Here is a 72089-nt window from a genome sequence, read left to right as displayed (position 1 = left end):
GGCGTCTGATGGGAGCACTCGCATCAAACGGGTAAGCCTCGCTGGCCAAAGGATGGAAAAGGTCAGGTTGTCTAGCCGGGAGGCTCTGTCCGACGTCCGATAGGAGCTTAGCTCCAGGAATTGAACGGGTAAACCTCTCTGGCTGAAGGACGGAAAAGGTTGTCTAGCCGGGAGGCTCTTACCTTCGTCTGACAGTAGCTTAGCTCCCGGCATCGAACGGTTAAGCCTCGCTGGCCAAAAGATGGAAAAGGTAAGGTTGTCTAGCCGGGAGGCTCTCACCTACATCCAATGGGAGCCCTGACTCCATGCATTGGATAGGTAAACCTCTCCGTACGTAAGACAGAATGGCAAGAAAGGTAGCCGAAAGGTAGGGCTTTCACCTATGTCCGAAAGGAGTGTGAGCTCCTGGCAACGAACAGGTAAACTTTGCTAGCCGCAGAATGGAAAAGGTGAGGTTGTCTGGATGGGAGGCTCTCGTCAGCATCCGATGGGAGCTCGAGCTCCTAGCATCAACGAAAGAAGCCTCGAAAAGGTAAGGTTATCTGGCCGGGAGGCTATGGCCGGCATCCGGTTTTTATTTATTTATTTTTATTTATTTCTTTTTTTTTAATTTAAGATTGCTTAAGCAGGAAAGCTCTTGCAGCATCTGACAGGAGTTTAATACACGCAATGTCATACGAGTAAGCTTTGCTGATAGTTGAACGGAGAAGGCAAAGGTTGGCTCAACCGGGAGCACTCTTGCAGCGCCTGACAAGGAGTTCAATACTAAGGATGATTTGGTTGTCTACGAGGGTAGAGGCTGTGAGGCTCACTTGAATATTTTTTTAGCAAATCCAATGAGCTGCTTCCGATTATAAGCCAGAAAAATCTTGTTTTTTTTATTAATTGCATTTTAGATTAATTTTGAGTGATCAAGCCAGTGAATGGTGAAATAGGTCCCTTAATAAATGTGACAGGTCACGGAAACCAGTGACACAAGTCGGCAGCACAACTTTCGAGCTAAATGAGAAAGAAGCGGGGTTTTTTTTCAAAATTGGTGATTTTCGTTTTTTTTCTGAATCTGTTAGTTGAGATCACGAAGAAGCCTCTCCGTGTTTGAGATAGCAGTATTGATTGGTATATTTAAAAGCGTACATTTTGAGGTTGAAATCGGCTTGTTTTTTGGAGATTCTAGCACGCAGTAGGGGCGTGTCATTGTCTGTGTGTTGATGGGGATAAATTATGGGGATAAAGACAGAGAAATCCGAAAATCCGTAACTTTGACTGTAAATGCTACATGAGGAGAAAAGAGAACTCTCTGCATGGGAGACAGTCCTGTAGCCAGAAGCTTTCTCCAGACATTATGTACAACATACGGCTGGACTCTTTAGCTGCAGAAAAAGAGTGGCAGGACATGCAAATTATTGGACATTTAGAGGCAAACAGACGCACAGTGCAAACTTCGGAGATGGTTACATGCACAAAGAAGACCCCCACAAAGAGAAAGTGTGCCCGAACGACTTATTTCATTGGAGGCATCGAGATCTGCAAGAATACTTTTTTGTTTCTTAAGGGGTGAGTTTCCATAAACATCAACGTTTGTCGTTTTGTGTTCATTCTAAGAACACGTACACGTTATCTCATGTTTAGTCCATGTTTAGACCTTCCCATATCTACCTATTGTTATTAGCTAGCTCATAGCTCATCGGTTATCACAGAATCCTGTTCAAAAAGTCCTAATGCTACACAATGAAATCAATTCACCAAGTTTTATGTAGAAAACCAGCAAATAACAAATAAAATTAGCATCAATATGTACTTTTTGTTTACATAAACATTAAAATAATAACATTACAAATGATGGCCAGATTTTAAAGGAGTGTCTTGCAACATTATCTACACTGCACAAGTTCAAATAGAGTTTTGACAAAAAAAAAAGGTTTTATAAAAAGATAAAACTCACATATTTCAGCCTCTAAATCATTCTCCTTTATTATTAATAGTATGCGGTCCGATTTTTCCCATTGTGTCTGTCGTTGCTATGCAACCATGCAGCTTTACAAGGGGGTATGGCTTATCTAAATGAGATGTAAATGAGCCCTATTGTCACTCCCAGCAGGTGAGAACAGGTGAGAACTGCACAATGTTTAGAGGCAATTTTTCACCCTTTTGAGCTTTTTTTGAGTGCCTACCCTCAAATGGCCACAACTTCTCCAAATATTATCATTTCCATGTGTTACACATCGTTGGAAAGCTTGGAGACTACACTTTCAGAATCTGTGAATAACTCCAAATGCCCCAGAACCGACTTGTGTCCCTAATTTCCATTATTGGTCACAAATTGGTCCTGCCAGAATACTTGCATGGATATTAAAATTAAAATTAAAATGTATGCATTTAGCAGACGCTTTTATCCAAAGCGACTTACAGGCTATGATTTTCAGGCTATGTGCAATTTGGCACAGGTGCATCTCGTTTAGCTAATCATCTTAACTAGCACATAAGCATATATCCAGTCTTCCTACCTCCTGTCCCACGACAGTTTTTCGGCATCCCTCCTCCACCGCAACTCCTCACTTCTAATCTATTTATCCCAAATTAGGGATAGGGGGAGTTATTTGGGTTCGGGCTATGCTCCGGGCCCGGACCACTCCCCCAGGACAGCACGCCAAAATATGCCTACTATTCGCCTTCAGATTAGATGTAAGGGTAAACTCGTGAAATGGACGTTTCTAAGCATTTATCTCTTCTTTCGGTTTGTTGTTGCAAACGTAGCTGCGTGTCTGTCGCTGTGTTTGGCAGGTGCTTGTGTGAGTTGCGTCCCATGGAAACTGCGTTGGAAAGCTTGTGCTGGATGTAGGGAAGTATGTGTGTTTTGGTCGCTGTTGGTTGATGTCTGTCTGTCTGTCTGTCTGTCTGTCTATCTATCTATCTATCTATCTATCTATATATATATATATATATATATATATATATATATATATATATATATATATATATATATATATATATATATATATATATATATATCTATAATCTGCGCTATAGTGTATAGTGTATTTGAATACACTCGTCTACTACTCGTCTGTCTAGTCACTCTCAATGCTCTCAAGGCGGGCTTTGGTAAATTCTCTCCCCAACGTGACGTGATGCAATGCATTGTGGGGGATGGGAGACCGCTGTAAGATAGTACCTACTTTTTCGTATTATATTCCGCTTTGTGATACCCAACAACATAAAATACAATGGAAAACCGTTTAAATGTTTATTACTGCCAAGCAAATTGCACAAAATCGTTAAAAAAATTAACCCTGCAAAACGGCCTTTAAGAGGGTATTAAAAAAAACGAATACAAAATGCTCCATCTGCATCGGACGCCATCTTGGCAACCCCAGCAAAAGTGTCTAAACTGAAGGATTTTTCCAAATGACATCGTCAGGTGAAAGGTCATTGTGGATAATTTTATCATATGGTGAAATTATTATTTAAACTTATACTAATAGTTAGATTGGGCAGGACTTCATAAAAGGGTGCTTCATAAAAAATGTATAAAGAAATTGCCTTGACAAAAGTGCACTTTGGGCATCAAGGGAAAAAGGGACAAGTGCTCAAGCAGGTGCTTTTCTCATCAGCAAGTGATTCATTTTAGCCCATGGACAGCCAATAGAGAGACAGCTTAATATAATCTGTTGTTCTCCCTGTTGCCTACAGCAGTTTTTGGTCTGGATGCTCTAGTTCATATACTTGGCTGAGGACATGCTAGTTTTACTTTTCCACAAGTCAATCTGATTCCATCAGTCCTGGCTAGTGTATGGGAAGACTACATTTGTCATCTGTTAGTGGCACCATGATGACCATCCTGAGTTTGGTTCTCAGATCTTGTGTACCTGTGATGGAAGAGTCCATTTTTAATGTGACGATTACCTTTGAAGTGTAGAATATTTGCAGTCTGGTACAGGTAACAGTATTTGGACCTAGTTTACTGCCAGTAAACTACCAGTCTGTTGAGTGATGAGGTTTTTATGAGTGTATTTTTTTTCCTCTGGAGGCACAGCCCTCTGCACTCTTAAAGTGTTTGTGACATCATTTTATGTTAAGCACAAGTTTGATAGGGTTCCCATCACATCACCTACCATTTCAGCATCAAGTAAAACTATATCCCTGAATAGGGAATGAGATTCTTCATTATGAGGCACAGTTACTGACACAGCATCTCATTTCCTATTCAGGAAAACATGATTACATTATAAGAGACATTTTGTTGGGTCTTACAATTTACAATGAGAAATACCTTAACTAACTTAAGAAAAATCAAGTGCTATTCAGATGACCTCTTCAGATGAACTTAATTATAATAACTTATTAATGCTTTCAGTTACATACAGAAATACTGAAGAAAATACCAATTCTGAAGAAACTAAGAACACTAGAGCAGGAAGCTGGGAAAGATGTTGCTTTAAAGACAACACCGGATGAAGAGGATCAAACGAAGAAATCCAAAGAGCTTAAATGGAAGCCTAATTGTCATCCAAATGCTGAGCTGTAATGTGAATATTTAGCTTCTAACGATAACAGGTGTGCTGGATTTGAGTGCAAATTTCCCAAAACTTCTGTCACCACTATGTCCCTGAGTAACATTCCAACTGGGTTACGTGTGAGTTGAGCTGAGTGAGTGTGCTTGCTCAGAGAACAGGAAGCTGTTCCTCTGAGAATCAGCTGGAAGGGGACAAAGCCCAGATCGTTCCTGCTATTCTGTGATGACACTGTTGCAGAGCATGATCTCACCACTTCTCAAAAGCTCTCCATTAATGGTCACACCCTACACAATGAATGTGTCAACAGTATACCAAAGAGAGAATACCAAACAGGCTGGTAAAAGGCTCCATGCTCCTATAGAGGAGAATGTATTTAATCCAGCATTCTCATCTGTACACCATTCTAAACAAGAATTAACATTTCTAAATATCTTTTATGCTTGCAATTGGTTAACTCTCATGTAAGAAATATAAAAATCCTTTTAAAAAAACACGTCATGAAAATTTTTGTTCTGCTCATGGCTGAGAATAATGTTTATTATTATTATTATTATATTTTTCTTTTTCAGATATGCTGTTTATAAATGGGCATATTTTATGATACCAGCTCTAATGTCTATGAATGTTGTAATATTGTATAATTTTTTTTTTTTTTTTTTTGTAAAAACTACCAGCAACAGCCTGTCCTACAAATAAACAACAACTATATAAATGACAATATATTAAAATATAAATCTCATGATAAATTTACATCAGATTGCATTACCCAGACAATTTTTTTTTTTTGTAAATGCCAATGCTGCTGCCTTTTTGTGTGTGTGCTGTAATATTTTGTAGAAACTTATTTGAATAATTGTAAGAATCCATTAAGCAAAGCTGCGGTTTCCAATAACGGAGCTATTAGTCTTAATATTTATATTTTTATTAAATAATATAATAATCAACCTAATTTTCTAAGTAAATATAACCAGCATTACGGGGGATCATGCAGAGGTGTGTTATAAAATGTTAAAATAGTTTTACATTATATATAGGCTACATTATACTCTAAGGCTCAGTTTCCAGTTAAGGGCTAAAAATAAACCAGGACTAGGTTAATTCTATTAAATTAATCCACAGTAAACAACAGACTTTCTGAGATGTTGCTTAAATTTGGATTAACTAGTTCTAGACTATAGAGTCTCAGATTAAGGTAATCAAGGACCAGTGAGATCTCTTTTGGAAACCCGATTAGATTAATGGCATGCACATGTGGCTAAGGAGAGGTTGCTATAAAAACCTGGTATGGAATATTTGTAATTCATTAGTCTTAAGGAGTGTGTGGAACAGGAGTCACTATAGTTAACCAAAAAATGGATAAAGGCCGAAGAAAACACAAAAAAAAAAAAACTTCAGTGAATTTGAGAAGACCCTTTTTAAACAAATTGTATCAAACTATCCTGTAATTGAATACAAAAAGCATGATTCAGGTACAGAAAACAAGAAGGCCAAACGGACACTCCAACAAGTTCAGGTAAGATTTATTGTTGCCCCATTCTTAAAAATCAGTCAACTATAAATGTTTTCATTAATTAAATGTAAAAAGAAAACAATATTATATAGAACTCCTACTTCAGAGTATATATTATCTTGTAAAGGTCCTGTGGGGGACTTCCAGTTCCACCAGACACAGAGGAGTTGGGGGACATGTTGGCTGGGATTATTGAAAGTCCTCAATCCTTGGAAGGTATTCCAGATGGTGACCATTTGGACAGTTCAGGTGAGGAATCTTTCAAAGACTCATTTGATAGGACATGTCTCATTTACAGTAACATGCTATCCTATCCAACATAATTAATAGCAAGTCATTTCTTGTAACAAAAATTATGTAATGACCTTTATTGTTGAAGTCGAATGTAATGCTACATTTTTTTTCCATACAAAGATGACCTGATCTTGACACAGGACTTGGGGGGCGCAGGGAACAGTCAAGATGCTCAAATGAATCCAGCAGCAGCCAGCACCAACATGCGGCAGCATCCAGTCTCCTTCGGTAGCATTAGTCAGCATCCAGCAGTCTCTAATCCAGGCAGCAGGTCAAGAGGGAAAAGGATGACCATTCATGAGAAACTTTCCATAGAGTTCCATGAACGTAAATTACAATATTTAAAAGAAGAACATTAAGTCAAAATGAAAATTCTTCATCTTGAGTTGTCAATGAAAGAGAGAGACATGAAGCAGCAGCAGTGTCAGTGGTCTTTGGAACAAAATCTCAGTTAAATAAATATGAATTTTTTTTTACCTGTCTATGCCAATCATTTATGTATCAATCAAGGCTCATTTATGAGAAGTGCTGCAAAGCAAAAGCATCTCTGTAAGCAAGTCCATTTCTGTCATTGGCTAGCTCAGCGATAGGGACATGTTGGTCATCATCTTCAATATCAGGGTCTGGGCAGCCACACAGTTTATTTAAAATTATGAAGCACTGCTGTTGCAATAATAACAATGCAGCACCTCCTAGGTTCAACAATTCTTCCATACACCAAACATGCGCTCTATTAGGTGAGCATGTGAACTTGGTTATAGCGCTGTTGCTCTGGTCTGACTGGATGGAGATAAGGGGTGAACAAGAAGTTTGTCTGTGCATACCACTGTCACCAATTAGAACTCCAGAGTGTTGTCTTGTTTCAAACGGCCCGTACAAAGAGGAGTTGTGGAAAATCCTTGAGTCATGAGTTGAACCTTTCCAACGTGCAACAATATTGGAGAACTGCATAGTGGGAGTGCACACTCCTTGTGCATTTATAGAAAACCAGTTTTTACGATTTCTGAAATCCTCAGCATCTGCTGTAGAGGGACACTTGATGGGAATGTGGCAGCCATCAATACAACCAATGACTCCAGGGAAGTTCCCATATACATAGAAATCGACCTTGTTAGGTGGCCTGTTCAGCACCATTTGGGAATTTGATGAAATCCTTTTTCAGTTCACATATAGCACTGCAAACTTTGTGTACTATTTTGCACACTGTTGATTCACCTACACCACACAAATCCCCAGTTTCACGATGGAAGGTTCCACATGCCAAAAACCTTAAGGTAATTAATATTTGTAAGGAAGGAGAAATAGGGGTGCCCCTGACTAAGTCACCTGAAAGCTTGGGCTGCAGCAAACTAATTATTTATGTTGCATTTTCCTTTGACATGCGGAAACGGTCAAGAAAATGTACATCATCAAAATCATTTAGTGGGTTGCTCCTGTTTTTCAGCAACCTTCTTTCAGGTCTTGGTGGTGGTCTCTGATTGTCGTTGAAATAGTCAAGGTAATTCATTTTCTGCTACTGTGGACATGAGCCTTGAGGCAAGAAGTTTTTAATCTGATGTTAAACCTGCTTCTGACCAGGTTTAATTTAAGACTTCATTTAGATCTGAATTAGGCCTAATCCTACTTCTAGAAATCCAATTTTTAAGTTTAGACTAGTACAAGTCTGAGACTATTGTAATCCGTGTGTGAGAAAGCTACTTCAATAAATCCAGGTTTAAAATGACATTTAGTCTAGGGACTAGGCTTAATCTCCGTATGGGAAACTGGCCCTAAGATTTGAAACACCAGTAGCCTTTTAATAAATACTTTTATTTAATACTCATTAATAATACTCAAAGATTTCAAACCCCAACAATGGCATGAAACATCACTAGAAAAAATAAATCTAATAAAAATGAACCTGTTTTTTTTTTTTTCTTCTAAAAAAAATAAAAATAAAAATTATGTTAGGTTAGTTAGGTTACTTTATTCATACCCGCAGGTAAATTTGTCTTGCAGTAAAATGATAGTAACAACCACCCATAATACAAATTCAAAAACACATTTAAAAATGACACAACGAATAACAAAAATATGATACAAGATACATTATATAAATTCTCCAAGACTCCCCCATCCTACAGCTTATTTAACACAGTTAAAACAGCAAGAACAAGCTGTTTTTATATCACTTTGTTTTACAACGTGGGATTAAAAACATCTGTCTAGAGGGAAGCTGAAACTCACTACTACGGTGCCGGAAGGTCATATCTTCTGTTCACGTAGTTTTGTTGTGGCCACGACTAGTGGGAACGTGATGTCGTAACCACGAGATATTAATTTTGTAACGTCATATTTAAATCGTGACAACGTGATATGCTCAGCCACAAGATCCTTTTGTCGAAGTTACAACACCCTTAAGTCGTGGCCTCCAGATGGTATGTTGAGGGAACAACCATTTCTCCTGGCCATGACTTCTTAGGGAATGACATAACTCGTGGCCACGAGTTTAATGCGTAAAAAAAAGAAAAGAAAAAAACCTGCGAGACCATAGAAACCCTGGATTATCAGAGATGGATTGATTAATATTTTATTTTGAATTAAGAAATTATATTATTTATTATAGAAATTATTTCATTATTACATTATTATAACAATAGGTCTTCCTACCAGGCTAGCTGCGATCGTCAGCATTCAAAGCAAGTGGATTATATGTTACATAACGTGCATTATGTAAATAGGCCAATAAGAGATACTTTTTTAATCCATTCTACAGTCTTGTATGTATATTATTATTTTTAATTTCTGCAGAATTCAGTCATTGTTTCAGTGATGACTCACCTGAACGCCTCTGCTTGGCTGTTGCATTCATAAAATCAGCAGAATCGTGTGTGATTAGATATATACACACGCAGTGCTGTAAAACAAGTAGCCTACAGTTTTTCTCGATTGCTAACAAAATTCAATAAACAATTCACCATTTTCTCGCAACTATGAACACAATCGCAAAACTACACACTAAATTGTGCAATATTCAAACTTACAGGTCAAACTGAATCATTTTAGTTAAAAACATTCTCTTTTGTCTAAATATAATCTTTGGTCTCCGATCACACACAAAGCTGCCAAATAAACTTACTATTTTTCTGCTTAGAGAACACTAGATCCTTTCAAAAACTAGACAAAAACCTACTTTTGAGATACAGGAAACATCTGGCAAGCCAATGTCTGTTACATCATGCAGAATAAAGCAGTGCAGATACACTAAAAATCAGCAGTAAACTAAGAAAAGTTTACTTTTGATTACACCACTGTAAAGAGATCTTACAATAGATGTAACGCACTAGAAGAGAAAAGTACAAAAACCAAACAACAGAACATACAGTAAACACACATTGGAATACCCTGTCAGTTACTGTACAGCAATAAATAATTCTGCATCCTCTGCCAAGTTACATTACTGTTTTGTTAATATCCTTATTTGTTATAGCAGTTTCTTAGTCTTTCTTATACTGCTACTATGTACTATAATTGTAATGTGTCAGTAGTGTAAAACCCTTAGATGATCCTGCAGGCCAGCTCTCCTTATGATCCTTCCAAGCACAAGAACATGGTCAAACATGCTTTATTTCATCAGCAACAAATGACCTTTGACCTCATTCCCTTCAATTTTCTTTTCTCCTCCAATTCCTCTTTGTCTGCCACTTCCAGGATTCATTTTCTTGAACACATAATCGCTTGTTCTCCTGTTCATATCATGAGATTCTGACTGCTGTGTCATCAGTTTTGCTATTGAATATTCAAACATGGATAAATGTGAAAATTACAAATACTGACAAAAATAAAATTTGGGCTGAAATCAATAAAAAAATTAATTATGCTGGCTATGGATACGAACAAAGCCCAGAAGAAGTCAGGAATAAGTGGAGGGACTTCACAAGTGTGACACAATGGAGCAGTGATCGGGCATCAGTTCAGTTCCTCGTGTCCCTACAGAGGAAGAGAAAGTTTGTGTGTGAATGTACATGTGTGTGTGTGTGTGTGTGTGTGTGTATATATATATATATATATATATATATATATAGAGAGAGAGAGAGAGAGAGAGAGAGAGAGAGAGAGAGAGAGAGAGAGAGAGAGAGAGAGAGAGAGAGAGAGAGAGAGAGAGAGAGCGAGGGGGGGCGGTAGAGAAACACACACACAGTATATACACACTGATTCCTGAGAGTCGGGACAAAACCCGTTTAAAAAACTTTTTGAAAAAATACACACTATATCAATTAGAGTTATATGTTTCTGCAGAGAAAGGTCTTAGCTATTTAACCATGTAAAGGAACAAGTTCTAAATAAAAACACATTTTTAACAAATAAACATGTTTCCCTTCAGAACTGGATTTGTGTCAACTCCGTCAGACACACTAAAAAGTATACAATTTTAATTATTCAAATCCAACAAGAATCTAAAGTTCTAAAGTATATTGTAATAGCGTTTAGTTACTCTGATATGTAAAAAAAAAATACAATATATAAACTTAAGTTGTGATTTCACAATATTCTGAAAACTCCGATTTCAAAATATTCTGAAAACTCCGATTTCAAAATGTTTGCATTTTCAAACTTTGATTAATGTTTGCATTTTCAAACTTTGATTTTAATTTCAATATTGTAAAAACAAATTCCTTAAATAGATAAAACATAAAAGGGATGTAGATCAGATGGTCCTTTATTACAAAAACTACATAAACTGAAGGAAGAATATTTTTTCCCCCAAAAAAATTAACAAAAACATTCATACATCCAACGCTGTTCACGAAGATCTGACGGTGTTGAAAAAAAACTGACAGTGTTGACGGAAAAACTGACGCTGCTGACTGAAAAACTGACCGTGTTGACAATTTTTTTTAATGTTTTACCTTAGATTTGTGAAATGTTCACCTCTTTTTGTCATGATATGTTGACAATGACAATTAAGAGTAGTTTAAAGTAGTTAAAACCAGTAGTAGTTTAAAACCACAATTAACGCTCTGTTTTCTACAACTTTCACTTAGGAGCAAAATTCTGCCTTTAAACCTTGAAATAAAGATTTGACATTCGTGATAATTATCGATATCGACTGATATAAAAAATGTATCATGATAATTTTTTTTGGCCATATCGCTCAGCCCTACACTGGCTTCTCATATCTCTATCTCTGTCTCTACATATACAAATATATATATTAAAGTGCTGGAAAGTTACACGTTACACAATAATAAGCAGACCACTGCCTGCCCATTATCTACAAGTCAGATGCGTATGGTTAAATAATGTAATACACGCTATATACAGTATTGTTCAAAATAATAGCAGTACAATGTGACTAACCAGAATAATCAAGGTTTTTAGTATATTTTTTATTGCTACGTGGCAAACAAGTTACCAGTAGGTTCAGTAGATTGTCAGAAAACAAACAAGACCCAGCATTCATGATATGCACGCTCTTAAGGGCTTAATTGGGCAATTAGTTGAAAGGGGTGTGTTAAAAAAAATAGCAGTGTCTACCTTTGACTGTACAAACTCAAAACTATTTTGTACAAACATTTTTTTTTTCTGGGATTTAGCAATCCTGTGAATCACTAAACTAATATTTAGTTGTATGACCACAGTTTTTTAAAACTGCTTGACATCTGTGTGGCATGGAGTCAACCAACTTGTGGCACCTCTCAGCTGTTATTCCACTCCATGATTCTTTAACAACATTCCACAATTCATTCACATTTCTTGGTTTTGCTTCAGAAACAGCATTTTTGATATCACCCCACAAGTTCTCAATTGGATTAAGGTCTGGAGATTGGGCTGGCCACTCCATAACATTAATTTTGTTGGTTTGGAACCAAGACTTTGCCCGTTTACTAGTGTGTTTTGGGTCATTGTCTTGTTGAAACAACCATTTCAAGGGCATGTCCTCTTCAGCATAGGGCAACATGACCTCTTCAAGTATTTTAACATATGCAAACTGATCCATGATCCCTGGTATGCGATAAATAGGCCCAACACCATAGTAGGAGAAACATGCCCATATCATGATGCTTGCACCTCCATGCTTCACTGTCTTCACTGTGTACTGTGGCTTGAATTCAGAGTTTGGGGGTCGTCTCACAAACTGCCTGTGGCCCTTGGACCCAAAAAGAACAATTTTACTCTCATCAGTCCACAAAATGTTCCTCCATTTCTCTTTAGGCCAGTTGATGTGTTCTTTGGCAAATTGTAACCTCTTCTGCACATGCCTTTTTTTAACAGAGGGACTTTCCGGGGGATTCTTGAAAATAGATTAGCTTCACAGAGACGTCTTCTAACTGTCACAGTACTTACAGGTAACTCCAGACTGTCTTTGATCATCCTGGAGGTGATCATTGGCTGAGCCTTTGCCATTCTGGTTATTCTTCTATCCATTTTGATGGTTGTCTTCCGTTTTCTTCCACGTCTCTCTGGTTTTGCTCTCCATTTTAAGGCATTGGAGATCATTTTAGCTGAACAGCCTATCATTTTTTGCACCTCTTTATAGGTTTTCCCCTCTCTAATCAACTTTTTAATCAAAGTACGCTGTTCTTCTGAACAATGTATTGAATGACCCATTTTCCTCAGCTTTCAAATGCATGTTCAACAAGTGTTGGCTTCATCCTTAAATAGGGGCCACCTGATTCACACCTGTTTCTTCACAAAATTGATGACCTCAGTGATTGAATGCCACACTGCTATTTTTTTTAACACACCCCTTTCAACTAATTCAACTAATTGCCCAATTGCACAGCCTTAAGAGCATGCATATCATGAATGCTGGGTCTCATTTGTTTTCTGAGAATCTACTGAACCTACTGGTAACTTGTTTGCCACGTAGCAATAAAAAAATATACGAAAAACCTTGATTATTCTGGTTAGTTACATTGTACTGCTATTATTTTGAACAATACTGTATGAGCATTTATGTGTAAATAAAACCCTGAAATAACAGTTTAACCCTTCATTATATTCACGAATAATATTATATTCGCACATTAAGAGGTTATTGGTGGATTTGTCAACTCTGTCAGCTTACAGGTCAACTCCGTCAGACATAGAACCTGACGGAGTTGACGTCTGACGGAGTTGATGTCTGACGGAGTTGAAGTAAGGGCATGTATTTTCCTGCCAAAACACGTATTGTACACTGCAGCTAGGTAGTTTTTCCTCAGTTGCTAGTTGTGCCAATAACCTCACTAAAATGCTTAAATTCAGTCCACTATGGTTTAAAAAAAAAAGTATCTTAACAGAAAGCTGGTATTGACATGGTGCAGCTGTGACCATAGGAATATTGACATTGTCTAAAATATAAAAAAATGTCAAATGTACCAGAGCATGTGTGGTAGTTCTGCATTCACCACAGGCAGGTAGATGAAAAGGGGTCCTCAGGGATATAGCTGACCATGCTATTTCCTGATTTAAAGAGCTTTATGAAAAAATCTGACGGAGTTGCCAGAAACTGAGGACAGAACTTTAATAGGCAGATTTTTATGGAAAATATTGTTTGATGTTCACTTAATGCATTGTTTTTTATATTTATACCCCTTATTTTTTATTTGATTTATGTTTTCACGATTGTAGAGCTTTTTTAAAGTTTTTTGGGATGGTTAATATTGTGACCTCTTGCTGAGGACAAGTGCAATAACATGGACCTTCTAACCACACACCATACATTTAAACACATTTTCCCCAAAAGGATAAAAAAAAGTGTATTCTAAAAATCAGATAGGTATATACAATTCCTTTAGATTTAACCTTGTATGTATGTCAATCATCATGAATTTCTTAACTTTTTGCTATAAATTAGACTTTTCTCTGTGGGACATGTTTTGTCCCGACTCTCAAGAATCAGTGATACACTGTTTGCAAAAGTATTTATTTTTTTATGTTTTTAAGTGTTCATTTAATGCATATCAGCAAATAAACCAAATGTTTAACAGATAAACAAATGGTTTAAACTGCAATGGGTGGCTGCGCAGATGCTGCGCAGGTGTCAGGAGGTATGGACAAAGGCAAAGAATATATCCCCTGTCTCCCAGGAGCCAGCTATCACCAAAGCCATGCACCCTCTTCAGCCACCTGACAAACTGAAGGATGTGGTGGGTGATGGCCCGATGGTTGGGTGATGGAACTGATATCCTCTTCGCCCATACCTCCTGAAACCTATGCAGCATCCAGCCACCATTGCAGTTAAACCATTTGTTTAATCTGACATAACAGCTGTTAAATATTTGGTTTATTTGCTGATTTGCATTAAATAAACACTTAAACACACACACACATACACACACACGCACACACACACACACACACACACACACACACACACACACACACACACACACACACACACATATATATATATATATATATATATATATATATATATATATATATATTTATACATATACACATACTTTTACAAAAAGTGTGTACTGTCTCTCTCTCTCTCTCTATACTTTCAATCACACACAAACAAATTTGTAGAGAGTATTCTATTTTATAATTCTATAAAAACAACAAAATACTCATTTATACATTTTTATGTGGGTAAATTCATTTACTATAAAAATACTTTGATTTGAGTGTTAACATTTAATCTAAGTGAAAACCTCTAACACACAGTTTTACCAATATTGTTATATGAGAAATATGTCGTTTGGAATATTTTTACAAAGATAATCACTTGACAAACTCGCCGTTTCTTCACACAAACGATACGATGTCCAATCGGCATGATTGATGCTTTCAGAGGGCACTTTGGAGGGAGAATAATTGTGAGGACCATGCTGCCTGCCATATAGTTTCAAACTGTAAGAATAATAAAGAAGGCGAATAATGTAAAAAAACTTAAACCACAACTTTAAGTCTTTTAATTCACTCAAAGTGGATGGTGAAATCTTCTTAAACGCGCAGTATGGAATTTTTGGCCACCAGGGGTCACTCAATCAAAATAATAACATAAGACGTACTTTGATGACGTCGGGAAAGAGCGTAAGGCTCATGGGAGTTGTTGTTCATTGGAACACGCGCTCTGTCTCTCCCCATCATTCCTCACTCATTCTAACTTAGTATTTTGACAATCATGTCTTTTCGAAAGGAGAGATATAGACGGTTTCAACGGCAACAACATAAACAAACGTTACTGCGCATGAGCGCTTTTGTGGACCTAACTTAACTTCCGGTAGACTTCCAAATAGAATCAATAACAACAGCCAAGTCCCTCTAGAGTAGATATTTTTTGATAACAAACAAAATGTTTGCTGCGTGGATCAGGCGGACTTAATGAAAATGCAATTCATTATTTGCCAACAGTAGATGTTTTAAAGCATAGACATAAAGCGCGAGAAATAGAGGTTTCCCCAGTAACAGCTGTAAACAAAGCAGAGCTGGTACGCACACGCTGCTTTATCAGGCATATAACATGCAAGTCTTCCTTCAGAAATACAGCGATATAAAAACACCTGTGCCTCACTTTGATATTTAAACATATAAATGTAAGGAATTATTATTATTAAACGTGCAGTACTTAACGTTACTCAATGAAGCCTTTTTTAAAAAAAATCTGTTTTAAAATTGTGGTGAGTCTCCAAAAATAAATAAATGTGTGGGAAACACATCCCACAGCACAACCACCTGAGCCCAACTTCAGTCTACTCATCACCTTGCCTTTAACTGCGTTTGTAGAAGGCATCGCAGCCAGACCGATATACACAACACAGACTGGAGGTTAACTTAGGTCCAGGCGCGTGCGCCCAATGAAACCGTCTATATGAATTATGAGACCCCATCAAATCAATATTCCATCTAGCTAGTAGTAATATATGTTAAAAAACACGGCCGCCTTTCGTTAATAATTATAATTACGTTATACTATGATATCGCACAAGTTAGAGAACTGCATTTAAAGCTACTTTATTCAGCTAGATATAGAACAAATGTAGATTTACATGAGAGCTAGTCCGTCTGCGTTTTACACAAGACATCATATCGTTTCACAAAATATACGGATAGATACAGTTAGCTGAATGGATGCATACCTGTTTATCAGAATGCAAGCGAGTTCGGCATCTCTCTGTAGTTTCAGCTTGTCACGAAGCTCTCTCTATCTTAGAAATGCAACTCCAATATTTACCCGTGTCTTGTAGCTTCTCTTGTCACAGAACGTGCAGGCAAAGCATAATCATGATCCATAACTAAGTTATTGATTGAGGTTTAAATACGAATATAAATATAAAATATAATAGTCTCAATCAAGGCTACTACTTTTTCTTCTTCGTCTCGTCTTTGTTTCTGTTAACCTTTGTATTTGGCGGTTCCGCAGGAAGTTAGATAAACTAGAGGGGTCAAAGTTTATATGACGCCATAGACGGGCGACAAAACGGAAATAAAGAAACGTGCCGTGTCTTCTAATTAAACTATAATTTTCTCCGGATTTGAAAGTTCGTGGAAACTGTCGGGATGATGTAAGTACACAACTAAAAAATATATATAACATAGATATAGTGATTTCTGCTATTTTTAAAGCAGAAAAATTACATATTGCGCCTTTAAGTAATAGGACATAGGGTCGATAACTCTTAATAGAACACAGCCCAGGTAAGGCACAATCAATGACGTTGACACAGCAAACTAACAGCGAACATACTCGGTTACGAACGTAACCTTGGTTCCCTGAGATACGGAACGAGTACTGCGTATGGGGAAAAGATCCTTTTTTCCTCGATACTGAAGCCTTTTTTCAATAACGCAGTGCAACTGCACTGCCATTGGTTTAATCTTTAAACTTTTTTAAACCAATGACAGCGATGCGGCGATGCAGCACGCCAAAGTCCGCCAGAATGGGGGGGGCGAATGGCTATTTAAGCAGGCAATCGCCAGAGGAAATCAGGTCATACGACTGAAGCGACGACACTGAACCCGCAGCCTCGTGACATGGCATATAACGCAGTACTCGTTCCGTATCTCACGGAACCGAGGTTACGTTCGTAACCGAGTACGTTCCCTTTCGATACTTCACTCATACTGCGTATGGGGAATGAATTCAACCGCGCCGTGCCACGGTAGGGAACGACAAGACTTATCTTGAACACCCTGGGGTCCAGAGGATAAGTGAGAGGGCCGGAGCCATCGAACCCTTGACACTACACTGCTAAGAGGGAGCTAGCTCCCTGGAGGTGGTATGATTACGGAGTCTGCTAGAGGCCGTCATATCAAACTGAAAGAACCCAAGCATGCAAGGTCGGGATATCCAAGTTATAGAATCTGACAAAAGTGGACGGCGAGGACCAGCCGGCCGCCTCACAGATGTCCTTGATAGAGACACCACTAGACCAGGCCCATGAAGAGGCCATTCCTCTAGTAGAGTGGGCTCTTACTCCTATGGGGCACTCAAGGCCATAGAGGGGTAACATAGAGCGATAGCTTCAACTATCCAACGCGAGAGGCGTTGCTTTGAGACCGAAGAACCCTTGGTGCGGCCATCAAAGCAGACAAAAAGCTGGTCAGATTGCCTGAACGGCTTTGACTGCTCAATGTATATCCTCAAAGCCCTCACTGGGCAGAGTAAATCCAGCTCCTGCTCACCTGACAACGGAGGCAGAGCTGAGAGGGAAATTACCTGTGCTATGAATGGCGTCGAGAGCACTTTAGGTACGTAGCCATGCTTGGGTTTTAAAATGACCTTAGAGTCATTGGGCCCAAACTCAAGGCATGCAGGGCTAACCGAGAGGGCCTGCAAATCGCCAACACGCTTGACCGATGGCTGCTACGTAAACCTTGAGCGTGGAAGGGGTGAGACCCTTTTCTAGACGCTCTTGGAGAAATGACAGTATCGGAGATACGTCACACTCAACAGGGTCTTTGTTTTGTGCTAAGCACCAGTAAACAAAGAATGACCATTTCTGGGCGTAGAGGCATCTTGTAGACGGGGCTCTTGCCTAAGCAATGGTGTGTAGCACGTCCCCGGGGAGGCTCAGAGGCTCCCATCGAGGGACCACACATGCAGAGCCCAGAGTTCTGGCTGTGGATGCCAGATTTTCCTGTTCGCCTGAGAGAGGCCATGGGGCTTTCATGGAAAGCCTGAAAAGCTCCGAGGACCAAACTTGGCTCCTCCAGAGTGGGGCCACTAGCAGGACTCTGTGACCGTCTTCCCTGACTCGTCTGATGACCTGAGGGATCAGAGTAATCAGGAGGCTGGGCCAGTTGCGGGCCAGCGCATCTGTTTTCTTTGAAAAATAAGTTGGGCAATGAGAGTTGCTTTCTGAGGCGAAGAGGTCGACCTCTGCCTTCCTGAAAATCTCCCAGATTTTGAGAACCGTCTGGGGATGGAGCATCCACTCGTCCGAGGGGACATTGCTCCGTGAAAGCATGTCTGCTCCCAGATTCGTCTTGCCAGGTATGTGTGTCGCCTTGAGTGATCGCAACCTGGGTAATGCCCATTCCAAGAGGCGCTTTGCCAGTGCGCAGAGGCGGCTGGACGAAAGGCCGCCTTGGTGATTTATGTAGGACACCACTGTCATGATGTGGCTGCTAGACAGGCCTGGTTGACCCTGATGCGAAAGCGGCCGTGCCAGTATTAGGACCAGTATTGCAGGGGCCGCATTCGTAGGAGGCCGAGCTGTAAAACTGGGGAGGCGGAAGCCATCAGACCTACCATCCTCTGAAAGAACTTCAGAGGGAAACAGGCATTGTTCCTGACAGAGGCCGTGAGCTGCTGAAGTACCAGAGCGCGCTCTGGTGATATGACCGCCCTCATATTGACTGAGCCGAAAACTGCTCCCAGGAATGTAATACGTTGGCTGGGGAGCAGTGAGCTCTTGGAGAAATTGAAGTCCTAGGTAGCTCAGGAGCACGGATCTGTTGTGGTCTAGCTCGGTTCGTGACTGGGCTAGAATAAGCCAGTCGTCGAGATAGTTCAGAATGCGGATTCCCATCTGTCTCATAGGGGAAAGCGCCTCGTTCATGCACTTCGTGAAAGTACGGGGAGCTAGAGACAGCCCAAAGGGAAGGACTGTATATTGGTAAGCCACACCCTCGAACGCGAATCTCAAGAATCGTCTGTGATGGGGGGCTATCTGGATGTGAAAGTAAGCATCTTTCAGGTCCAGCGAGAAGAACCAGTCCTCGGGGCAAATCTGCGTGAGGATCTGCATCAATGTCAACATCCTGAACTTCCTTTTCATGAGGGAGAGGTTCAGGTGCCTGAGGTCTAAGATGGGTCTGAGACCGCCATCTTTCTTGGGGACAAGGAAATAATGGCTGTAGAACCCCGATCCGCTTCCTGAGGGAGGAACTACCTCTATGGCTCCCTTCCTTAACAGCGTCATCACTTCGGTGCGGAGGACCTGAGCCTCGTCCGGCTTTACCAAGGTGGGAATCACCCCGCGAAAAGCAGGTTCACTAGTGCTAGACTCTTTAGAAGCTTTGCCTGGAATACTTGCAATATGGCCATGGTTTGTAGTGCTGAAGCGGCTTGCCCGCAGAAGTGTAGGCTCTGCCAGCCATGGCAGAGGTCGTCCTGCAGGGCTTGGAAGGAAGGGCTCTCTTGTTTTTCCACCCCACAGCCACGGGGGGACAGAGGTGAGCAGCCACGGCCTTGTCCAGGGGCGGCAATTGCTCATAGCCCTTCTCCTGAGAGCCATCTACTGAGCTGAGAGCTGCAGAGGAAGTGCGTAGGCGGGCCGAGTAGGGGCGCGCCACGACTTTGTCAGCTCATCATGAACCTCAGGGAAGAACGGGGCAGAGCACTGGCGGGGGGCCTGGCGGTGTCCTGGCAGGTACCACTCGTCCAGCCTGCTGCGTGTCAGCTCTTCAGGGGGGGCCCACTCCAGATGGAGTTCCTCAACGGCCTTGGAGAGGATGCAGAGAAACTCGGCATCCATCCCAGCTCTGGCGTCGATGGGCTCCAGTGACGGAAAGTGGGCGGGGTCAGAATCACCGGCCCAGTCCTCCATTTCAGAACGCTGCTCTGGGCGTGCTCTGGGCGTGAGAAGAGGACAGGGGATGGCTCTCTCATTGGAGAGGGTGAGGCACGCGGGCACTGAGCCGGCGTGAGCTCACCCAAATCCGGGCGCTGAGCCCCTCTTCCCCGCCGTCTTTTCCTGGCCGGCTCGCGGGAGGAAAAAGACGGGGGGGGCACGAGGGGTGGGATTGCTTTCATTAAAGAAAGTCTCAGTGTGTGCAGCCTCAGCGTGGGGTTTTCCCCAAGCAGAAAACACACTCACCATGGCCGACGTCATCATGCAGAGAGGCTCTGCATGTGCCACAGCTGTGGCGCGGCATGGCCGCCGCCGTTAAAACAGCGTTAGAAACGCTCTTTTAGAGCGGTGAAAACCACTGGAAAAAGCTCTTTTGTGATCCCCGGATGGCGGCAGGAGATCGCTGAGAAGCGGCTGGAAGCGGGAAGCGGGAACTGGAGGTAAGCAGGCGTTTTTTCCCCTCTTTTATTTTTATCTTTCTTTGCCATAATTCCACAAGTTATCCCTCCATCACTTCAGTCCACACTACACGCCGTGTCAGGTGTCACCATGGTTTCATTTATGGTTTAACGCATGCGCAGTAAGGGAAACGCGGAAAATCGGTTCGTAGCCCTGCTTCAATAGTGCGATACCTCACGAGAGGCGACCAAAATTTCTGACATGTCAGAAATCCATCTGACCAACCGATTACCGGTCGGGAGAGGCTTATCGCCTCTCGTTTCCCCTTGTACACTGCACGAACACTGCACAACAAACGGCGCACGAAAATGCTGAAATTCGGCCCGACCCGGAAAAAAAGTGGCACCAGTCAGAATTCGGCTCAAAATCGGATGAAAATCGCACAGTGTATGCCTTGCCTAAGGCAGACGAACTTGGTTACAATCACCGGGGTTTAAATCGCACTCAAATTAATTTGATTTTTATGCAATATTAACACACACTGGCCCAGGTTACCAATCACATCCACACATTTCAGAATGCGGGCCTTCATTTGATACAGGAACTATATGAGCAGTTCATGCCATACTGGGTAGAGGTGTTATTATAATAGAAAATATGTGAAAAAATAATTTTCCAACAACCTAGTATCAAAGCCTGTTCTAGTACAGCCCGAAAAAACAATATCAAGACTTTGTAAAATAACATAAGGACTCCTTTAAGGGAAAATCTTTGTTTGTTGCACCCCTGCATAAATCCGACTCCCCTGGGAAAAGCATACAAGCTAATAATTTTGAGAAACCAAGAGGAACAAAATCAAGACTTGAAACTCGTGGCATATAAACCTTAAAATCATGTGTATAGTTTCTTCTTTAAGTTGAATAGCCTGTTGTGAGTCGGATGTCGACAGTTATTACCTAGCTCAGTTATGGCCGTTTATTTATTTATTATTTACATTGCATGTGTAGAATGTTGTTATCCGGTGATTATGTGATTTGCTCTGATTGTATTCACCTGTTGCCACATCAAAGGACTCGTTAAAAGGAGATGCATGAGATGTAGCAGCCTGTGAGGTGGGTGACTTGTGGGGTTATGTTTGGCTGTCTCTTGGGGACAATAGGTCCTCCGGAGATGAAGATAGACAGTTAGATAGACAGCAGACTCCGGTGTGTGTGAGTGAGTTGAGTTAGGAGGGAGGGGTTAACTATTAGAGTCACCATTACCTCACGGGATTTTTGGTTTGGCGTTTTTGCCCGACTGTCAAGCTAACTTAAGGAGATGAATGATGCTATAATTGGACTTGAGTGTTTCCCTCGCTTCTGAATGTATATGGACTAGAAATAACTTCATCCCCGTCTCCTATTGGAATGATTTCCCTGTTATTGGCTTGAAATTCTCCAGATCCAAGCCTATGTAAATGAACACATTTTTTCTCTTCATTTTCACATTCTTCGTTCAGTGAATGTTTATTACATTTAGTTTGTTCGTTGTTCCTTGCCATGGTGGTTACTGCTATCACTGAAACCACGTAGCTTGCATGACGTAGTTCCGCCCGAAAGTATTTTATTCACAAGACACTTTTTTTAAAATGATAAATTCAACAGTTGTCCACAAAAAACAACAACAAACAGATAACTCAACAATACGATATGTTAATATAACTTTTGCACATTTCTCCTTCGATTCAGAGAAATACATTTTTGGTAGCAGAAGGTTACGGAAGTGCATTGTATTTTGAGCGGGGTTTGCGGGTTCTACATTTCGGCTAAAATATCTTAAACAAATATATTTAGATTTTCTTAACGTAAATCATTTAGATGCAGTGTAATTAATAGATTGGTTGTAGTAGATATTTGATATATTCAGTAGATATATCTTTTTACAACCCTAATTTCCAACCCTAATTTGCAAACCAGATAAACTACAACCGCAGTGCTTGATTTGTATCAAGTTGCATTGTGTAGCTATAGGGAATTGTAGTTTTTTAAAACATTCGTGTTTTTCTTAGAATTGGATATTGCAAATAGTGAGCTGAGAGTAAAATGTGGAGTTTAGGCGGGGTATTGTAAACATATCTAGGTAATCAGATTTTAAAGGTCTAAATGGGTTCAAATTACTTTTAACCAGATTTGACAATATCCCAAGCTGTTGACTATATTCACATCATAAATGAGGACAAGAGCTCTCTATAACAGTTGGTCCCATGTGTGTAGCCCTTTTTATTGCTTAATTATAAGCCTTCAAATATACACCAAGGTGATGTTTCAAAGGTCAGTATTTCAAAACAGGAGCCATGTAGAATCTTCATATTTACATATGTTACTCTCCAGGTCAAGACCTTTCTAACAATGTATGTGGTTTAGCTCTACGACAAAGTTTTAATTTTCTCATTTCACATCCACAAGCCATCTCGGGTGTAGTTTCAGAGAGCTATTTGAAGGCTAAATAGCCATAGCCTATATAAAAAGAAGCTATTTGCTTGTTTGTTTGTTTCTGACTTTGTAAACAGATTCATGAACCCACATGACAAATACCTTGTCCGCACACACACGCGCACACACACACACACACACACACACACAAAGACTCATTTTGCATTTCTGTTTGGTACACACATGGCTTATATATTTAGGCTTATTATATATCTATTTATGGGATGGTTCACCCAAAAATGTAAATTCTGTCATCATTTACTCACCCTCATGTCATTCCAAACCTGTATGAGTTGCTTTCTTATGTTGAACATAAGATAATTTGAAGATTGCTGGTAAAAGATTTTTACAAGGTTTCTAAGCAGAAGATGGTTAAATGTTTTCTCAGTCCATGTTACCAAAACTCATGTGTCATTTAAAAAGCATGTTTGAAAGCATGTCAATTAATTTCTTTGCATTCATCTAGATGCAATGAAATTAATAGTTTGGCTATACTAGATATTTTATATGTTCAGTAAATATATAATTTTACAACCCTAATTTGCAAACCAGATAAAATACAACTGTAGTGCTGATTTGTATCAAGCTGCATTGCTTACCTATAGGGAATTGTAGTTTTTAACATTAGTGTTTTTCTTAGAATTGGAGGTTGTAAATAGTGAGTTGACAGAGTACAGTGAGGAGTTTAGGGGTATTGTAAACACATCTATCTAATCAGATTTTAAATGTATAATTAATTATATATAATAAATATAATTGTGACCGGCAGCACTTTGAATTGAAATGTAGTCTACCCACGGCAGACAACTGCAAACAAAAGTGGAACACACCAGTCCTCCCTCACATAAACTGACAATAAACTTTATTTATCTGAATCCAAGGTGAAACAATTGATATCCTTAACACAGATAAAATGATACCCTTCACATTTTCTCTTAAATGTCTATCATTAAAATAAAAGCGTAACAGTTATTGTGAAGAAAATACTTCAGAGTGGAAGTAAGCAATGCCATAGAAAAAATAAATAAATTGTTGTGTTCAGCTGTATACCAAAGTTTCTACAAGTACCACTAACCATCTTTTCAATATAATTTTTGCCAAGCATCTCCTAGTGACAGCAAAACTGTGAAAAATGTAAATTTATGTGAAGCATCTAATCATAACATGAAATCATACTCTGACCCACTGTTATGAATATTATGGTGAGGTCCTTGCTAAAACCCAGTCCTACTAAACCAATGATGAAACAGGTGTGTGTGTGTGTGTTTGTGTGTGTGTGTGTGTGTGTGTATATATATATATATATATATATATATATATATATAAACATGTAGACTCAATTCAGTACAATATAACTTTATTGGTTCCCACATAAGTCCTGTATAAAGACCACATTGATGGTGCCAACAAACAACAATAATAAAAAAAAATTGGGGTGAATGAAAATAACAAAAAGATCACAATTTTCTTCTTACGTGTGAAGTGTAGTCATTACAATAAATTTGCAGCATATGTATGTATTGTGTGTGTGTGTGTGTGTTTGTATGGATGGGTTGTGGGTCGTCAACACAGTAAAAACAACCCAAACAAGTAACAAGATACATATTCAGGGTGTTTGCATGGTGTCTTGATACTGGCAGGAAAGGCATATGTTCTTTTTAAAGCCACATGCTGTGTGTGACCATGATTGGCACACTGCACTGATTCTTCTTCTTATCATCAAAATGGACGCGGCAGACACAGCACAAATTGCCTCCATCTACCAAAGGAAAAACACAAATATTTTGAAAGTCAAGCCAGTTAGTTCAAATCAAACTCATCACTATATTTAAAGCAACATCTCAAAGGCAGCTTGTTCATTTTTAACTGTTGCCAAAGGAATATGTGGGTATTGCACATCAATTCATCTCAGATCTTGATGATAATCAATCATAAGATAAAAGCAGGTTTTCCTGGGTTCCATTTCAGAAAGCGGCTTTAGCAAAACTCGATTTTCGTTTCAGAAATGGATGTAAATCAAACCTGAGACAGAGGGGTAACTAAATTTTAATTTAAGAAATCTCATGACCACTTTGTTCTTCAGCTGCTTCCAGTTTGAGATGGTGGTATGAGTCTTTGACAATTTCTTCAATGTGAGAATATTTGATGTTGATAGCCTTGTAAACAAAAATCAGCTTGACTATTTTTTTGTAACAAACTCATTTGAAATTATGATAAAAACTAGAGATAAACAATCCAGTTGTCTAACACAATGTTCTTCTCACACCACAATTGCTGTTGATCATCCTTCCATCTAATACTTTAAGAATACCACTAATGCTTAGCAAATGAATCCTGTTTCTAAACCTCTAACTTCAGCTTCTTTAAGTGCATTTTAATTTGGGCATCCCTCATCTCAGGGTTTAGGTCCTGTGTCTACCCATGTGCCCTCAGTGCTGCTGCCTCTTGAATGTATTTTTGCTTTGCATCTTCCCCCAATGTGGCGCACCTGCCCTTAATATCATTCATTCTGCCTGAGGAAAAAATAGATGCACAGAAAACTTAACGCATTAGAGTCAGCATCTCCTTTTTAAAGTAAATTCATACAGCGACAATCAGTACTTGGGTTGTGAAAACCATTTATCTGTAACAACTCTGTAAAAACAAGATAACGTGTAAAGTAGATGACCTGATGATTCTTTTCAATACACTCAGCATTCTTAAACTGATGAATGCAATTTGTGTGAGTGAAGTACTTCCCAAATACTATCATGAAAATCTGTTTCATGACGTTTCATGACACTCATAAACCTTATGTCAACAAGGCCACCATGTATGAAAAGAAACAATTTAGTATAAAAAAATAAAAACAGTATTTAAATTTTGTTTCTCACCTTTGTTTTTGAATATGTCCCTACAAAAAAGATTGTAAGGCGACAGCTCTCTAATGTGAACTTTGGCCTTTGTTGGCCGGGGCTCAGACGAAGCATTAGTCATTTGTGATCTTTTTTAATTACCAATCCAGTTCTGAAAAACAAAAAAAATAGCGAAAGGGTATTACACCAATTAAACCGAATGTTAACAAAACACATCATTTATACAAGCAGTGCAGCAGAATGATTTATTTATTTGACATGTTGTTTGTTAGTGTGGCACAAAAGTAAACCTTATTTCTACGACACTGGTGTCCAAACCAGTAGCTGATGCAGCTCTTGTTATTAATTCTGAACCAACTCGTGTCATTCCATCCTTAAAAAATTATTTCATGGTTTCCTTTTCCCATTAATGGGAATTCTCTCCTTTTGAATAACAACAAAGAAATAGATAGTCAGTAATAAATCAGTAATAAAAAAAGACATTGTTGCAGATCATACCATCGTTCTCAGACACTCTTGCCTAATGCTTCTAGATTAGCAACTGTAATTTTTGAAACTTTGTCCATGTTTAGCATGGGAATCCAACTCTTTAACAGTGTAAAAAAACTCAGTATTCATGAAATAGCATTTCACTCCCCAACCCCCCCCCCCCCCTCCCCTTTAAGGATAATGCAGTCCCAACGGAAAAGGGTCACGATCGTGTGTTGGAACCGCAGGCAGTGAGTAAAACTGCTTCAAATATCTCTGTGTTGATAACTTAGCTATCGGCGCGTGAGCACATCAAGTAAACAACATGCGATGTTGGCATAAAACTGCACTTTACGAATGTACACCTTAAAATAAAAATAAAAAAAGACAACATAAAGTGGAACTTAGTCATTTTCCAAAACCGCTAAGCAAATATATACAGTTTCAATACATACCACATAGAGACGTCCTGCTGTAGTCGTTGATGCAGCTGTTCTTGTTCAATTTCAGCCTCGGGATCTGATTCTGGATCATAAATATACGCTGAATCTGACTGTTAGCCATGGTTTGTTTTGGATGATGGTTTTTTTCCTCACGGTAATGTCACAGTTTCTAGCGCTCTCAACAGAAAAGCCTACTCGCGCTCGTGATTCTTTAGCTCCGCCCACACGTCACGCCTCCAGCCACTTGTGTTTTTTCGGGAAATACTGTACAGACTATCTTTCTCTTATAAATATAATAAAACTAAATACTTTTTGGAGTTAAGAAGGATGCAGTACTACTCTTTAGGTACTCAAGATTAACAGGATATTGAGTGAAAACGAGCATTTCACCCCCCTTTAAGAAATAAATGATATGCAAATCCGGAGTCAAACTGGGTCTTGTTTGTAAAACAAGCATCTTCGAAATGCAGGGAACAAACAAAAACACTTGCACAACTCCATTGATGCTCTGTAAAAATAAACTCCATCCACTGGTCGCTTAATGCTGTTTTTTTTTGGGGGGGGGGGGGGTAATCTGGGCAGGGTTGTCTTGCCCTGGCAACCAAAAACACACTTCTTCTGTGACATTTCGCTCTCGCTCTGATCAGTGAATATCTCTGCTCTCAGTGCTCTGCTCTACGGGAGCGCACGCTCTTCCGGCAGAAGTGCCCTTACCCCTCATTTACACTGAACACGTGTGCGGCGCATTACGGCTGCGACACGGCTACCGGAGCTGATCACGCCCATTCTAGTCAATGCTTGTGTTTACACCGGCTGCGCCGCTTCGCTAAATATAGGCGCCTAGTCTATTTTTGACGGACGCGTGTCCAAGTCGCACCAGGGATACAAAATAAGTCAAAAATCCCTGTCAATTTCAAAATAAACACCCTGTGCAGACTCCCAAACGTATTGCATGAATATCAGCAATATATCCTTGGTAGGAGACAAGAAATGGACGACGAGAGATTCATTCTGGAATCAGAAAAACACGTCAGACAGGCAAATCACGTGGTCTCACGCATCCAGTCGCTCCGCTTCTGATATGCTCCCGGTGTGAGTTGGCACCGCGTGGAGGACGGAATAAAACCTTGTCTCAGCCGTAATGCGTCGCACACGTGTTCAGGGGGGGAAGTCGTGGCCTAATGGTTAGAGAGTCGGACTCCCAATCGAAAGGTTGTGACGGACGAAATTGTGGGTGGGGGGAGTGCATGTACAGTTCTCTCTCCACCTTCAATACCACGACTTAGGTGCCCTTGAGCAAGGCATCGAACCCCCAACTGCTCCCCGGGCGCCGCAGCATAAATGGCTGCCCACTGCTCCGGGTTTGTGCTCACAGTGTATGTGTGTGTGTCCACTGCTCATAGCACAAATTCTGAGTATGGGTCACCATACTTAGCTGAATGTCACTTTACTTCACTTCACTTCACTTCAGTGTAAATGAGGGGTTAGGACCCATATAAGGAAATTCCGCTCCATCTAACCTCACACAGACCCCAAAAAAACTTTCCGAAACTTGTGACAAACTGGAAGGAGTATTTTTGGAACAAAAATATTTCTTCAAACGTACAACTTAATTTTTGAAACTTTGTCCATGTTTAGCATGGGAATCCAACTCTTTAACAATGTAAAAAACTCAGTATGCATGAAATAGCATTTCACCCCCCCTTTAATAACGTTCAAATCTTTTCAAGAACTTAAGTTTCCCAAAACATCGTAATTTAACGTGATTCGTATGGTTGCAGTGGAAAAAAGACAGTCTGAAATGGGTTCTCTCTTAAAGTTAGGACTGATTAACAATTTCACATTAGGTTTATTCGGTTTAATGATATGGCGAAACGCAGCTCAAGCTGTTTAATGGCAGGTTCCATCCAGCGTGACAGCATGGGACGTGTGTTATACAGATATTTAGGCCCTGTCCACACGGAGATGGAGCTTACCCCAATCCGATCTTTTTTTTCCTCGTCTCAAGAAATATCCGCGTCCACACGAAACCGCAAAATGATGTAGTATACATGCCAGACCAGTATGTGGCACTGTAATTCTGCCACAGAGATACACTAAAAACAGAGAAGAAGACTTGGACTATGCTCATAAACCTTGCGCGTGGTACACAAACGAACATGGAACAATACATTTATTAATCAGTGTTAATATTAGTGAATAAAAAGACAATCGTTCAGTGTTTGTTCATGTTTTTGTTGCTGTTACATGACGTAGAGGTGTCTGGCTAGGGGGGAGACTTGGGCTGATGACATCATCGTTTCAGACAATATACGGATTAGCCGTCCAGACGAAAACGCAAAGACGCCGTTTTCAAATTTATCCACTGTGGGACCCGGTTTAAAAAAATAGCGGTTTCACCTAGCGAAAACGCCGGATCCGTGTGGACGAAACGCCTATCCGATAAAAAACGTAGTTAAGAAAACTAGTCCCATCCAAATAGGGGTTATGATACACTTGACCTGAGATACGTTCACCGATTAAAAAGCGTCACAGCTCTGCTCATATGTGACCCCCCTGAGATCATGTAAACATCCACGGGAATCTTTGAGTTCAGCTTACCCCTCATTTACACTGAACACGTGTGCGGCGCATTACGGCTGCGACACGGCTACCGGAGCTGATTGCGCCCATTCTAGTCAATGCTTGTGTTTACACCGGCCGCGACGCGGCGCATTTCAGAAGCTTCCCAGAAGCGGCTCTCCGCACCGCTTTGCTAAATATAGGCGCCTAGCCTATTTTTGACGGACACGCGTCCAAGTCGCACTGGAAATACAAAATAAAAGTCCCTGTCAATTTCAAAATGAACACCTCGTGCATACTCCCAAACGTATTGCTTGTATATTGGCAATATATCCTTGGTAGGAGACAAGAAATGGACGACGAGAGATTAATTCTGGAATCAGAAAAACACGTCGGACAGGCAAATCACGTGTGCTGAGTCCCAATTCGCATACTATCCGTCCTAAATAGTATGCGAAACTAGAATTAGTACGTCCCAAATCGTAGTATGTTGAAAAGAGTATTCCAAAGATACCCGGATGGTCTACTTTTTCCGGTTAGAATTCGAAGTGCAGATCAATGCACACTCTAAGTGCTAATATTGCCCACAACCCATTGCGTGCGGGAGGGAGGAGCTTTGCGATGGCTTTGCGGTGATGTAAACATGGCAGCCGGATGCAGCAGCGGAAAAAAAAAGATGAAAAAAAAAAGATGGGAATAGTAAATAAAATTTTATTGGACATAAAGAATGAATGAAACTTTAACAGTTGTGGTGTGCGTAACTAGGCAACCACGTTGTAGTTCACGTTGCATGACGCCATCGAAGCATGTCCCAGAACGTGCATACTCTTTTGCTACACTCAAAAGTATGTACTTTTTCCTCACAAAAAAGTACATACTTTTAGGTCGTATTATAAGTAGGCGAATTGGGACTCAGCGGTGGTCTCACGCATCCAGTCGCTCAGCTTCTAATATGCTCCCGGTGTGAGTTGGCACCGCGTGGAGGACGGAATAAAACCTTGTCTCAGCCGTAATGCGTCGCACACGTGTTCAGGGGGGGAAGTCGTGGCCTAATGGTTAGAGAGTCGGACTCCCAATCGAAAGGTTGTGACGGACGGAATTGTGGGTGGGGGGAGTGCATGTACAGTTCTCTCTCCACCTTCAATACCACGACTTAGGTGCCCTTGAGCAAGGCATCGAACCCCCAACTGCTCCCCGGGCGCCGCAGCATAAATGGCTGCCCACTGCTCCGGGTTTGTGCTCACAGTGTATGTGTGTGTGTCCACTGCTCAGAGCACAAATTCTGAGTATGGGTCACCATACTTAGCTGAATGTCACTTTACTTCACTTCACTTCACTTCAGTGTAAATGAGGGGTTAGGACCCATATAAGGAAATTCCGCTCCATCTAACCTCACACAGACCCCAAAAAAACTTTCCGAAACTTGTGACAAACTGGAAGGAGTATTTTTGGAACAAAAATATTTCTTCAAACGTACAACTTAATTTTTGAAACTTTGTCCATGTTTAGCATGGGAATCCAACTCTTTAACAATGTAAAAAACTCAGTATGCATGAAATAGCATTTCACCCCCCCTTTAATAACGTTCAAATCTTTTCAAGAACTTAAGTTTCCCAAAACATCGTAATTTAACGTGATTCGTATGGTTGCAGTGGAAAAAAGACAGTCTGAAATGGGTTCTCTCTTAAAGTTAGGACTGATTAACAATTTCACATTAGGTTTATTCGATTTAATGATATGGCGAAACGCAGCTCAAGCTGTTTAATGGCAGGTTCCATCCAGCGTGACAGCATGGGACGTGCGTTATACAGATATTTAGGCCCCGTCCACACGGAGATGGAGCTTACCCCAATCCGATCTTTTTTTTCCTCGTCTCAAGAAATATCCGCGTCCACACGAAACCGCAAAATGATGTAGTATACATGCCAGACCAGTATGTGGCGCTGTAATTCTGCCACAGAGATACACTAAAAACAGAGAAGAAGACTTGGACTATGCTCATAAACCTTGCGCGTGGTACACAAACGAACATGGAACAATACATTTATTAATCAGTGTTAATATTAGTGAATAAAAAGACAATCGTTCAGTGTTTGTTCATGTTTTTGTTGCTGTTACGTGACGTAGAGGTGTCTGGCTAGGGGGGAGACTTGGGCTGATGACGTCATCGTTTCAGAAAATATACGGATTAGCCGTCCAGACGAAAACGCAAAGACGCCGTTTTCAAATTTATCCACTCTGGGACCCGGTTTCAAAAAATAGCGGTTTCACCTTGCGAAAACGCCGGATCCGTGTGGACGAAACGCCTATCCGATAAAAAACGTAGTTAAGAAAACTAGTCCCATCCAAATAGGGGTTATGATACACTTGACCTGAGATACGTTCACCGATTAAAAAGCGTCACAGCTCTGCTCATATGTGGCCCCCCTGAGATCATGTAAACATCCACGGGAATCTTTGAGTTCAGCTTACCCCTCATTTACACTGAACACGTGTGCGGCGCATTGCGGCTGCGACACGGCTACCGGAGCTGATTGCGCCCATTCTAGTCAATGCTTGTGTTTACACCGGCCGCGACGCGGCGCATTTCAGAAGCTTCCCAGAAGCGGCTCTCCGCACCGCTTTGCTAAATATAGGCGCCTAGCCTATTTTTGACGGACACGCGTCCAAGTCGCACTGGAAATACAAAATAAAAGTCCCTGTCAATTTCAAAATGAACACCTCGTGCATACTCCCAAACGTATTGCTTGTATATTGGCAATATATCCTTGGTAGGAGACAAGAAATGGACGACGAGAGATTAATTCTGGAATCAGAAAAACACGTCGGACAGGCAAATCACGTGTGCTGAGTCCCAATTCGCATACTATCCGTCCTAAATAGTATGCGAAACTAGAATTAGTACGTCCCAAATCGTAGTATGTTGAAAAGAGTATTCCAAAGATACCCGGATGGTCTACTTTTTCCGGTTAGAATTCGAAGTGCAGATCAATGCACACTCTAAGTGCTAATATTGCCCACAACCCATTGCGTGCGGGAGGGAGGAGCTTTGCGATGGCTTTGCGGTGATGTAAACATGGCAGCCGGATGCAGCAGCGGAAAAAAATAGATGAAAAAAAAAGATGGGAATAGTAAATAAAATTTTATTGGACATAAAGAATGAATGAAACTTTAACAGTTGTGGTGTGCGTAACTAGGCAACCACGTTGTAGTTCACGTTGCATGACGCCATCGAAGCATGTCCCAGAACGTGCATACTCTTTTGCTACACTCAAAAGTATGTACTTTTTCCTCACAAAAAAGTACATACTTTTAGGTCGTATTATAAGTAGGCGAATTGGGACTCAGCGGTGGTCTCACGCATCCAGTCGCTCAGCTTCTAATATGCTCCCGGTGTGAGTTGGCACCGCGTGGAGGACGGAATAAAACCTTGTCTCAGCCGTAATGCGTCGCACACGTGTTCAGGGGGGGAAGTCGTGGCCTAATGGTTAGAGAGTCGGACTCCCAATCGAAAGGTTGTGACGGACGGAATTGTGGGTGGGGGGAGTGCATGTACAGTTCTCTCTCCACCTTCAATACCACGACTTAGGTGCCCTTGAGCAAGGCATCGAACCCCCAACTGCTCCCCGGGCGCCGCAGCATAAATGGCTGCCCACTGCTCCGGGTTTGTGCTCACAGTGTATGTGTGTGTGTCCACTGCTCAGAGCACAAATTCTGAGTATGGGTCACCATACTTAGCTGAATGTCACTTTACTTCACTTCACTTCACTTCAGTGTAAATGAGGGGTTAGGACCCATATAAGGAAATTCCGCTCCATCTAACCTCACACAGACCCCAAAAAAACTTTCCGAAACTTGTGACAAACTGGAAGGAGTATTTTTGGAACAAAAATATTTCTTCAAACGTACAACTTAATTTTTGAAACTTTGTCCATGTTTAGCATGGGAATCCAACTCTTTAACAATGTAAAAAACTCAGTATGCATGAAATAGCATTTCACCCCCCTTTAATAACGTTCAAATCTTTTCAAGAACTTAAGTTTCCCAAAACATCGTAATTTAACGTGATTCGTATGGTTGCAGTGGAAAAAAGACAGTCTGAAATGGGTTCTCTCTTAAAGTTAGGACTGATTAACAATTTCACATTAGGTTTATTCGATTTAATGATATGGCGAAACGCAGCTCAAGCTGTTTAATGGCAGGTTCCATCCAGCGTGACAGCATGGGACGTGCGTTATACAGATATTTAGGCCCCGTCCACACGGAGATGGAGCTTACCCCAATCCGATCTTTTTTTTCCTCGTCTCAAGAAATATCCGCGTCCACACGAAACCGCAAAATGATGTAGTATACATGCCAGACCAGTATGTGGCGCTGTAATTCTGCCACAGAGATACACTAAAGACAGAGAAGAAGACTTGGACTATGCTCATAAACCTTGCGCGTGGTACACAAACGAACATGGAACAATACATTTATTAATCAGTGTTAATATTAGTGAATAAAAAGACAATCGTTCAGTGTTTGTTCATGTTTTTGTTGCTGTTACGTGACGTAGAGGTGTCTGGCTAGGGGGGAGACTTGGGCTGATGACGTCATCGTTTCAGAAAATATACGGATTAGCCATCCAGACGAAAACGCAAAGACGCCGTTTTCAAATTTATCCACTCTGGGACCCGGTTTCAAAAAATAGCGGTTTCACCTTGCGAAAACGCCGGATCCGTGTGGACGAAACGCCTATCCGATAAAAAACGTAGTTAAGAAAACTAGTCCCATCCAAATAGGGGTTATGATACACTTGACCTGAGATACGTTCACCGATTAAAAAGCGTCACAGCTCTGCTCATATGTGGCCCCCCTGAGATCATGTAAACATCCACGGGAATCTTTGAGTTCAGCTTACCCCTCATTTACACTGAACACGTGTGCGGCGCATTACGGCTGCGACACGGCTACCGGAGCTGATTGCGCCCATTCTAGTCAATGCTTGTGTTTACACCGGCCGCGACGCGGCGCATTTCAGAAGCTTCCCAGAAGCGGCTCTCCGCACCGCTTTGCTAAATATAGGCGCCTAGTCTATTTTTGACGGACACGCGTCCAAGTCGCACTGGAAATACAAAATAAAAGTCCCTGTCAATTTCAAAATGAACACCTCGTGCATACTCCCAAACGTATTGCTTGTATATTGGCAATATATCCTTGGTAGGAGACAAGAAATGGACGACGAGAGATTAATTCTGGAATCAGAAAAACACGTCGGACAGGCAAATCACGTGTGCTGAGTCCCAATTCGCATACTATCCGTCCTAAATAGTATGCGAAACTAGAATTAGTACGTCCCAAATCGTAGTATGTTGAAAAGAGTATTCCAAAGATACCCGGATGGTCTACTTTTTCCGGTTAGAATTCGAAGTGCAGATCAATGCACACTCTAAGTGCTAATATTGCCCACAACCCATTGCGTGCGGGAGGGAGGAGCTTTGCGATGGCTTTGCAGTGATGTAAACATGGCAGCCGGATGCAGCAGCGGAAAAAAAAGATGAAAAAAAAAAGATGGGAATAGTAAATAAAATTTTATTGGACATAAAGAATGAATGAAACTTTAACAGTTGTGGTGTGCGTAACTAGGCAACCACGTTGTAGTTCACGTTGCATGACGCCATCGAAGCATGTCCCAGAACGTGCATACTCTTTTGCTACACACTCAAAAGTATGTACTTTTTCCTCACAAAAAAGTACATACTTTTAGGTCGTAGTATAAGTAGGCGAATTGGGACTCAGCAGTGGTCTCACGCATCCAGTCGCTCAGCTTCTAATATGCTCCCGGTGTGAGTTGGCACCGCGTGGAGGACGGAATAAAACCTTGTCGCAGCCGTAATGCACCGCACACGTGTTCAGTGTAAATGAGGGGTAATAGTAGATGCCTGTGTGCGCTCGTGCAGGGGTCAACACTTTGTCCGGTTGAACGCTCCCTTGTAAGATTTCCAGAGGCTTTGCCAATACTGATTTGTTTTGACCGTTTCCTCAAAACCGGATATAACACATAAAACTAAAATAAAAAATTATATATATATATATATATATATATATATATATATGTATGTATTTATACTTATATATATATATATATATATATATATATATATATATATATATATATATATATATATATATATATATATATAAAATCCTAATTTTAGATGAAAATCTCAGATGGCATTTAGAGGCTTTTGCATCTGAACTCTTCATATATATATATATATATATATTGCATCTGAACTCTTCATATATATATATATATATATATATATATATATATATATATATATATATATATATATATATATGAAGAGTTCAGATGCAAAAGCCTTTTAAATGCCATCTGAGATTTTCATCTAAAATTAGGATTTTTTTTTTCAGGCTCCTATATTTATGTTCCGTTATTTCACTTTAATAGCCTGGAAAAGGACCTGCACATTGCCATTAAAGTAAAATGACTCAATCTAATCATAGGAGCTTGATAAAAATCCAAATCTTTGATGAAAATTTCAGATGGCACTTCGAGACTTTTGCATCTGAACTCTTCATGTATGTGTATATATATATATATATATATATATATATATATATATATATATATATATATATATACACACACACACAACACACATATATGTAGACACACAAAGAGAGAGAAAGATAAAGTGTAAAGTCTGATGTCCAACCTTTTTCAGAAAAAATCACTTATTCTCCAAAAAAAAAAAAAAAAAAAAAAAAGATATTTTGGACAAAGAAGCGTGTTCTTTGCTGAACCATAACGAAATCAAGATTCACTTTGAGTTATCCATATTATTAATATTATTCAAACAATTACATCATAAATTTCATATTATTAAATATTTAGCATTATACAGGACTATAGTGTGCACTATAGTATACACTGAGCAGATCGACTGTCCTCAAGAAAGCTGTTGTGTTTTTAAATAAAACCTTATTTAACAAAACGTTCATACAATAATTAAATTGTTAAATGATTGTTTTGTTACTAATTGAGTAAAAGTATTGCTTAATGGTAAATTCAGATCAATATTTCCTTAAAATATTATTATTCTGTACCGAAAATGAAGTAATTTTTAAATTAAGTTATAATAATAATAATAATAATAATAATAAACGTTTTGTATGTGTATATGATACTTTGTAGAATATCTTCAGCTCTTTCAGTTCCACAAGACAATTTTTTTAAAGTAAATCCACGTATTGGCTTCTTGCATTAGATGATTATATTAAAACATGTTTAACTGAAATTGTCTCACAATATTATGTTATGGTATAAAAATGAAAGCCTTCGAATTATAAAATAGATTGGTTTCGTGTATTATAGCTTTAAATGGTCAGCCTCTCTCCGGGAATAAATAAATCATCAAGAATGCACTAAAATTTAAATAATATCATTATAGTTCGCAATGATTTCATTCGGGCTTATGGATTATGAATTGTGGTCTATGTGTCTTTAAAGCAGAAATTCAGTCAATCCGATCTCATGAAAGTGCATATCAATAGAACGTGTTTGTTTCGATTTGGCGTTCTATTTAGATGCAGGAATTGACTTTGGCATATGATAGCCTACGCTATGGGGTAGATACGTATATATGCGAAAAATGCGTAGCCTATCATATGCACGCCAACAAATTGCGTATTCACGTCAAAGTCAATTTCTGCTATCAATAGGACGAATTTCTGTTTGCATTTGACGTACTATATATATATACACACATCGTCATAGGATTCAGTCTTTAAAAATGAAATCCACAAAACAAACAATATAACGTGTAATTATAAAGTAATAATTTGAACAGGTATTGCAAAATTCAACCCATTATTATTTATTTAAATTTTCAATAGAACTGAAGTATTACATCAACTAATATTTAAAGTGGAACGGAAAAATACTAAAATATATTTCCTACACCATGTAAAGTTTATACAGTGTTTGAGGAATAAGACGTGTCAATATAGATGTACAACTAAATAAAAAAATCGAAATAACTAACAGTGCTTATATTTAACCTTCGTTACATTGGGCAAATATTGCCAAATTAGCAATATGTGGCTATAATTGTAGCCTAACATTAAACATTTCAAAAGAATAAATAAGTTTAAAAGTGCCTTCATTTCGCGTTCTGACTGTTTTCACCATTTAAAGCGAAATGAAAATTATTGTGGACAAGCGTTCATACAAGTGTCAACCGCCAGCAGAGTTAGCACCGAGCTGTTGGAAACGGAATGTAGCCTACTTGCTTTTATTATGTCCCCAGCCTTATTCGCAGAGACCTGAAGCTGTTGGATTTTCCATTTTCAAATCTCTAGAAGTAGCCAATCGGACTTTTTTAATAGCTCCTCTATTGAGTTTGTAGTTTACTGCCAATTCCTTTCCATAGCAAAGTTTTGATTATTAATAAACGCTAATTCTTAATTCCATGTCCCTTTCCAAAAGAACCATTTAAAATCCACTCAAAGTCTCATTTAGGTCTATTTACGCTGTTGCTCGTCGTTGAAGGAAGCCTAGTTGCATGCAACAATGCTGTCACATCACACAGGGTTTGATGTCTTGATAGGAGACCTGCTGATGGTGGTAGAACGAGCTACTACTCCCTGGTGAATGCATCGATGAAGAGGTCATGGCGTTAAAGGAGAAGACAAACTCTTTCCTGTCACACATGCTGGGAGATTGGGAATGATAGCGTTGTATACCTGCGGGGACACAAAATAAAGCGTTTATTATTATTATTATTATTATCATCATCATTATTAGGCTGTTATTATTATAGTAACGAATAAGAACTTGTTTCGGAGATAAACATTCGCCTGTGACATTCAGTCGTTCATTAAAAGGGTAAATATTCCTGATAAATTGATAAAATCTAATCGTAAAACACTAAATAAATAAATAATAATAATAATATAGGCATATTCACCTAATCATTATCAAAATATTAGTATTTTAATTAATTATTTTTTTAAATAGTTTTTGTTGGCATTAATTTTTTGTATTATTACTTTTTTTTTTTTTTTTTCCGTGGTGTGCTTTTAGAGAGCTGGAAGTCTGGGTGGAATAATTTTTAAACGACTGTTCTCACAGACACACATAGCTTTCTTAAGTGGAGATAAAATAAAATCTCTTCTAATTTTGTAGGTGCATAATGATATCAATATGTGAGCTAGAAACTCCTTGTAGATTTGTACATGCAAAATCCCCGTTACATTTTCAAGAAAACAAATCCACGGATAAACTATTTATTATTCATTCTAAGAGAAAATTATCACACTTTGCATTACTGTGTCAGTGTTAAGTGTATTCAATTTACTTAACACTGTAGTCACCAGTTTCTCTACAAAAAATAAATAAACAAATAAATAAAAAAACATTAATTAAAATGTAACTAACACAACTGAAGGGAAAGATATAAATGTGTGTCGTTATGTGGCATCATTTTAGCTGGCCTGTTATTAGTTTCAAATGTGTTATTAAAGAAAAATCAGTTATACCTTATAAAACAAAGACGAAATAAAATATTTCTGTTGAAAACATTTACCTTGAAGTTCGGTGGTTCCGTGGCCATTCTGGTGCAGGTAGGACTGTTCCATTGAGTGTATGGGTAAACTGGGCTGCAGCGAATTGGTTCCAGGGTTGCACGGAGAGAGCGGCTGCTGTTTGATGTAAGACGCCCCGTTGTTTAGGGAGCCCGTGGGCGCTGGAGGCCAGGCCGAGGCTGTGCTAGAATACACGGCATGCGGCTCCATCACTCCCCCGCTGGTTAGAAGCGGCGATGCAGAGTTGTCGTGGTGGGGGTATTCACTCCCCGAGGATCCTGTGCAACTGCCCATGTATGAATGTCCACTATTCGTTGATAAATGTGACATAGAGTGTCCTGCCAAGCCCATTGCTTCCATATTGCTGGCCAAATGTCCATTCATCATCCCAATCCCACTCTCCAAAGGTAAACTGTTTGGAGGACAAGACATGCCCCCGCCGCCCGATTGAAAATTATAAGACTCAGGTATGTGATTGAATCCCAGCCCGTTCATCATGCTGTACATAGAAGGTTTGAGCGCCTGACATTTACGCCTGAATCCCCGCGGCCTCCTGCGAAAAGATCCCTCCTCGAACATGAACTCACTGGCCGGGTCGATGGTCCAGTAGTGACCCTTCCCGGGTCTACCCAGACCTTTGGGCAGCTTGATAAAGCACTCGTTCAGAGACAGATTGTGACGCACCGAGTTTTTCCAGCCTTGATACGAGCCTCTGAAAAACGGGAAGCGGCTCTGAAGGAACTGGTAAATTTCGCTTAGAGTCAGTCGTTTGGTTTGAGAATTCTGGATGGCCATGACAATGAGAGCGATGTAAGAGTACGGGGGCTTTTCAGGACGACGGATTCCAGCGTTCGTCTTTTTTGTTTTGGTGCTGGAGGAAGAAGACGAGGTCTCCATCACAGGCGTCTGTCCGTGTGGTTTCTCCGACATCGGGCTACTGTGAGGAGGGGTCTGCACGGAGGGTTGCTGAACTTCAGCAGTCATTCTTCACGCACCCGAGTAAAAATCAACGATCAAAAATAAGATTTTACGATGCTTATATTAATAACCAGTTGTAATGCGGGAATGACCTATCTTTCTCTCTGGTAATGCGTAATTGAGTACTCCACCTATGACAGTACTACGAACCATAAAACTGAATACTGTTGGGAAAAGAAGATTCTTTCGGCTTCAGATCTTGTCCTCTTGTACTTCCTTCAGGCGTTGAGCTTTTACTTATCGGTTTTCATCGGCCCCTCTCAGGCTCTTGAGCATGAGCAAGTCAGAGTCGCTTTGGGGCCGCCCAGTGTCCCTCCCACTGTGTCAGCTCTGCTGAGGTGAGCTTCACAGATATCTGCAAACTGTACAACTATTAAATAACGCGCAATTTAGGTTGTATTTATTGTAAATAAAATAGCATATTCAGTGCACATAGCATAGATTTTTTTTTTTTTTTTTTTTTTGCACAATACAAAATTAATTTAAACTAATAATAAATATAACTTTAGATCATGACATTGCTGTATGAATTTTTTTTAGGCTTTTTGCTAATATCAAGGGGAAATAAATGATTAATCCATTAATTTCATGTCCTACTTTAAATACGTTGTACTTTAAAACATTCTGACATTAATAAAACGGTCCGATTTTAAGGAAGTTTAGAAGCTACAAAGTCGCGTTATGTAGTGTAAGAAATTATCCTTTATTTTTTATATATAAATTACACATTTTAAAAAAGCCCATAATAGGTTGAAATATTTTCAGATATAAACGGACATAGACAGGATGTTTATATTGCAGAATGAAAACACTTTCTCTGAGCTTAAAAAAAAAGATTCCTGAGCTTTGTAAGAATGGATATTTTGGGTAACATAATTTTAACGGAAAGTGGTTTAAAGACTGCAACATTTATCTGTATCGCTTCATCAATGTAAGTTCACACGACATGTCTCAACTGACATACTGCACCTCCTGGTTTTTTGCTTTACTGAAGTCAAATCAGATGGCTGACACCAATTTGCCTAATTGTGAACTTTATGGACAAGATGGTAAAATAAATGTGCCAATGTAGATGTGTATCAGAATGCTGCGGAAATGTTTTCTTTCTTTTTTTATTCCTCTCTCTTTCTGTCTTTCTTTCTATCTTTAAATACTCATTATTTGCTCTCTCTCGGATTTAACAGAAGTTTTAGTCTAATTTAGTAACCGAGAATGTGTATATATTTTTATCTGTGCAGCAATCATGCCACAAGGTGCACATAGACTTTTATTTTTTACAAGATACATATACATTAATTAATTAATAGCGAATTCACATTGAGACATTTCTTTTGAGACGTGCTGCTTACATAGTTTCAAATGCTACATAGATGTTTTAAATGTTACTGACTAATTGAACAAAGACTAAATTAGAAGTTTTTAACTCAACACACACACAAGTGTGTGTCCGTTTGAGTGGCACAAGAAATGTCAACATTCAGGAATATATCTCCGTTATCAGCTAACACCCTGAAGCTTTAGAACATGGGTTTGCTCAGTTCAGGAATGCACAATGATAGAGGTATTCTGTTTTTAAGGCTCGAAAAGAGCCCCAAACATTTATCAGCACCAGGGACCACCAAACATGCGCTCACCCTCTGCCTTTAATTAGGGTTGATGAGTTCATTTGTGAAGGCCTTTAGTCTGAACACCTCTTTATTGCTGTCCCATATTCACTCTCACATAAACTATTAAAAAAAAAAACAATATCCGGGATCTTCAAATGCATATAATGCGACTTCGATTTGCGACCTAAAGTATGAAAAAACTCTTTAACTCGGGATGTGCAAACAAATAACATTTGGTTTTCTGCTCGCTCGCTTCAGACAACCGAGTTGAAAAATAAATAGGTAAATAAACAAATAAACTGTTGAAAGCCTGATTTAAGAAAATTGCATAATAATAATAATAATAATAATAATAATAATAATAATAGACTGATTTGTAGTCTTAGTCAATGTTCAGATTTTCCAAAACGTCTTCCAATAAAATATTTAACATTGTGCCCTCGACCTATCAGAAAGAGGAAGCAACATTGTTGAACTAGATCAGTACACATACAAAATATCACTTGACTGCCAGTATATGACGGCTATTTTCTTTTACGGTCTGGAACCATAGAGCTAATTCTGGAGTAGTATGTTGAACTCTGAATGTTCACTTAAAGGCTGGACGTGAATTGTTTGAAAGGAAGCATGACAGACGGGATCAGTCGAGGGTTGGCTGTTTGTAGGTTTACAAGCACGACATCTCAATTTTGCACTTATACCGCGCTGTAGTTATTGGAAGTAATACTGTAATCATTTGAGCTGTCCCAGTGGGCAATTGATGTCAAATAGACATCAAATTGACGTCAAACATAGTCATCAAAGAACTGGTCAAAAATGCAAATCAAATCGATGTCAAAACTTGACATTAAATTGCCGTCAATTTTTGACATTCATTTGATTTGCATTTTTTTAAAACATTGATGTCCTATTCTAGACCACAAGAATAATGACAAAACAGTATTAAATGCAAGACGTGTTTTATTAAATTCAGAATTTTGTAAATTTTTCTTAAATGAACATGTAGTTGTAATACCGTATACACTTGGTATTACAATTTCATTTAGCTGACACTTTTATCCAAAGCGACTTACAATTGTTATATATATGTCAGAGGTCACACGCCTCTGGAGCATCTAGGGGTTAAGTGTCTTGCTCAGGGACACATTGGTGTGTCACAGTGGATTCGAACCCGGGTCTCTCACACCAAAGGCATGTGTCTTATCCACTGCACCAACACTTACTTAATGTGTGGTTACAGCAAAAATGCTGCATAATTTTTTTTATTTGTAATTAAGCAAATCAATATATTTTTGGTAAAATATAATATATTCACCTCTTTCATTGTCAGTAATTTATGCCTACATTTTATAAATAGTTTTTTGTTGTTGTTGTTTATATTTTTTTAACCACAGAAGTCCCAGAAGTTACAAGTCATGCAAAAATCAAACAACATATGACATGCCGAATGGATGCATTTTGAAGGAAAAAAAAATTATTTGATGACTATGTTTGATGTCAATTTGATGTCTATTTGATATCAATTTTCCGCTGGGTTGATATCAATGTGATGTCAATATGACATCAACTGAACGCCTATAACACGATGTTGATTTGATGTCAACTCAATGTCAAACATGTTGGCCCATATACTTACATAATCAATTTCAGTATGGGATGAACCTAATATTTTCACCAATTAACCACAGGAAGGACTTGATGTATAATCTGACATTGAAATTATGTTTTGCAGCATCTTGATCAAATTTTGTCTAATATTTGACGTCAAATTGACATCAAGGTGCCCACTGGGGTGTAGAGCAACTCTCATCAATCTGCGTATAAATAACACGACTTTACACTTTCTAGTTGCGTGTAATGCATACGTCAAATGCCAATTTTTCGTGCATATGATACGCCAATCCTTCACATTAATTTCGGTGGAGAGCAGATGCGTCCAAATAACAAGCATCATCTTCAGCGCCAGTGACGTCACCGGCGAGGCTCGTCCAGTTCACCTGATGCGCGTACATCTTCAAACAGGCAAGGAAGGGTAACGATCTTTCTTTTTGTAATGATATCACTTGGTTAACCGTATTGTTTTTAATATTCAGTATTTCTGCAATACGTATGGGTTCATGTGTTTAAAGGGCAGCGTATGCTCAAATTATGGGACAGTGGGCTGCTCAGCTAGCCTACCATTGTCATTAGCCTAGCTATCCTCTACTGTACCCCATAGTGCGAACTACGGGGGAGCTAGGGGGAGCTCGGCTCCCCTTAATAAGACATGGGCTCCCCTGAAAACGAGAAATCTGAAATTTTGGGGGGTCTCAAAAAATACTGACAATGTGAATATTTTTAAGTGCAATTTCAGTTTTGTAATGTGATTATGATGGCAAAAATATTATTCATTCATGCATGACGGCGATTAAAACCTAATTAACTTCAATAAAGATTAAAGACGTCACAGCATCAAGGTGTGGGGGTGCTGCGCTGCAAATTCCATGTTAGTATGTCATAGGTTCGTAGAAAAAAATAAACGTTGGAGGCCATTTATCGTGCGCAAAGTCCTTCCATTATGCAGTTATAGCATCATAGCCAGGGCAAAAAGAAAACAAGGTAGTTCAATTAATTTTGGTATTATTAAGAAATTGTGTAGTGATAACGCACGACTGATTCACCTGCTGCAAGCACTGGTAAACCTCAAGCCAAGCCCACTGTGAAAACGCATGAAGCTGAAGAAAAATAATCTCTGGGATCCTAACCCCTCTTGCTTCGAGTCCTCTCTCGCGTTAAACTGGAACAGCCAGCAGTGGAGAGACTGGAAGAGCCAATATACATGGCTGTGTGTTAAGGATGGAAGCTTGGGGTGCATCACTTTGTAACGCGTTGTGTCAGGAGGGGGAAAAAATATGGATAGCTCACAAAGTTATTAGGCCAGACAAAACTCACGGAGGCGATTGACATTTAACAACGACTCGTTTTATTTCTCCAATCGAACTCGGGCAATTGTCTGTCCATGTTCCACCGTCCACAGCGTAACCAAAACAAAACAAACAAGATTAAAACAAAATGATTTCCAAACAGAGATTACCCGCATACATGAGGGATTCGAGTCGCGCGTGTATACATTATTATACAGAGTGCATACCGTTTTACAGGAAGCGCGCAGCTCTTAAAGGGGCCACATTTTTTCCCACTCGTTACAACTTGTAAGGACGCAAAAAGCCTTCTTCTTTCTGAAAAGGTACATGGCACGCACTTGTCTGAGGAGTGGATTAATGATTAATGCTCAGAACCAGTCGCGAAAAATTATATATAAATACAGGGACAGCATTGCACACAAGATGGCCATTGAAGTGGCATTGACTAAGCAAAAGGCGATTCTGGCAAATAAAGTAATTGAGGTGAATTCTAAATTAACGGAGGAGAGCGCAACATCATTCAAGGCTGTCTTCCTGACCTATCAATTTGTGTCGATAAAGTATAATAGTGCATATTGTAGCTGTTATGTATCTTTGTAAGTCATTATATGTCCTTTTTTGAGGCACTCGTGTCGATAATGTATAATAGTGCATACACTTGTAGCTGTTGTAAGTCCTTATTTGAGGCATGCGCATGTGCACGACCTCTAACCCCCCCCCCCCCCCAAAAAAAAGTGGGCTCCCCCAAAGGACACGGTATAGTTCGAACACTGCTGTACCCTCTTGAGACCCTGCGGCCTCATATGAGGACATTATATTTTTTGTGAATTTCTGTACAGAGCACATTCAGGGCTTTTCAGAGATGCCAAATGATTGGATGTTTCACATGACCACTCCCTCTCCTTGGTCATCAAAATGTCTGAAATTAATTTAGTGACACTCTTTTGGAAATATGATAATATTTTGTAGTTATCATTTAAATCTGTCCAATTTTTTAGTTATGTGTCATAAATCAACATCTCAGGAAAATGTTATGGGGTTTCAAATCAAAATATGACTTTCTGTTAGCTACTAAACAGAACATTGATTTCATACATGTCCTCACATGAGGACACCGGGACTAAAATCATGTTTATTACACATTTTTAGAGACATAACGAATGAATAGAGAAAGAAATTATATTTAAATATTCTATGAAATATGATATATTATTATGAAAATCTTGTCAATTATTACTCCCATTATTACACTTCTTTTTTCATTACTTGTTGCCCAAAAAACACATTAATATGCAAATTAGATGTAGTATATAGATACATTGTATATAATGAGAACCAAAAATAATAAGAATTTTACACACATTTTGCAGAAAGAAAAATGAAAAAAAAAAAAAAAAAAAAAAAAACTTAAACATTAAAAATGTATTGGTGATTTTTAAAAAATCAATTGTTTTTACCTATGCATTTTCATTCATGTCTTTTTTTTTTTTTTTTTTTTTCAAGAAATTATAACTTATGAATGAAATGCATGAATGCAGAGCACAAGGCTGCACTGGGAAATCCTGTGTGCGATGCATGACATGCAATGTGCATCTGTGTTTGCAAAGTGAACGAAACTGCTTTGCAGCATTTCACATTATGATAGACCCACTGTCCTCACATGAGGACATCTTTTTCTGCGAAAACTACTACCTGTACAAAAACTAATTTTAGGTATTATACTTATTAGGTCCTACATATCCCAAATAGCAAGAACAATTATAAAATGCACAACAGGCAATCTCTCTGGTCTCAGGAGGGTATATAGACCTGTTGCAGTTTTAAATAAATAATGATGTGACATGGGTCTTCAGCTTTTAGACATGACTGATGCAAGCACAACAAATCAACCAACCCAATATAGCGTGATAATCGTGATTGTGTAAAAACACATTTACCATATTTTTACAATAGTAGCCTAACTGTTGCTCGACCACATCATGTTTAGTCAATACACAGTAACTATAACATATTTACCATGCTTCTCCTACTGTAACCGTAGTTTTACTCTGGTATTTGTATTTACTAATGCACAATAACCACAAGATTTACTATGGGTTTACCACGTTAACCGAAGTTTTACTCTGGTATTTGTAGTTACTAACACACAATAACCACAACATTTACTATGGGTTTACCACGTTAACCAAAGTTTTACTCTGGTATTTGTATTAACTAATGCACAATAACCACAACATTTACTATGGGTTTACCACATTAACCGTAGTTTTACTCTGGTATTTGTAGTTACTAACACACAATAACCACAACACTTACCAGGATTTTACCACAGTAACTGTGTTTTTACTCTACACTATTTGTTAAACACAGTAAGTTTGCCACGCCTTTAATATATTTTTGTGAAGTAATTGTAATTCAGTGTTTTTTCTGTCTTGCAGTTACGTCGGATTACATACTCCACAACAACCTGTAATCAAGCAGCTCTTTAAAGCAAATCAGTTATAACTAAAAGTCTTCAACATTGCCTGTGAAGGGTTGAACCTTTGAAGGACAGCTTCTTCAAAATCAGCATTGGGAGCGTGGAGTTGAAGCTCCCTGTTAATTCTAGCAGAGAGAGAGAGAGATTTTACAAGAGATGGCTTCTTTAATGAACGCATCCTTATATTATGCGTTAATCAAATATTTTGGTCACAGATAATTTTAACACACTGTCTCAACATGTTTATATTTCAGGAAGGCCTGTCATGAGATTTGAATTTGACCATCTTGTGCATTTATGAAGAAGACCAAACGCTGCAAAGGCATACACTTCCAATGGTACGTCTGTGCGTCTGAGCACCTTGACTGAACCTTACAGATAAATTTTTCTCAGCATTTTATTTTTCTTAAATTTTGGTTCACATAGCCCATCAGGAAGAACAGTCAACAAAGAGCATGTTGTAGTAGTAATAATTCGTACAATAATCATATTATATTGTACAAGCGTACTTGTACAAAATTCTACAACTTTTACTCCTACTGTTGCTATTGGCCATTACCACAACTCCCATCAGATTGTACCCATTGTAAGAGTGTTTATATCATGAAGTTTATATTAAGTCCATTGTATTCTTTATTATTCTTTACAAATTGGTGCCATCTCTTCCTGTTTCAAAAGTTCATGATTTCTGTCCACACCTCATAGTCTGCCTTTCTTTCTATGGTGATTTTACTGAACACACCTGTCTTAGAAGCAAGAGAACGGAAATGCTAGATTAACTTTTCAAGTGCTACAAATCATATCTTCAATGAATTTGGGCAAATCAGATCACTTAAAGCTGTTCACACAAAGACCAATAACTATAATGAGAAGTATTTTAGCATCCACACCAACAGACGTTACTGTTCTGTTTACTGTTATGCACACTGCAGTTACAGTATGTTGTATTCTGCCATTCGTTGTTGTCAGAGTTTTTGTTGTTCATCATGCAATAAATTATCTTTGTTTCTTCTTGCAGGATTTCTCACAGATTACTTAATCATTCGTCATCAGCTCTTCACAATATCAGCCCATTCAAAAGCTTCCAGATCTTCCTCTCTTGTGTGGCACATCTAATCTCAGTCCTTTACTGCCAACCTCCATTTCTTAGCATTTCTTGCTTGTATTAATTTATCCTCTACAGTCATCACTCCCATCACCACTCTTGTCACTATCTCTCTATATACATAATTATTATTATTATTATTATGCATATAACAAACAAAGATTACAGGATATATATTTTTAAAGGTGATAATTGTAAAATATTGAAGCATTGTTCTTAATAATTTTTTGCCTATTTGTTTGATAAAGGGAAGAAAACAATATATTTTCAACTGTAGCCTTGATTATTCTTTGGCATATTTTGTCAGGATTTCTGTAAACAAATTCTTTTTTTTTATTTTTGAATATTAAACTTATGTTTTTTGAAGGGGGTTTCTGTTGCAATTTTGTTTGTTTGTTTTCGCTTAGTTACCTCTATGCAAATTTTTTTTATAATCAACTGTATTCTTGTTGTTTTCATAGTGGAATAAACTGGAGAGAGATTCACCACAGGAGAGAGATTCTGTCCATTCACCACAGGAACCCAGAAGCTCCTGGCATAAATGACCATATATGTACAAGTAAGTGTGACGCCTCTGCTCAACTGGGTTGCCATTGGCTTTGAAGTTCCCTTGGCTCTGGCAGAACTCGCTGTGATTGGACTATCTTTTAACCCAAATTAAAATGCGCTTAATGTTGCAAAGTCTGCTTGGCTGTAATTATTATGTCAGTAACACCTTCAGTTAACAATTCAGTGTTGCTATGTCGTGAGAAATTACCTTTTTACCGAGATCATAACCCTAACCCTAAGCACATCTCCAATAAACTACAAATACCAGCGCCAATTTTTTTCGCGTTCAATCGATAGAATGGCAGAGGCCATACTACTTATGGGTAATGTAGTTTAAAATGTTTAATAATAAAATAAGGGAAAATGCAATCTTTTTTTTAACAAAGGGTCATCTAAACATGTTGCCAATTTTTTCTTTGACACTATAATCAGACTTTGATTTACAGCCATTTGAAATGTACGTTTTTTTTTTTTTTTTTTTTGCTCTTCTAGGGGACTCTACTGGGCCCCTGGGGATGGAAGGGCAGTAAAACATACACATACCTTTTCTCATCATGGACAACAGACTGTGCTGATTCATATTTTTAAGATTATCTTTTCAACAACTTGCCAATATGTAAGTTGTAAGTTATGTTTATCTTAGAATAAGAATAGAACCACAAAAATATACATCAGTGCCTATTTGGAATGGGCTCCAAATATTTAATTAAATCAGGTGCAAGAATACAGTGTTGACCGTAAACAAAGACACCAATTTAAACAACCAATACATACTGTGACATTTCATTGTACTTTCACACAATGTCAATGTGTTATTCAGTAAGACAAGGTACAGAGTGTGTGTAATTTATAGTGCAACACAACATGCAATGCAAAGAATCATAATATTAGGAGCTAATTTGTGTCTGTGTAAAATACTCCTCATATTTGTCTTCCTCGGGTACCAAACCTCAGTAATGTGCATGCTCATCTTGCTTATTATACAGTACTGGATTCATGTTGATCTTTCCCTTGTACATCACCTTCAGTTTTGCATGAAATTCCTGCAGCATTATAGTCCATGCAGTATCTTCTAATGCAGCTTTCAGCCTGCCCTTCATCTAACTTAATGTCATTAATGTAACCAAATGTTCATTTCTTAATTAAAACGCATTATGACTATTGTTTACTAAATTAAATGGTGTATTTACCAAACACCATTCTTAATATAGAATATTCACCCCACTTTATTATCCAACACCATGTGCAGTACTTTACTGGAGGATACACCATAAAGACAAATAAAGTAGTGTATTAAGTATTATATAAATTTTTAACAATATTAAAAATGAGATATGTTTAAACCATGTTTTTTTAATCAGATGAAGCCATCCAAATGCATGCATGGTGAAATGTCTTGAGCACCAAAGAATCATATCAAGTTTCCAGAGCTCTCCTGGTTTTCTTCCTCTTCTTGCTTTTCCATGTCCTGGACATATCATAATCTACCATGTCATAAATTTTTTCGCAGTTGTTATGCAGCACCTTACAGCACAACTTATGAACAAAAGACATGTAACTAATTTAAATCAAATTGCTTTATTGTCACATTACAATGAACACAAGTATACAGGTGGTGAAAGTCTTGGGTGCAGACTGCAGCAAATGAATTAATTAATGAATATATATGAAATACAAATTCTGAATATATATTCAACACACATATATAAGGGACTCCATACAGGTAGAGAACAATGTATGTAAAATATATTGAATTAGTGCAAACAGAATGTCAGGGTGCATAATAATATTGAGTCCAGTCAGTGTAACTGATCTCAGGGCATATGGGGTTGGTGGGGTGTGTATGGTTTTACTGGTATGAGTTCAGTTCAGTTCAGTCTGATTGCCTGTGAAAGGAACTTGTCTCACTGTTTGCTGGTGTAGGTTCTGTGATAACGTCTGCCTGATGTTAAGGGTGAGAGCAATCATTGGCTCGGGTGGCTGGAGTCTCTGACGGTCCTCCTCACACTCCACCTGGTGTAGATGTCCTGGAGGGACAAAACATGTATTTAGGGTATGGTAAATCAATAAACAATATATAGTATTTTTATTTATAATTGTTGCACTGGACTTAACATTGATTCTTGTTGGGGATATGGGCCAAAAGAATCCCCCAACAACTAGCTCTCGTTGTTTAGCTGTGATGTTTACTTTTACGGGCCGTAACATCTGAGCTGTCGCAGTAGAGCGGTTTGTGAATGCAGTCTTCACAGCAGATCACTGATGGGTTCAGGCAGCAGTGCTGCACTCGGTGGCCATTGAATTGATATATTCATCAACTGGCTTCATCTTAATTCAAACAAATAGACAAAACAATAAGTCAGCAATAACTATTCTAGAGAAATAGTGTTTGTGAATACAGGTGCAGGTGTCAGTACTCACCATATTCGGTCATTTTCTTCCCAAATCACAGAGATGATGCACAGCTGATTTGCTCATTATAGGAGCTATAAAAAGATGTATATGTGAAAAACTATAACTGCTGACTTGAAAAGTCTTTTGAGAGATCAACATCAATGTTGTACCACACATAACTGCATTGATATCAGACATACAAATGGAAATATGAAACTTTTCACCTTTCTGTCTTTTCTTTTTGGGCACAAGAAGTCCATGTTCATTCCTCATTTCTTTAGGACTGTAAAACAAGAAAATATTTATTGACCCAATGTTTGATTATTATTGTTGTTTAAAAATATGCATCAAGCAGTTATAATTATATACTTCAAGCTCAAGTTCCCTGGCAACTCTAGCAGGCTCCTGAGTTCATCTGTACACATCAGATTCAGCGTCTGAGAAAATGCCATCATGCAAACTCTCAGTTTCTACCTTAAAACAGAGCATAAAAGAATGTGTGAGTGAGGGAGTACAGGATAAAGATGAAGTGAAAAAGGCAGAGAAAGGCAGAATTTTGTGTATAAGTTTAAAAGAATGAGAGGAACATTTAAGAGATTTAAGACAACAGTATCGTGTGTTGGTGTGGATGCTAAAATTGTTCTCATTATAGTTATTGGTCTTTGTGTGAACAGCTTTAATTGATCTGATTTGCCCAAATTCATTGAAGATCTGATTTGTAGCACTTGAAAAGTTAAACTAGCATTTCCATTCTCTTGCTTCTAAGACAGGTGTGTATAACTAAAAGTCTTCAACATTACCTGTGAAGGGTTGAACCTTTGAAGGACAGCTTCTTCAAAATCAGCATTGGGAGCGTGGAGTTGAAGCTCCCTGTTATTTCTAGCAGAGAGAGAGAGAGAGAGAGAGAGAGAGAGAGAGAGAGATTTTACAATAGATGGCTTCTTTAAAGAGCTGCTGGATTACAGGTTGTTGTGGAGTATGTAATCCAACGTAACTGCAAGACAGAAAAAACACTGAATTACAATTACTTCACAAAAATATATTAAAGGCGTGGCTAACTTACTGTGTTTAACAAATAGTGTAGAGTAAAAACAAAGTTACTGTGGTAAAATCCTGGTAAGTGTTGTGGTTATTCTTGTGTTAGTAACTACAAATACCAGAGTAAAACTACGGTTAACGTGGTAAACCCATAGTAAATTTTGTGGTTATTGTGCATTAGTTAATACAAATACCAGAGTAAAACTTCGGTTAACGTGGTAAACCCAAAGTAAATCTTGTGGTTATTGTGTACTAGTGACTACAAATACCAGAGTATAACTTCAGTTAACGTGGTAAACCCATAGTAAATCTTGTGGTTATTGTGTGTTAGTAACTACAAATACCAGAGTAAAACTATGGTTACTATGGTAAACCCATAGTAAATGTTGTGGTTATTGTGTGTTAGTAACTTCAAATACCAGAGTAAAACTATGCTTACTATGGTAAATCCATAGTAAATGTTGTGGTTATTGTGTGTCAGTAACTACAAATACCAGAGTAAAACTATGGTTACTATGTTAAATCCATAGTAAATGTTGTGGTTATTGTGCGTTAGTAACTACAAATACCAGAGTAAAACTATGCTCACTATGGTAAATCCATAGTAAATATTGTGGTTATTGTGCGTTAGTAACTACAAATACAGAGTAAAACAATGGTTACTATGGTAAATCCATAGTAAATGGGTTTATTGTGAGTTAGTAACTACAAATACCAGAGTAAAACAATGGCTACTATGGTAAATCCATAGTAAATGTTGTGTTTATTGTGAATTAGTAACTACAAATACCAGAGTAAAACTACGGTTACAGTAGGAGAAGCATGGTAGTTACTGTGTATTGACTAAACATGACGTGGTCGAGCAACAGTTAGGCTACTATTGTAAAAATATGGTAAATGTCTTTTTACACGATCACGATTATCACGCGATATTGGGTTGGTTGATTTGTTGTGCTTGCATCAGTCATGTCTAAAAGCTGAAGACCCATGTCACTTCATTATTTATTTAAAACTGCAACAGGTCTATTTACAGTAGAGGTTAGCTTAGGCTAATGCTAGCTGAGCAGCCCACTGTCCCATAATTTGAGCATACGCTGCCCTTTAAACACACGACCCCGTCTAACGTAATGCAGAAATACTGAAATAATTAAAACAATACGGTTAACCACGTGATATCATTACAAAAAGAAGAAGAAAAAGATCGTTACCCTTGCTTACCTGTTTGAAGGTGTACGCGCATCAGGTGAACTGGACGAGCCTCGCTGGTGCCATCACTGCCGCTGAAGATGATGCATGTTATTTGGACGCATCTGCTCTCCACCAAAATTAATGTGAAGGATTGGCGTATCATATGCACGAAAAATTGGCATTTGGCGTATGCATTACACGCAACTAGAAAGTGTGAAGTCGTGTTATTTATACGCAGATTGATGAGAACGGGTTGGTGTAGAGATATGCACGTCTTTGGTGAAAGAAAAGAAAGAATTAGGCTTGTTGAGATTTCAGACAAGATACCTGTCTGGGGTGCGTTTCCCGTACAATGACGTAACTCGCTGATTAACCACCATAGTACGATGCATCGTTATAGAGAAGAACTAGTCACGACAGTTTCCCGAAACCATAGTACCTGTGCCGCAGATACGTAGTTCAAACTACGATGGTTTGAACCGTCGTTCTTCTTCTTCTTCGATCTAATGGCTGACTGGAGGCATGAGCACATACCACCACCTACAGTAATAGGGCTTGGGCGCCGAGTTGCATTCTGGGGCGTGGCGGCCCTGTTGCTAGCCTCACGAATGTAAACATACATCAAGTTGAACGAGAAGAGATGAGTAGAGAGAAAGAAAAAAAGATGTTAAAATCGCGAAAATGTTGTGGGATTTATACGGATACTCTAAATATGGATGCCAGGGACCGGTATGTGGACAAAATCGGCACTATTAACGTTTTGGATCCATATGAAATTCCCAACAAATAGTGGAGTACCGACGGAGACTTGCTGCCACACTTTTGCATTACAGATATCTTCGGCTACCGGTTTGTTTTGTGAGTGCCTACACTTCAGAATAGTTCCGAAGCTACAAGTCATTGAAGTCTCATGTACAGTTCACAAATGGATGGGTATTTTCCTGTAAAATATCCCGTTAGCTCTTCAATCTGACCTGTCAAGTCTCTGTGTTGTTGTCCTGTTGCTACTCCTAGCCCTTCCAGCGAAACAGCTGTTTTCAAAGCATTGTTTCGCTTACTTGAAAGCAACCTTAGCGTGATGTTGGGCTTTTTAAGATAGCATGGTTGTTGTGAGAGCACGATTTCACGCTAATCTGTAATTAAAGTCACGTTAGACCTAGCTTCACAAATCGCTTAACGTTAGTTAATGCAGCAGTTTTGTAGTTAGAATTTTTTATGTCAGCAGAGGGATAGCAACAAAAAGATGAATGTTGAAATATCCCGTATATTGGATGAGTAACATTAACTCAAGAAATTTCCCTTATTTTCAATGTTCAGATGTTATGGTCTCTGTGGTCGTGCTATGGGTCGCGCCAGACTGATTAGGTGGATTATAAAAAGGGCATTCTGACATGAAGAGGCGAGAACAGGGACATGAAGAGGCGAGAACAGAGTGGGAAGGACTAATGCGACGGGAAGGTGGAACTTTAGTCACAGTGTTTTGGGGGAACTGGAGGTAGTGATGGAAAAATGAGGCTTCCTGAACCACTGAGACCTCGCAGCCCATTGCTTCACCAAAAGGTTCTTTACTCGAAGCTTCATTCATTATTGCTCACTAGTGACACCTAGCTACTGTGCAAAGAAATAGCAGACCAATAAAAACAAGTCTGAATTTACTTGTGCAGAGACAACTGTCACACACAGTCCATTCATTAATCATAAATTGTTTGGATAGTGACAGTAGGAACGTCAAAAGTGAGACTGTGTTGAGTGTAGTTCTTATGGTGGAGGGAGTGTAATAACACAAATTGCAACAGAAAAGTGTGTGGTGGAAAGGTTAAGAATTGTTTCTGGTGTGTTTTGTGCATTAAACTGTTACTAGTTTTAGTGCAGTGTTGTGCTTATGGGACTATGGATTTAGAGGAACAAACTGCAACACTGCAGTTTGGGGTGGGTGAAGGAAGGATCACACATTCTTTTTATTGAGGAAAATAATTTGTTCAAGTGTGTTGGGGCTTAGACGATTCCTCCTTTTGGACAGAACCTCTCCAGCCTTGGAAAAGTTCCTTTCGCATGGAACATAGGATGCGGGGGAACATAAAAATGTCAGTGCCAGCTCGTATAAATGAGGATACAGATGTTTATGTTGAGCCCAATATACTAGTGGATCCTCAGATCTTGTGAGATTCAGTTTGGATAAATATTGATTTGATTGATAAGGATTGTTAGTAGTCTGTGCATGCTCGTGCAGTGCTCGATAATGCCTGAGCATGGAGGAGGTGTTATTGTTGTATGTCAGCTCCTTTAGGCACAGCAAGCATTTCACCTAGAAACATAAATGAATAGACATGAAATATAATACAGCCTTATAGTGAGTATTATTATTAGATCAAGACATTAAAACAATAATAATACACATACCTTATTGTGACCAACCATTTCAAAAAACTCCCAGACAGGAGGATTTCCTCTTTCTTGCTGGCTCCATTACAAGGAAAAAGGAAGAGGTCACAAAAAGCAAACAAATCCAAAAGGGCAATCCAAATCAAAAAGCAGTCCAGTCCAAATCCAAAAAACCAAAGCAATCCAAAAAATCTTATCTAATTAATATAACAATACTATAATATAACTACTTTAATTAATAATAACAATATACTATAACTAATATAAACTGATATAATCTAATAATATACAGCCCTAACACATATATGACACAATAATGATGAAGACACAACTATCTAACTCTGACTCTACTACAACTGATTCATCTACTCCTTACAACACCCACAAGGTGGCGTGAGTTTCGAACCCCCTTTATCCGGAACTGACACTCAGACCAAACCGCGATGATGTGTCCACAAAAACCAAGGCCTCATTTGTCATCAGTCATCGGCTGTGAGCGAGAGCTATATTCACTGTGAGTTTGCTGTGGACTGCAGTGCTTGGTGTGAAGTGAACACCTGTGATTCTTTGTGATTTATTGTATGCACAAGTGTGGGTGTATAATTCTGCTGTCTGCTCTGAAGGGAAGCCGCTGTGTGAAGACCTCTTACCGTTGTCTGTTTTAACATCTGCTGTCATACTCTGAAGGGAGGCCACTGGGTGAAGCTATTGTTAGATTTTGCTGTATTTGACTGAGCAGTAGTTTGGGTGGCTCGCCAATGTACTAGATTTCTCTAATACATAGAAGTAAGCTTGACCAAAATTCTTGTGGGGAGAAGAATTTATTAAGGTAGCAGTTCTTCAGCAGTGATATTAGCATGTCAACAGTCTTAACCCAAAGTACTGTCTGTGAGAACAGACCTTTATACCTGTTAACAAATGTGCTACAAACAATACGATAAGACCCCATGGAGAGACGATGATAGTGTAACCTTTTGATGACTTGAAAGGATCTCTCCCATGGAGAGCCCATTCATTGACCTGATGTTGACCTAAGAGGCTGATTATAGGGGCCAGTTGTTTCACACTATTGTGAACAAAGTACAGTTGCCTACAGTTGATTCCAAATACATTCAACCAAAGTTAATTAAAAACAAATAATCTTTCACTATCCTACCATTGTCTGTCCATTATCCACTGTTATACTCTGAAGATAAGCTGCTGCGTAAAATTTCTTGTCATAACTTGTTCCATAGTCTGTTGCAGCCCACGATGAAGAGAAGCCACAGTGTGGAGAGGAACCGCTGTGCGACGGTCTCGTACCATCGTTGTTCCAGGATCTGCTGCTGTATGCTCTGAAGAAAAGCCACTGGGTAAAGCTCTTACCATTGTACGTTCCACTATCTGCTATCATACTCTGAAGAGAAACCACTGGGTGGAGCTATCTTACCATTGTCTGTTCCATTATCTGCTGTTATACTGTGAAGATAAGCTGCTACGTGAAAGTCTCTTGTCATTGCCTTTCTCATGGTCTGCCACTGCCTGCTCTGAAGCGAAGCCGCTGGGTGAAGTATCTTACCATTGTCTGATCCATATTCTGTTGTCATACTCTGAAGATAAGCTGCTGTGTGAAAGCTCGTATAGTCTGTCCCATTACCTGTTATCCACTCTGAAGAGAAGTCATTGAGTGAAGCTATCTTACCACTGTCTGTTTTACTATTTGCTGTTGGTTTGAAGAGCAGCTGTCGTGCGGAGAGAAGTCGCTGTGCGACAGTCTCTTACCATCATTGTTCCATGATTTGCTGCTGTCTGCTTTGACACAAGGCCACTGGGTGAAGCTCTCTTGCCATCAACTGTCCCACTTCTGCTGCTTGCTCTGAAGGTTATAACAAACTCATACTTCTATGGTAAAAGTTTACTATAAATCTGAAAGTAATTTGGGTAATTAATAAACCCAAAACAAATTAACATACCATAATCCAATAGTACAAATGACTCAACCAACAATTAAAATTACAAAATGCATAGTCATGTTGATATGTGCATTTAATGTCGGATGTAATGAATGCGGGAATACTTAGGCTATATGCCACAGTCCATAATTGAAAGAGGAACTCTTCTAGACAATGTAGTTGTACCCAATTATTAAATCCTTGGTAACAGTCCAGATCAAATTCAATACTCCACACAGCAATTCCAGACTAAAGCAGAAAACATTTCTTATCCTCTTCAAGGTATATCCCATTTCTGTGACCCAAAGCAAAGCTGGTAAATTTGTCCTTTCTATTTCCAACATGTACCATGAAATGGAAAAATGGACCATGGGTACAAAACAAGGGTAGGTAAAAGGAGTCCTTCTACAAACAAAATAATAAAAAATTATAAACCTCACCAACAATGGAATACAATTTATTCAGCCACCATTGAAAAAAATAACCTTACTTTGATTGAGCATAAAACGGTACGTTTCCCAATCAGGACATCAGTATGGGTAAGGTTACCAGAGGGAAGTCATGCTTTCCTCTTACCAAACAATCTCTTCTTCTACTTCTCACCTGTATTTAACCTTAGCATAAAGGAACAACAGTGTCCCCCAATGGTGGGTAGTAGAATAACACCATAAGTAACTTTGAAACTGTTACAAGGTAATCTGCCATGTGAATGTCTCTTACTACAGGTTCTTCTATTACCTGCCATTGTCTGCCCTGAAGAGGAGCCGTTAGGCGAAGATCCTCGTATCACTGTCTGTACAATCACCTGCTGTTCAAAGAGGTATCGTCGTGGCTTGATCCTTACTATCGCCTATGTATATACTAAACCTTACTGGTTTGGAGAGGTCTGTGGTGTCTCTGGGTATACTCCTTGAGGTGGTACATTCAGTAGGGACCAGTTCCGGCCTGTGACAAAACCCTCAAAGTTTTCTAGAATTAGACAGCACCATCTCCAAATGTTTGGTAAGTCACACTGGAAGACAAAAATAGTGAAATCTTGATATTTCAACTGCTACAACATCATAAAGGTCAATTACTTGAACTGGTAATTACTTACAGAATGCACCACACAATTATCTCAACCTTGCCAAATGGGCTTTAATAAACTCAACTATAAAGGTAACAATACCTTACAAACAATACATAACAGAGGAACATGGAACAAACACTTTCACAAGATAAACTTCAACTCCTGTGTGGGGTTCACATTTTTGATATTCAGCCAGTGTTCATGGGTCTGGTGGACATGCTGCATTTTTTGGATTTTTATTTTGGCTTATGAGAACACAGATATCCTTATAAACCATGTTTATGTTCTAATACCTGTGTCATTATACACATTTATTGTTTCCTCATTAGACTTGTGCCATATTCGGTAATGAATAGGCATGATATTGTTATTGTGGGCACTTTATTCAATTATTCAAATACTGTGAATAATTATATATTACAAATTATTCCGAATTTGGAATGCATTTTAAGAATACTATTCCCATCGACGTGTCAAAAAAAAAAAAAAGCACAACACTGCTGTATGCTGCTTGAAAGAGTATGTGCTCTGATGTAAACAAGCAGGCATGGGAAGCACATGGGGAACACGTGAGAGATACGCTGAATGAAAGAACTTTCACTCTCTGACAGCAGATGGCATTAAACTGCAGGAAAAAAGCAGCCTTTACTCTGGAAACACAATAAATAAAGCAAATGCATTACTAAAACGTATTTAAATAGCCATTCAAATTTGTGGATTTGCAATGGTGTTCACCACAGCCAAATACTTAAATACTTTACTTATCTGGTCTATCGTATTCTAAAAAAAAAAAAAAACATGACTTGTCATGGCACTTGTATACTGTTGTTGTTCTCTTGTTGGTCTAATTGCTTCTATTGTTCTCATTTGTTAAGTCGCTTTGGATAAAAGCGTATGCTAAATGAGTAAAAGTAAATGTAAATATTAAGACTTAATATGCTATTTATTTTCAAACTTTTTTCAAATTTTAATCTGGACTACAACATGCCCTAGATATTGTTTGAAAGTGTTTTGATTCTTTATTGTTCATTCACACTTTACATTAGGGCTTCATTAGTTAATTCATTAGTTAACATAAACTGACAATGAATAATTCCTCAGAACATTAATTCACCTTATTCCAATATTTAATAACACATCCTTTAAATCAAAAGTTGCAATTGTATTATTTAATGAGCTAACATGAACGAAGACTTAAAAAGTTATTTAACCTGTTATACTGTATATGACCACTTTTTTTAAAACTACATTTCAATACCGTGTTAATGCCCCCCCCCCCCCCCCACGTGTTCTACAGTGATAAAAAAACATGAGCAATTAATCGCAACAGGAAAATTTGATACCGGCATATCCCTAGTCCTCATTCACCATATACATGAAAACACACACAGAACAATAATTAATCATATATATATATTTTGATAAACCTACAGACCCGAACACCATACAATGGTTAAAATGTCACCGCAAGGTCCATTTACAACACGCAAAAATGTATTGAACCATCTGTAGAAAATTTCTTTTTAATATAATAAAGTATGACAACATAGTCAAGCTTCAATAAGATGATGAATCCTAACACAAATTAAACATTTAATAGATAAACTCTGAACTTAAAATATGCAATAATTTTTCACATGTCAAAAATATTAGACAACTCACCGTGCTCTCTGCCATGCTTGTGTCTTAGACAACTCCGACCCTCACTTCTGGTGCTGTTCTTACTCCGCCCCTCACTTCTGGTCCTGGCGGCGTGGTGGTCCTGTAGTAATTTAAGTGTTTTAAATCACTCAAAGTGAATGGTGAAATCTTCTAAAGTAATAGGCCATAGGTTCGATAACTCTGAACAGAACACAGCCCAGGTGCAGCGCAATCAATGACGTCAACACAGCAAACTAACAACGAACTATGCCTCTAACCACAGGTGAAGAGGTTTTTTTTTTTTCATATTAATTTAAATTCTCTCCCTAGATGGGCACGTATATTTTGTTGAAGTGCAGTTTATGTGAAAAGAAAAGGATGGGATTACACACACAATTTACTTCAGATGTTGTTCATTGATTTGCAGTACAGATTTGCGGCTGTAATCAACAGCCATTGCGGACGGCGTTTAATTTATTTGGAGAGAAATTGTCACCGGCCTTCTAGAAGAGAAAAATAATCTGATTGGCTCATTAGAGGCAGGGCCATACCCACCATTGAGGTCCCCAAGGTCCGGACCTCTGTTTTTTTCCAATAACAAAAGCTGTAAACCTATTAATTAGAGGGAAAGATAGTATTCTACAGGCTTGAAGCATATTAAAATCTGTTTTATTTGGTTTGCTGGAATAATTTAGTAGTACTGGAACTAATTTGATATGTGAAAAAGTTACTAAGGTTGGCTGTTGTAAATATCTCATGGTCCGCTTGTATGAACTGGTTCAAATCCTTCAAATATACACCGTCTAAATGTTAATTATTTATTGCGAATATCTTTCTTTTCATATTAGCTTATAATTGTTAAAGTAAATGTAAAATGCTTTTTAATTTATCAGCAAACTAAATTATACATGTGTAACGTGTAAAGTATTGTTCTGCTCTTAGGTGCTAATTTATAAACGGTGGAAACCACTGAAACTTGTCCAATCAGAACAATTAAATTAGATGACGTCCGTTTAGAAGGAGCTAGATGCACACACCACTCATAGACCACTCATTGCAAACTGGAACAATATTTAATTAAGTGTGGTTCTAGAAAAGGAAACAACAACAATAAAGTGTAAATATACACACTGATAAACATCAATATGCAAATGAAAAAAATCCGCATTTGCTATGACATTAACACTGAAAGTGCGTCTAACAGCGATCGTATGATAAGATTGGCTAGAGATTAGCTGATAGGCACATGTGCTTGACAGACGCGGTAAACACGTCTTGAAAGACTAATGCACAATCAAATATAAATACAGTATAATGAAGAAACAAACTTACTCTTTGATGCACGCACGCATGCGATACCTCAATATTGCGGGAGAACTGGCATTATCATCACCGTTAGAATAGTCTCACGCTAGTAATAATGATCGCGATCAAATCTGCCATGAAACTGCTTCAGCGTCCGGGTCCTTTAGACTTCTGGGTCCTAACAATAGGCGTGTGACTGACGCCTGACTAAATAACAACAGCGATTAACCATTACACATCTACTACACCTGTATGAACATTAAATAACTGGCCATCATTTTAGTACAGCCGCCCCCAAATGTGCTTGGATATTTGCATCTTGGGCCAGTACTCACAGTCATTCAGGAAGTGAAGGGAGCTTAATAAGTCTGACAACAGGTCTGATGTAGGTTCTGTCTTTGATCTGGATTTCTGCAGCTCTTACTTTATTATCAGCTCCGACCTGGACAGATTTCACAGTTCCAACAGGCCAGAGTGCCCTGGGGAATTGTGGATCAGCAATCATAACCACTGTCCCTACTGTCAAGATGTCTTTCTCTTGTTGCCATTTCTGGCGAGACTGGAGTCCGGGCAGGTAGTTCCACATATAACTGCTCCAGAACTGGTCCACCAATATCTGGCTGTGTCTCCAGCGCTTGCGGCTGAGCAGTTCAGATGCAGGGTAAATTACCTGAGGCAAGGCAGAGTCTCTTCGGCCCATTAAGAGAGAATTAGGGGTTATTGGATCAGGATCAGCTACATCTGAGGATACGTATCCCAATGGCTTTGAATTTAGAATTCCTTCAATTTCAACAAGGACAGTCCTGAGCACTTCCTCCGTGACAGTTTGCACACCAATGGTGGTGTACAGTGCAGCTTTAAGAGATCTGATTTATCTTTCCCAGGATCCTCCGAAATGTGGGGAGTTTGGTGGATTGTAATGGAAGTCAATCTGTTGCTTGGCAAGTTCTCTTTGTAACTGAGGGTGAATATTGTTAAAGGCCTCCTTAAGCTCATGATCTCCACCCTTGAAATTAGTACCCTGATCAGAGCACAACTCATGAGGTTTTCCCCTACGGGCGATGAATCGACATAGAGACATGAGGAAGGAGTCTGTGTCAGCTTGAGAGAGACACTGCCCCTTGTGGTCAAACATTTAAAAATGATACCCCAGCTTTTCTCGTTCTGGCGCCCAATTTTGATGGTGAATGGGCCAAAGACGTCCATGCCTCTAGAATAAAAGGCTGGTTGGAAGAGTCTTAAACTGGAAGGAGGTAAGTCAGCCATTTTAGGTATATTGGGTTTGCCACACCACCTTTGACACTCAGTACAGTGATGTTGAATAGATCTTGCTGCTTGACGACCTCTCAAGATCCAGAAGCGTCTTCTGATTTCAGCAAAGACTCTTTCAGTACCAGGGTGATGGAGCTGTGCATCGTACTGCTGAATTAGTAGTTTAGTCACTGGATGGACTGGGTCTAGGACAATTGGGTGAAGAATTTCAGGACTTAGTAGGTGACATCTTCTGAGTCGTCCACCCACTCTATAATCAGCTGCGTGTCAGAATCAAATTCGGCAGCTAATGTCTTTAGACGACTGTTTGAGGAGATGGCTTTCCCTGCTTGAAGCTGAGCATATTCATCAGGAAAACTCTCCATTTGAGACTGTTGAATAATTCTGAACTCAGCTTTCTTATACGTGTCAGCAGAGACAGTGTCTGTGGAACTGCCCCCCACCCCCTGAAGGGATTTGGCAGTTGCATTTACAAGCTCTTGAAAGTTGGCAAATTGAGATGCACTGACTGAATGCTGGTCACCATGAGTTATTAGATGGAAGGATACTGGTTGACGCAGTTCCTTTGAAGTGTTGGCTGGCTCCAGATTGGGTATTTTGGGCCAAGGCGATAGAGGTTTCTGCAAAAATTCTGGGCCATTCTTCCAGCAGGTAGGTTCGGCTAGCTGAGCCAGTGACAGGCCACGAGTAATATCATCAGCAGGGTTGTCTTGTGAGGGCACAAAGGACCATAAATGTGAATCAGTTAGCTCTTGAATCTCCGCAACTCTCGTTCCTACAAACACTTTAAAATGGCATGAGTCTGATTGAAGCCAGTTAAGAACGGTTGTAGAATAAGTCCAGTATCTGAAACTGCTGATGTCTAGTGTGAGCTCTCTTTGCAGAACTGCTGCTAATTGTGCTCCAGTTAATGCAGCGCATAGCTCAAGTGGGGGAATTGTTTGCTGCTTCTTTGGAGCTACTTGCGATCTAGCTGCCAAGAATGACACCTCTATCTCTTCTTTGCTGTCTTCAGTGCGGAGATAAGCTACAGCTTCATACGCTCGCTCTGAGGCATCACAGAAGGTGTGCACAGTTCTTGAGCTGGTCAATGGATCTACCTTTGTAGTGTAGCATCTGGGCAGTGTGACACAGGAAAGTTGTGGAAGCTCATATTCTCATGTGAGCCATGCATTTCTGAGGTCAGTGGGAAGGTCAGGGTCATCCCATTCTCTTTTTTTGTCCCAGAGCCTCTGGACTATGATCTTAGCTCTAGTGGTAAATGGGGTGATGAATCCAAGTGGATCATACTGAATGGAAAGGATGCTATATATGTGTCGCATAGTGGGCTCAGTTTTAACGACATGGCCATGTTTATAACCAAGGGTGTCGGATCTGCACTGCCACCTAAGTCCTAGTGTGCGCTCCTGGGGGTCGGCTCTGTCTGAACTAAACCAAAGCTCATGTTTCTCTGACCTGATTTGCTGTGGCAGGTGTTGCAGCAGTTGGGGAGTGTTACTAGCCCATTGAGGCAGTTCAAATCCACCCTTGGCCAGCCGATGTCGCATGTCATCCAGGGGACACTTTGCAACCAGTTGTCCACATAGAAACAATGATCTACTGCTACTCGTACCTCATTATCTGGTTGGCTGTAATCAGCAACATATTTCCGAAGAGCAAAGGTTGCACAGAAGGGGCTGCATGTGGTGTCAAAGGGTAACACTGACCACTGATAGACATCAGGTGCATTGGTTGGTTTCAGGTCTCTCCACAGGAATCGCAAGAATGGTTGTTCTTGGGGTAGGAGATGCACCTGATGAAACATCCCCTTTATGTCACTGCTAATGGCTACTGCATACTCTCTGAAACGGAGAAGTACTCCCAGCAAGTAGCACCCAGAGTTGGCCCCAGGAAGAAGATATTCATTCAAGTTCAGCTCTTGGAAGTTGAAAGAACAATTGAATACCATCCTGTTCTTTCTGTTGTGGTGGACCATGTGATGTGGAATGTACCACCCTGGAGTCTGTACAGCTGTGGATTTGGGAATTTTTCTCACATAGCCTGATTCTAGCAGCCTGTTCATCTCAGATGTGTATGCTTGGGATTTCTCTAAGCTCTGTGCCAGCTGATTTTGAGTCCTTCTCAAATGACGCATTACCACTTCCTTTGGAGCAGCTAGAGGTGGAGGACTGATTTTCCAGAGGAGGGGGGTAGCGTATCTTTGCACACCTTCAACCTCAACCCTCATGGTTTTCTCCTCCAGAATGCGCACACCTTCTGCATCTTGCTTTGACCTTGTCACAAGTCGTTCATTTTGGTAGGGCAAGATATCCATCTGCCACAACCGCTCCACTGTATAGATCATTACAGGTCCTTCTCAAAAAATAAGCATATTGTGATAACAGTTCATTATTTTCCATAATGTAATGATAAAACTTAAACTTTCATATATTTTAGATTCATTGCACACCAACTGAAATATTTCAGGTCTTTTATAGTTTTAATACTGATGATTTTGGCATACAGCTCATGAAAACCCAAAATTCCTATCTCAAAAAATTAGCATATCATGAAAAGGTTCTCTAAATGAGCTATTAACCTAATAATCAGAATCAACTAATTAACTCTAAATACCTGCAAAATATTCTTGAGGCTTTTAAAAACTCCCAGCCTGGTTCATTACTCAAAACCGCAATCATGGGTAAGACTGCCGACCTGACTGCTGTCCATAAGGCCATCATTGACACCCTCAAGCGAGAGGGTAAGACACAGAAAGAAATTTCTGAACGAATAGGCTGTTCCCAGAGTGCTGTATCAAGGCACCTCAGTGGGAAGTCTGTGGGAAGGAAAAAGTGTGGCAAAAAAGGCTGCACAACGAGAAGAGGTGACCGGACTCTGAGGAAGATTGTGGAGGACCGATTCCAGACCTCGGGGGACCTGCGGAAGCAGTGGACTAAGTCTGGAGTAGAAACATCCAGAGCCACCGTGCACTGGTGTGTGCAGGAAATGGGCTACAGAGAAGCAGCATTGGACTGTTGCTCAGTGGTCCAAAGTACTTTTTTCAGATGAAAGCAAATTTTGCATGTCATTCGGAAATCAAGGTGCCAGAGTCTGGTGGAAGACTGGGGAGAAGAAAATGCCAAAATGCCTGAAGTCCAGTGTCAAGTACCCCACAGTCAGGGATGGTCTGGGGTGCCATGTCAGCTGCTGGTGTTTGTCCACTGTGTTTTATCAAGGGCAGGGTCAATGCAGCTAGCTATCATGAGATTTTGGAGCACTTCATGCTTCCATCTGCTGAAAAGCTTTATGGAGATGAAGATTTCATTTTTCAGCACGACCTGGCACCTGCTCACAGTGCCAAAACCACTGGTAAATGGTTTACTGACCATAGAAAATCTGTGGGATATTGTGAAGAGAAAGTTGAGAGACGCAAGACCCAACAATCTGGATGAGCTTAAGGCTGCTATTGAAGCATCCTGTGCCTCCATAACATCTCAGCAGTGCCACAGGCTGATTGAAAACACTTTTCTTTTATTGGTCGGATGAAATATGCTAATTTTTTTGAGATAGGAATTTTGGGTTTTGCCAAAATCATCAGTATTAAAACAATAAAAGACCTGTAATATTTCAGTTGGTGTGCAATGAATCTAAAATATATGAAAGTTAAATTTTTATCGTTACATTATGAAAAATAATGAACTTTTATCGTAATATGCTATTTTTTTTAGAAGGACCTGTAGGTGCAAGGCTTACAGATGTGAACAAGCACTGATGTGTATGTGGGATGTGTTCAAGGAACTTTGATGGACCTTGGAGTGTCCATCCCAATTTAGTTTTCACAGCCGCTGGAGCTCTGGGGGGTCCCAAATGAAATGGCTCAATAGGGGTGATCAATTGTGGGTAATCTGACCCAATGAGCAGTAATGGCCTTGCATGGTCAATTGACTGAAGAGGTAGGCCTCTGAGATGGCGATGTTTATTTTGAAGCATTTCAATTGGGTAGGAATCCAAGCTCCTCAGCGGTGAAGGCTCTTCTTATTGTGAAGTTGCGATGTGGTTGTGTAGCTGGACTCACTGAGAATGATACTGTGAAGCCATGGATAACACGGATGTCTTGGTGCACTGTGCGAAGAGACAGGTCTTCGGGTTGTAACAACGAGTAGTGCATAATAATTAACTCAAATGATATATAGGGAATTTGAATAATTAATCAGGAATATGATTAATATATATCTCAGATGACAGTTACATTAAATTTTATTGATTATGAAAAATAGCTCAATTGCCTATACCAATAACTAATCACAGGGCACTGTAATTTACCCATTAATATGTCAATATTCCATTCTTCATATCAATTGTTGTGATATCTCTTACTGTAAATTACTGCAAATCAAACAGTGGTTTGTCCAGCAAACCAGATTGACCTATCAATTTTCAATAAAGTTATCACTTCTTATAATTCAAGGAAAAATATTCTCTGGCCATGAAAACATTATCCTATCCTTATGATAAATTTAGTTTCTAAATTTAAAGCTTGTAGCTAAAGATCAGACATCTCAGTGACTCGTAATGTGAGCGGGTGGTGGAGACAAGGATCATGGAGATATGGGTTTTTAATAATTGGCTAATAATACATCGAAACTACAAATCACACAGAGTAAATATGCGTACGACAATACAGACAGTAAACTTAATACAAGACATAACGGGATCCAAATAAGGGAGTGAGAGAGAGAGAGAGAGAGCGAGTGAGCGAGAGAGAGAAAATAGAATGAGCTCAGGTATGAAAATCACAGTCAGTAAACCTTAGCAGCCAACACCAATCAAATCACAGCAACACTTTAAAGCAGCATTTAAATCTCCATAGAAAAGTGATACTTGCAAAGTGTCCAATGTGCGTGAGCTGGAGACCAACGCGCGCTGGATGTCCCAAGGCCTCGTCCCAAGGCCTCGCGGGAGCGACGTTGGTCGCAGCGTGTGAGAAGGAAGCGAGTCAGCGTAAGGAGAGAGGCAGGCCTTGTTCGGTCGACTCGTATAGCTTGAGATAGTTCACGCCTCTGTTCGCGTGCACAACCAATGAACGTCCGCGATCTGCAGCGGGAAAATGTTCCTTTGTCTCTGTGGAAACAACCCCCTAATGATTTAGGGCTTGTCAGATTTCAATAGGGATATTCTAGCAAGTTCGTTTTAAAATTACTTTGCTTTAGATAAGTGGGTCTGTCAAAGCATGACGATTACAAGAACACCAAACAGTACATATATATAACTGATAGAAACACGAAGTTACATTCAAATGCAGAATTACACACAATAAAGATTAACACACGCTAATAAATTGCAGATAGTCCCAATTTATATGGGAAACATCTAATGTACCAAAAATAAATACGTAATACATTTAGAAAACATAAAAACAAAAAGGTAATAGTTTAGAATGCATTGGGAAAAGAAACCAGTGATTTGGCTTCTCTCCTGTCCTGTTGCCCAGGGGTCATAAAGTTTTATGAAGCTGCCAAGGAGTGGGGGTTACATAAACATGACTATTTGAGAAACATTAAAATGAGGAGAGACATTTCCCAAAGTATAAGCTAGCAACTTATACTCTTCACATAACAAGGATTAACCATTTTATGCAATCCATAACATATTTAAAATACATATTATTAATAAAAATGGCAAAGTTAAGGAACTTTAAGAAAGGTTTCTTTTTGTCTCCAGTCTCTTTGAGGCTCGCACGGGTATCGTAAATAATTTAAGTCCAGCCAGGCTGGCGCCAGGCCAGGCATTTAGTGCAGAAAGGTTTCATTTGTATGCCTGAATTTAACCGATGAATCGATGACCTGCATATGTGTTACAGGGTTTACCATTGAGGTTGAGTAGCTGAGCTGCTTCATGGAGAAGTATTGTGCGCTCTGAACCATCATCTAGTAATGCATATTTATCTAGTGAAAAGTCTCCGTTGTGTATGATGACTCTGCACAATTTCAGTAACACTTTACTGCTGCCAGTAGGTCTATCAACATACAGAGTTTCTATCGTGGTGCTGGTAGATTGGGTGATCTCTCCCATTTCTTTGGTGGCATTAGCACTCATTTCATTGTTGGCCTCATGCAGAATTTCTAGATGTCTCCTTTGACATTTTTTGCATTTCGCCTTAAGAGTACACTGACCTGCTTGGTGACCGTGCCCACATTTCCAACATCTCTGATTGGATCTGATCCAGGTAACAATCTGCTCTTTGGTCAGCAGCTTGAAGTTTGAACACTGATTGAGATGTTCTGAGTTTTATTACAGAAGAGGCAGTATTTCTTTGGTTTCTCTAGTGATCTCACCTCTGAAACTGTATTCCGACGAACCACTTCAACCTTGGGAACTGGACTTTGCTCACTTCCATGGAAGATGGCAGGAGATTTGTGTGCTACTTTAGGCACTTTTTGCTGGTCTTTGCGTAAGCTCGGTCTCTCTCTACCAGGGTCAATACCGAACTGGGTATCATCCTCTTGCACCCTAACCTTATACTCCAGCCATTCTGCAAATTCAAGCAAGGTAGAGATAGGTGTCTTGAGTGGATTGACATACCTCTTAAAGTTTGCTCTGAGATCGTGAGGTAGTTTAGCTAGGAGGTGGGAGATGTGCGACCCACAAGCCAGTTCGGTACGTCCAGGATTTCCTAACTGATCCAACATTCCAACGAGGGCTCGCACCTTTAGTGCAAAATGCCTGAATGCTCTGGTGTCACCACTTCTTATACTGGGCCCATCCATCATAACAGCAATGCGTTGAAGTACAAGTTGATGGTGTAACGGAAACAGGTCAATTTAGCTCAAAGGGAATCATTTAATAATTTAAAGGGAATTTGAACAGAATCACTGTTTCACAGCTGATCACTGAGACCCCCTGCGATTCACTGAACAAGCCGTTTAACATCAAATCTGTGCTGGATATTAATATCCAAAGTATAGTGAAAACACTATAAATTAGCACAGTAACAAGATCGGCAGTTTAAGACATTAACTTGTAAGCACAAAACACAAGATACTTCTCTTTTCAATATGAATAAGGCTTTATTAGATAAATCTAAGACATATAAACTAATCTAACACATAAACGCATGCACTCACACATTCACACAAGTTGCAGAAAGATCGAAGGTTAGTGAAAGATGAGTTTAAGAGAATGGAAATATGGAACCCCAAGTTTACAGCAATACGTTAAATTGCATAGACATGAACAACCATCAATCACGTAATTAGCCCTCGCATTGAGTTCCTCAGTGAGGTTAAAATTATATTAGATACACCAGCACAAATGTCTGAGGATACATTGTCTTGGTTTCCTGTGAAAAAGGAATCCCGTTGATAGGGGTATCCCGATGTCGCTGATTGGCTGGAAGTTCAGTAGTCGCTGAAGTGATGTCTTAGGAAGGCCCGTGGTGGGGCGTTGGCTGAAGGTGCAGTTGTGTGGCTGGTTAAAGTTGAACGGTCAGGCGTCGGAGGCTCGACGTTACAAAACTTAACTCAGAACATGAAACTCTCAAATGGAAGAGAAAAGAAATAAAGTTTGACGAGACAAGGTTGTGTTCCTTTTCATCGTGGCTAAGTAGCAGCAGGCATGCAGGCTGAAGCACGCTGCAACCGCGCTCAAAGAATAGTGATGACAAAAAACATGGCTAATAGCAGAAACACAGCTAGAGACTAAAAGCCACGACTAATAGCAGCAACATAGCTAGAGACTAAAAGCAAAGATTTTATGGTGTCCTAAGTATTTAAACTGGCCTGTTGGCCACACCTCAAATGTTGTCTTGACCAATCAGATATTGTCTTGGCTCGGGGGTATCATAAATCATATGTTTATCTTACCAAGCATGTGGTCCGAATTTTCCTGCTCTGGCAGGGTCTAATTTTGGACATGATTCCTATAACACGAATACGATACATGGGACAAAAAAAATTATTGTCTGCTCTAATTCAAGCAAGCAGATTCAATCACACACATACCAAACATAACTATGAATGCTTAAGCTATACCATAGTTATAAAAAAACATAGACGATAAGTGATTATAACATGATAGTCAAATGTGTGGGTTACACATAAATGAATATGGAGTGAATCGATGGACTGATTCATTTATAAGTCATTTTGGAGTTCATTTTGGTCCATATATATGTACAAAAGACAGTTTCTTTGTCATTCTCTGACATAGGGATGTTCTGTGAAGACGGAGGTTTAAAGCCCCTCCCCCCTTAGGAATTTCAGTCTGGTTCTGCTAGGTGGGGGGAAGCAAATGGAAGTGTTTAACTCATGGGTTTCCATGTGATGTCCAGCGTTGCATTTCAATTACGAACAACACATTTGACAATCTCTTCTGCAAATTAAAATTGTCAATAATTGTTCTAGTGGTGTTAATGTTGAAAGCTGTTGTGTGAACAAGTTGGTTGGTTGGTTATCTTCCTTGGGACTTGTGGCACAGAATGTTTTATGACTTCCTGAGGAATTCAGCTCGTGTTTCAACACAGCCCTGATCGACTCTTCAATTTGTCTGGTTTGAGTCATTTCTGTTACATGGGGTTGCCCATAGAGTTCGGTTAGTGCCTGCATGGTATGAGTGTAAGGGTACCTGCTGTTACTGTAGGAGTCAGCAATGAGCAATGCTTCCTCAAACTTCAAGTGGTCCATCAATATTTGGAACTTAAAGTGCTCTTTGGCATCAGCAAGCAGGAGATTGTCAAGAGCTACCTTTAACCTGGCGAACTCACGAGGATCCTCTTTGGTGAAGTTAGGAATGGTTGGGGTTGGACCACGATAAGTGTTCTCTTGACTGATTGGCAATGAAGAATAAGGCACAAATGGTCTCTGCTGCCTGGAGGTAGGGCTGTAATAGTGTGAGGATGGATGTCTCGAGTGATGGTAGATTTCATCAGCAAGATCTGCCCTCTGGGGTGTTACCACATGCTCTGGCGATGGCGAGATTGTTCTGGATTGCTTGGAACCCGCTTTCATTCTCTGAAGCTCATGAATGATCTCATCTATTCTATCACATTGATGTTCTGAGTGCAACTTATCCTCACTGTGTTTCACTGACCTTTCTCCTTCATAACGTGGACGATTTTGATCTCTTGCTGACGTTACTCTGTGGTGTGATGGTGAGGTAGACATTTGA

General features: G+C 39.3%; 2 protein-coding genes across 4 annotated transcripts in view; one reads left to right on the top strand and one right to left on the bottom strand.

Annotated features, from left to right (window-relative positions):
- Positions 1-5341, top strand: part of mthfsd (methenyltetrahydrofolate synthetase domain containing) — a 162246-nt gene extending 156905 nt beyond the window's left edge. The window contains exon 7 of one of the 3 annotated variants that reach the window (XM_052531244.1): positions 4355-5341. In XM_052531244.1, coding sequence (XP_052387204.1) covers positions 4355-4525 — 171 coding nt within the window. In that variant the 3' untranslated portion in view covers positions 4526-5341. The remainder of the gene's footprint in view (positions 1-4354) is intronic. The other 2 variants (XM_052531245.1, XM_052531243.1) reach the window with 2 other exon arrangements.
- Positions 5342-37375: 32034 nt separating this feature from the next.
- Positions 37376-40337, bottom strand: foxf1 (forkhead box F1). Its single transcript, XM_052531241.1, has 2 exons — positions 39107-40337; positions 37376-38264 (listed from the first exon to the last, which is right to left on the bottom strand). Exons 1-2 carry the CDS (start codon positions 40086-40088, stop codon positions 38098-38100), a joined length of 1149 nt encoding a protein of 382 aa, XP_052387201.1. The 5' UTR covers positions 40089-40337; the 3' UTR covers positions 37376-38097.
- Between the last annotated feature and the right edge of the window lie 31752 nt (positions 40338-72089).

Source organism: Carassius gibelio, chromosome A18 (assembly GCF_023724105.1).
Source record: "Carassius gibelio isolate Cgi1373 ecotype wild population from Czech Republic chromosome A18, carGib1.2-hapl.c, whole genome shotgun sequence".
Classification (NCBI taxonomy): Eukaryota; Metazoa; Chordata; class Actinopteri; order Cypriniformes; family Cyprinidae; genus Carassius; species Carassius gibelio.
The sequence above is the reverse complement of the archived record's forward strand: the minus strand, read 5'-3'. Positions and strand labels throughout refer to the sequence as shown.

Excerpts from the sequence above, each read along its gene's own strand:
- foxf1 (XM_052531241.1), bottom strand. The coding sequence starts at position 40,088 with ATGACTGCTGAAGTTCAGCAACCCTCCGTGCAGACCCCTCCTCACAGT. Across the intron at positions 38,265-39,106 it reads CGGAACCACCGAACTTCAAG|GTATACAACGCTATCATTCC; the intron begins GTAAATGTTTTC and ends GTGTCCCCGCAG.